The 70,055-nt window shown below is 29.6% G+C and overlaps 9 protein-coding genes and 1 pseudogene across 14 annotated transcripts; 3 read left to right on the top strand and 7 right to left on the bottom strand.

Annotated features, from left to right (window-relative positions):
* Positions 1-1,325: 1,325 nt before the first annotated feature.
* Positions 1,326-14,923, top strand: LOC145186996 (uncharacterized). 3 transcript variants are annotated; one of them, XM_090094834.1, is made up of 7 exons: positions 1,326-1,779; positions 5,750-5,864; positions 7,005-7,142; positions 12,672-12,926; positions 13,325-13,603; positions 14,140-14,412; positions 14,661-14,923. In XM_090094834.1, the coding sequence occupies exons 1-7, from the start codon at positions 1,456-1,458 to the stop codon at positions 14,840-14,842; spliced, it is 1,566 nt and encodes a 521-aa protein (XP_089950960.1). In that variant the 5' UTR covers positions 1,326-1,455; the 3' UTR covers positions 14,843-14,923. The 3 variants fall into 3 exon arrangements, with proteins under 3 accessions (XP_089950960.1, XP_089950962.1, XP_089950961.1); XM_090094836.1 differs by lacking the exon at positions 1,326-1,779 and adding an exon at positions 4,706-5,022; XM_090094835.1 differs by lacking the exon at positions 1,326-1,779 and adding an exon at positions 5,267-5,427.
* Positions 14,924-19,739: 4,816 nt separating this feature from the next.
* Positions 19,740-21,859, top strand: LOC145186719 (uncharacterized). The gene is made up of 4 exons (XM_090094840.1): positions 19,740-19,911; positions 20,836-20,955; positions 21,143-21,210; positions 21,357-21,859. Exons 1-4 carry the CDS (start codon positions 19,830-19,832, stop codon positions 21,558-21,560), a joined length of 474 nt encoding a protein of 157 aa, XP_089950966.1. The 5' UTR covers positions 19,740-19,829; the 3' UTR covers positions 21,561-21,859.
* On the bottom strand, positions 21,269-30,106 carry LOC145186718 (uncharacterized). 2 transcript variants are annotated; one of them, XM_090094837.1, is made up of 12 exons: positions 29,884-30,106; positions 27,025-27,105; positions 25,137-25,396; positions 24,926-25,042; positions 24,058-24,584; positions 23,855-23,947; positions 23,587-23,739; positions 23,203-23,397; positions 22,700-22,818; positions 22,389-22,528; positions 22,102-22,295; positions 21,269-21,785 (listed from the first exon to the last, which is right to left on the bottom strand). In XM_090094837.1, the coding sequence occupies exons 1-12, from the start codon at positions 30,036-30,038 to the stop codon at positions 21,702-21,704; spliced, it is 2,118 nt and encodes a 705-aa protein (XP_089950963.1). In that variant the 5' UTR covers positions 30,039-30,106; the 3' UTR covers positions 21,269-21,701. The 2 variants fall into 2 exon arrangements, with proteins under 2 accessions (XP_089950963.1, XP_079919067.2); XM_080062941.2 differs by lacking the exon at positions 29,884-30,106 and adding an exon at positions 27,192-27,465.
* Positions 30,107-30,810: 704 nt separating this feature from the next.
* On the bottom strand, positions 30,811-31,398 carry LOC149884434 (vitamin K epoxide reductase complex subunit 1-like protein 1). The gene has a single exon (XM_090094839.1). It carries the CDS (start codon positions 31,396-31,398, stop codon positions 30,910-30,912), a length of 489 nt encoding a protein of 162 aa, XP_089950965.1. The 3' UTR covers positions 30,811-30,909.
* On the bottom strand, positions 30,811-32,621 carry LOC145186698 (mitochondrial transcription rescue factor 1-like). The gene is made up of 3 exons (XM_090094841.1): positions 32,422-32,621; positions 32,205-32,277; positions 30,811-31,594 (listed from the first exon to the last, which is right to left on the bottom strand). The coding sequence occupies exons 1-3, from the start codon at positions 32,583-32,585 to the stop codon at positions 31,391-31,393; spliced, it is 441 nt and encodes a 146-aa protein (XP_089950967.1). The 5' UTR covers positions 32,586-32,621; the 3' UTR covers positions 30,811-31,390.
* Positions 32,622-32,849: 228 nt separating this feature from the next.
* On the bottom strand, positions 32,850-34,374 carry LOC149884435 (uncharacterized). 2 transcript variants are annotated; one of them, XM_090094842.1, is made up of 5 exons: positions 34,121-34,374; positions 33,852-33,914; positions 33,448-33,491; positions 33,275-33,290; positions 32,850-33,051 (listed from the first exon to the last, which is right to left on the bottom strand). In XM_090094842.1, the coding sequence occupies exons 1-5, from the start codon at positions 34,238-34,240 to the stop codon at positions 32,962-32,964; spliced, it is 333 nt and encodes a 110-aa protein (XP_089950968.1). In that variant the 5' UTR covers positions 34,241-34,374; the 3' UTR covers positions 32,850-32,961. The 2 variants fall into 2 exon arrangements, with proteins under 2 accessions (XP_089950968.1, XP_089950969.1); XM_090094843.1 differs by having other exon boundaries at positions 33,275-33,295; positions 34,121-34,325.
* A 549-nt stretch (positions 34,375-34,923) lies between these two features.
* On the bottom strand, positions 34,924-44,900 carry LOC145186867 (G protein-coupled receptor 157-like). Its single transcript, XM_090094838.1, has 4 exons — positions 44,208-44,900; positions 43,966-44,081; positions 39,087-39,302; positions 34,924-35,814 (listed from the first exon to the last, which is right to left on the bottom strand). Exons 1-4 carry the CDS (start codon positions 44,692-44,694, stop codon positions 35,644-35,646), a joined length of 990 nt encoding a protein of 329 aa, XP_089950964.1. The 5' UTR covers positions 44,695-44,900; the 3' UTR covers positions 34,924-35,643.
* Positions 40,270-43,137, bottom strand: LOC149884436 (uncharacterized; annotated as a pseudogene).
* A 496-nt stretch (positions 44,901-45,396) lies between the features above and the next one.
* Positions 45,397-46,072, bottom strand: LOC145186868 (autophagy protein 12-like). The gene has a single exon (XM_080063159.2). It carries the CDS (start codon positions 46,070-46,072, stop codon positions 45,665-45,667), a length of 408 nt encoding a protein of 135 aa, XP_079919285.2. The 3' UTR covers positions 45,397-45,664.
* A 6,888-nt stretch (positions 46,073-52,960) lies between these two features.
* On the top strand, positions 52,961-58,644 carry LOC145197707 (uncharacterized). 2 transcript variants are annotated; one of them, XM_090094874.1, is made up of 8 exons: positions 52,961-53,069; positions 53,315-53,473; positions 53,673-54,002; positions 54,082-55,182; positions 55,340-55,555; positions 57,533-57,748; positions 57,873-57,990; positions 58,084-58,644. In XM_090094874.1, exons 2-8 carry the CDS (start codon positions 53,336-53,338, stop codon positions 58,266-58,268), a joined length of 2,304 nt encoding a protein of 767 aa, XP_089951000.1. In that variant the 5' UTR covers positions 52,961-53,069; positions 53,315-53,335; the 3' UTR covers positions 58,269-58,644. The 2 variants fall into 2 exon arrangements, with proteins under 2 accessions (XP_089951000.1, XP_089951001.1); XM_090094875.1 differs by having other exon boundaries at positions 53,036-53,102.
* Positions 58,645-70,055: the final 11,411 nt, after the last annotated feature.

Genomic DNA, 70,055 nt, shown 5'->3' on the forward strand with positions numbered 1-70,055 from the left:
TAAAAATTTATCAATTTACAAAAAAAACCTAGTGATCAACTAAAGCCAATAAAAATAGATAAACCAAAATTTTAAGTTTGTGACAAAGTAAGAATAAGCGAGAAAGGATCAATCTTTGAATAGTGCTAAACAATTAGACGGACTGAAGAAGTATTCGCAGTATCTGCAGTGCAAAATACAACTCCAGTTACACCATGCAAGATTAAAAATTATAATGGTGAAGAGATAAATGGAACGTTTTACGAAGAAGAAGTGTAAAAAACAGAACAAGATATTTATAGGATAGAAAATGTCTTGAAGAAAACTAAAACAAAATTTCTAGTAAAATGAGATGGGTACCGAGATTATTTTAGCTTAAAGCACTCAACAAATAGTTTTTTATTCCTTTGTATAACTCGCGATAACATGCACTGACTTTATTTAATCTTATCAGGCTGACGAGAAGACAAATGAAGTCCAAAAATGTTTGCAAAAGATTTCTTTCCTATTTTAAAAAAGTTAATTAATTTTTTGATAAAAATTTATTAATTTACAAAAAATTACAGATAACAACAAGTGTTAAATAAAGTCTGAAATAAACCCCATTTTTTATCACTCAAATTAGTGGGGCCTCATCCAGCGTAAGGCCCATGATACTATCTCCCAAACCCCCCCTCTCTCTCTCTCTCTCTCTGGATGAGCCTGAATATTATTCTTCGATGTAATACTTTTATATAATATTTAAATTTAAAATTTTTTTTCCAAAACATTTCATAATACCTTAGGACATTTTACTCTCAGTTTTTCATATTTCAAAACATTTGAAAATTTATAAAATTATTAAAATTTACACCAAAAATACATTTTAAAAAAATTACACATTCTTATCTAAAAACCTTTGTTTTGTAAATTGTTTAATTGTATTATTACGCCATAATAAAACTTTTCATTTTGAGTATAACTTCGGTGCTCGTCTGTTTTGCATAGTTTCCTTAAAAGAATACTTGATCCAAAAAAATTTTATTAATAGGCTTCTAACGATTTATGTTATTATATATTACCGCGGTAACAAGCACAAACAACAGAAATATCCATTTTAATATTCATATTTTCTACCATGATTTTATTAAATCCTGCATTAATTTAATCCTGTACTATTTTTGTTTTAAGCCACATTAAAGATAAAAACTAATTAAATTTTTAAAAGCTTTTGCCAAAATGGAAAACTTCTAGTCATAAAGTGATACAAAAAACAACTTCTAAAATAGATTTCAAACATGAAGCCAATTTTGATACGCTATGCAAAACCATATAAGATAACAGCGTGATCGCATAAAATATATATTCTGTGTTTAACACAACTTAACATCTGTTAACATAAAGATGGAAATAAGGCTGATTTAGCATTTGCGCTACCATAAAGATTATAATTACAAGGCTGACAAAAATATCCTGGTGTTTAACATTTTGCGAGTAATGTTGAATTTCGGTGTTTTTTTTGAAGTATGCGTAATAATAACAAGTATTGCAGCGGATTACAAATATCCCATGAGAAAAACTCTTTCAAATTACACATTTACAATTTATAATAACTCTAAAGTTAGTACTAGCGACTTCATAGCGGTAAGAACGTTGAGCAGCTATCACCATTGTGTAGACGCTTGTATATCGACAATTTCTGGCTGTCAATCAATAAGCCTAGAGAATAGCGAAAATAATACTGTTATTTGCAAGTTTTACAGATCAGACTCTCCATCCACAGTCAAATCTGCTGAACGTCTTTTCATAACAAAAAAACAGGTTTTTCTTTTTATCTTGATTATGTGAATATCAATGTGGTCTGAATAGCAGGAAAAACTTAATTTGCAATTGTTGTACTATATATATATATATATATATATATATATATATATATATATATATATATATATATATATATATATATATATATATATATACCCTTAAAAATGATTAAGGTATTCAAGTGCATAGGACTTGGAAATACTGAATGCTTTGACACCTCCACTCTCAACTTACATCATCTTACATCTCATTTTACTTCAAAATATAAAAACATGAAACCATAAAGTAAAAAAACTAAAATATTCTTATAAATAATATTTTTTTTGGCTGTTTTGTAAATAAATTCGCATTCAGTACATTTGTAAAATTGTTAAGAGTATATATGTAAAATGAGTTGAAGCCAGTGTTAACATTTCGTCAGGTTAGGAATATTTTGTTCTATTTTACATTTTAAACGTTGGGAGAAAATGAGTTATTATTTTTAGTAAGCAACCCAGCAGGCAAAGAGATATTTAAAATGCATTTTATATACATTTGAAAACTGGTCTATAAGACCTCTGAATTCACGTCATCAATGAACGCTAACTTATAAACGTCTTTTAGATACATTTTATTTGATAAAAAAATAAATAAAAGAGATGTATATTGTACATCTTTTATACATCTAAAATGATGCACCTTTTTTAGATTTTAAATATCTTTTTGTCAACTGAGTTAAGTTTAAAAAGTCTTTAAAAAATTGCACAAGCAAAGAAAAAATTAGGTTCAAATTGTTGAAATTTATTCAGCAAGATTAAAAAACGATAAAAGTTTACAATAAAAAACTAAAGTTCTATGTTAAGTCCGCCAGCTTGCTGTTTCACGTCATCGATATTTAAAATATAATATAATGTGTTTGCATATAAATAAATGCACTTAAGCTTTAAATGACGTGTAGAATTATTAAAAAATCTGTTTACATGAAATATATATAAATTTTCACTAGGCTAATTGCTACATTTCATAAAAACATCAAAGATACGATATTTGACAAGTTTTTCTTATACAAAGTAACCTCTGTTTTTCCTATTTATTAACCTATTCATCTTCAATTATCTGAAGATAATAATAATAATAATAATAATAATAATAATAATAATAATAATAATAATAATAATAATAATAATAATAATAATAATAATAATAATAATAATAATAATAATAATAATAATAATAATAATAATAATAATAATAATAATAATAATAATAATAATAATAATAATAATAATAATAATAATAATAATAATAATAATAATATTGATAATAATAATAATAATAATAATAATAATAATAATAATAATAATAATAATAATAATAATAATAATAATAATAATAATAATAATAATAATAATAATAATAATAATAATAATAATAATAATAATAATAATAATAATAATAATAATAATAATAATAACAATAATAACAATAATAATAATGATGACGATGATGATGATAATAGTAATTGTTAACTTAAAAATATGATTTAATTGATTTTGATAAATGTGACTTAACAACAATGTATCATCAATTTATCTGTATTTAGCTTCCCTCTCACTGTCCTCTTTATTACTTTTCTCAATGGAAACGTCATGTGCACAGCCAACCACTAAAGCAGTTTCTGACGTTATTAAAAAACACCATATATTATTATAAAACAAGCTTAACAATAACGTTTTTATCTTTAAGATCATGAAGTGATTTTAGTAAAATGTTATGCACTGAAACCATGAAAATATTTCGTCGTTATAATGGCATGCAATTTATAATGGCATACAACTTTATTACTTATAGCTCATTAAAAATTATTATCATTATGACTTATGTCGTTCATATATTAGTATAAATTTAGCTACGAATAAACTTTTATTCCTTTCAAGAAACGAGTTTTCCCCATTCTTGATACACGTTTCTTTAATGGCGATTATGTAATAATGATCGCGGTAATAGTCGCTCGGTAAAATCGATTTTATCGTGAGTTAAATTTTTTTTCTTTCAGTTGTAACTGATCTGTAAAAGATATCTTAATTGCATCCATATTTAACCGAAATAAAGATATCTATGTATTAATCTAGTTTATACATCTAATATGCGTCTACAATTGGAAATAAATAGGATCTCTATAATTAGACGGTTTTTGATGTCTAATACACGTCTAAAATATACGCATCTATGATAGATACAAATTAGAGTTTTCGAAGATGGTCTAAAAGACGCCTTTTCCCCTGCTGGGAATGATTATTTTTAAAATACACTTAATTTTTGAAATTTTTTGTCTAAATATTTTGTTTAGAAGTTATCATTTCTTTAAAAAATGATGCTAAACTTTTATGTAGTTTTTACTTTCAGAAAAAAATGTCTTTCAACGTTTAAAATGAGAGATAGAAACAAAGTAATTATAACCAGGGGCGATTTTACGGGGGTGTGTGGGGGGGGGGTGTTACACCCCCCCTAGCAATTGTAAAATCAAACTTAAAGTCGGTATTTTTTTGAAAAAAAGTTATAGTCGGTAAATTTCATGGATTATTTTTCAACATGACTTTTATAGAATTTAAAAACAACAAGTTTTTTGAGTATTTTTAAAATCTGCTTATATACGATAGTCGCGATATAATTACCTTTTACAGTGGCGATATCTATTTTTAGGATAGGATTTTTGAGTCGGTATTTTTAACATATTTCACCCCCCCCCCCTCGTATTTTTCCTAGAATCGCCCCTGATTATAACGTGACGATTTCTTAATGTGCATTACTATTGCTATAACATTTTTTTCGAAGCTGTTAGTTCTATAGCCATTCCAATCTAATGACTGAATAATATTGAAAGTGGATATGATTTAATCGTTGAATTTTTAACCTTTCCATTTATGATTTTATCTAATATTTTATTAAAAAGAAACCATAAACTGATTGAACAACTGGTTTCCATTTTACACATAAATAACTGGTTTCTATTTTACCAAACGATTCTTGTGTCGGATAACTTTCCAAAAAGAAACTGAATGAAAGGAGCTGAATCCTTGGACTGAATCTATCAGTCTTGTCTCGACCGTTATTAACATCCGGTTATTTGTTAATATGTTACTTGAGGTTGTTTTTGAATAGTACTTCGTTTGAATTTTCCGTTTAGTTTTGACTTGGCTATGGTCACGTAACTTGACAAGTTTTATTATAGTCAAGTATATACTCATGTATTAACCGCAGGTAAAAATTAATATTTTAATATATTTTAAAAAAATGTTTTATAAAAATTGTAAAATATTTTCATGGTAAAATTAATATTGTTTAAGCATTTTAATTTTCTGGCTCGTGCATAACCGCAACCATAACTTTTACCACATCTTTTGGATAAAAAAGTGCGGTTTATACATGAGTATATGCTAGAGTTTCTGTTGACCTCCTTTTTTAGCGCCGAGCTGTAAGTTCATATTATCGCGAGCTATACAAAGGAATAAAAAACTATTTGTTAAGTGCCAGTTGCTAATAAACTTGTCATGAATAATGAGTGCTGAACAAAGATGACCAAGTTGGTAATGAATAGACCTCTATAATACTAAATGGATCGGTCCGTTCATTATTGGTTAGCTTTACATGTTGCATTTCTTGATGGTATCACATGTTTTATATTCTTAATTTTTAAAACTGGAGAATTTGGTAATTATAAACTTGCAAGGTAAACTTAACAATGAGAAGAATTTCTTATGAAGAGATAGAAAAATGCTCGAGGGGTAAAATCCAGGGATTTGGTAGTGGAGTCAACAAAAAATCGTTTCTTAAATTTTATTAAATTGACAGGGTTATGCTCAATATGCAGTTTTGGTTTTGACTATAACATTTAAATATAAAAACAAGCAGGTTTGTTTACAAGCCTGCTTCCATGTATGTTATGCATACACAAGCAGTACAAGCAGTATTTTTTTTTATTATGCAGTTATACTGTTCACAGAGTTGTGAAATTCAAAATAAAAATCCATGTGGAAACTGTAAGTGCCATCCATCTTGTAACAGTAGAAATGCAAGACAGTATCTTTGTAACTGCACTCAAGGTTAGAATTTTTTTATGTATGTAATGTATGTAATGTAATGTGTATAATGTATGTAATGTATGTAATGTGTGTAATGCATGTAATGTATGTAATGTATGTTATGTAATGTATGTATGTATATATGTATATATGTATGTATGTATGTATGTATGTATGTATGTATGTATGTATGTATGTATGTATGTATGTATGGATGGATGGATGGATGGATGGATGGATGGATGGATGTATGTATGGATATATGTATGTATATATGCATGCATGTATGTATGTATGTATGTATGTATGTATGTATGTATGTATGTATGTATGTATGTATGTATGTATGTATGTATGTATGTATGTATGTATGTGAAGTGTTAAAAAAAAGGGTATTCAACTATCATTTCATATGGTGCACCATGCTTGATATTACTATTAAAATAAAGGGGAGAAGTTTTTTTTTTACAAAATTTTAAATAAGAGTTGATTCTTTTATAAACACATTTTTCCTTTTTGTTTGGTTTCTGTTTTAACTCAAGTATGCAAGAATTCCAAGTAAAATGCTTTCACTGTCATAGCAGCAATATCTGAAACTATCTGGATATTCTGCATTTGTTTTCTTTGATGTTTTTAAGATGCTTTCCAACTAAGTAGTTGCTCAATCTTTCTGCTGCTTTCTATAACATTTTTCTATTATTGAAATATATTACATATTACAAAAGATGCATTGTAAATAGTTCATTTGTACAAAACACTAGACAATAGTGAAAGCAGAAAATTTTCTAAAAGATTATATTTCTTTTTTTTTTTGCTAAAATATTTATATTTTTGTTACAGTCTGGTTTAATTAAAAATTAAATACTGATTATTGTTGAAAAAAGCAACAAAACAAAGATTACACTTAAACATTAAAAAATAACTTTACAGATTTTTTAATAAGAGCTAAGGTCACTAAATCAAATTAATAGGCTGAAAATCTAAAATGAGACTCTTTTTTTAACACCTGTGTTTGTTTAATAACTCTTTTCATAACTAAAGTATTCCAGTTGTGATGGCTTAACACTATTTTTATAACTTATAATCCATTTTGTAAGTTTAAAATAGGCATTGTTAGTTTAAAATAGACTTTTATACTCATGTTGATATTTATCAATTCAGCAACAAAAGCAAGGAGAAGCTGCCAGGAGCATTACAATGCTGGGTTCACAAAAACTGCAGTATTCCTTATAAATCCTGATAATGAGACATCATTTAAAGTGTTATGTGAGATGGAAAAATTAGACAAAAGAAATCCAGGTAAGTAGTAGTAAGCTAAGCTTGATTATCTTAAACTTTGTTACTTCTTACTAATAATGAAGCAAACAATTGAAACCTATATTTCATTAATTTAGACAATTGTAGTAGAGAAACCTAGTGCAAAATAGGGTACTGGGACAAAATGGTTTTTTGAAAATAAACCTTGTTATAAACATGGAAACAATGAAATACAAGTTTTGAATAATCATGTTACAAGATGCCACCATCAGCTGCATTAGTTTAAAATTAAGCCATGTTTATCTTAACTAAGTAAACATGGCTTAAAATGAAATTTGATGTAATTATACAGTGTCATATTATATGATCCAGTAATTTCATGTGACATGTTGAAGCTTGTATTGACTGTACCTAATATAGAACAGGCTATTATTAAAATGTTTGAATTTTGAAATGTGTGAACTTTTCCTAGATGAGGAACTATTTTTAGCAACATGCCATCAATGGGGTATAATTGGGTAGAAAATTTAGGTATAATGGGGTATTCCCCATTTTACTCTAAATGTTTTAGCCTTTGTTAAAGAATTAGACTAATTTTATATGAAATTTTTATGAAAATGATATCATTCCAAACATATCTTTGTAAACCTAATGCTACATCAGCCGTTCATACCATGGGCTTTAAGTGGCTGTTGATTTTTTTTTCTTTACTGGAAGAAATTATGGATACAAACCAGCTACATGTTGAAAACATCTGGGATTGTGACAAACAGGTATTTTTTTAGTTTCAAAGTGTTTCTCTAATTTTGTTTTAACCAAAGGGAAGAGGCAAGTTAGTTTTCTCACTTCAGTTGATAGGGGTCAGCTTGTCACAGCAGTTATTTGCTCTTTAGAAAGTGGAAGGTACATGCTGCCCATAATGATCTCTCTCATAAATAAATAAAGCCAGAGTTAATGGACAGAGCACCACCAGGTACCTGGGCTAAATATGACTTAAGCGAATGGATACAAAAAGAACTGTTTATTGTTTGTTTAAAAAATTTATTCAATATTCCAGTACCAAATAAAGCTCTCCAGTTCTACTTGTTTTAGATTGACATAAATCTCATACTTAAAGTATTGAATTGCTTAACATTGTTAGAGAGTTGTGTAATTCTTCTGTGTTTGCCTCCTCATTGTACAGATTGAATACAGCACTTGGACTTTGTTTTTATGAAGCTTCTTAGCACTTACTGTATTTATGGTATCAGAAAAGGGTGGAGAACTAATCCTGGGTGTGTGGTAATTTCAAATAACTGCACTCTTTAGATTACAAATGCTGTAAATGGTTTTTAAAAGGCATATGGCTACTTAATAGAAATGTTTTTTCCAAAGCAGACTTTCTGGCAGCAGAAACTACTGATATTAATTTCAGTGAAACAACCTCTGTTGTTTATGCTTGTGGCATGACTATTACCAGCCACCTCTATGGGCCAATCACCTAATTTTACCAGCACAATATTCACTTCCTCCGGCCTTTTTACTGCTTCTACTAGTAATCCTAATATCATGCCATTTTAAAAAAGGTTTATTAGTACCCAGTACTTAATCTCCAAGGTTTACTAATCCAGTACCAAAGCAGAGGAAAAACTGGAATCCTGAACTTCTCTCCATATAAAATATTGCTGTTAGACACCCTGAGTAAAAATGTGCCAACTGCATAAAAAAAAAAAAAAATGGAAAAGGCTCAAAATGACAAACAAAAATGGTATTTATATAATGGTATTTAAAAAAAAAATTCTGAAGCAGATGGATAAAATGCTTCTGCGTTTAAAAAGAGGAAAATGGTGAAAAAGTCAGAGGAAGATACTCCCTGTATATACTGTAAAGAAAAAAACTCAACTGAAAGTTGGGTTTCTTGTAGCGATTGCCATAGGTGGGCACCTTACTTGTGTGCTATTTTAGAAGAAAAAGATAAAAACCGTGTTTTCCTTAAACACCCCATAGGCCCCAGTTTCCCCTACAATCAATAAAAAACATTAAAGATTTTAAAATTGTGTGGGTTAAAATATATTTTAACTATTTTAAATTTTATTGAGCTAAGTGATTTTTTAACAAATTGTTTTGATATCAAATAAGAAATGAATTCATTATCTGAAATCTGGAATACTTTCTGGAACTATGAAAATGCAAAAAACTGTAAGTTTTGCTAACACATGATTCAAAAGCCACTTTAATATCAATATCTCCAAGTAAAATTTGATATTACTCTTAAAATAAATTATCACAGAAAAAACATTGATTTTCTAATTATTATTATCTCATATATATTTTTTTTTTTTAGTTCTGTAAATAAAAAAGCATTAAATAGATGCGATGTGAGAAAAAAATATATAGTTGTATCTAAGCCACAAAGTTATATTACAACATTATTTTTTCTTATGAACAACAAAAAGTTATTTTGTAATGATTCTACTGTTGATTTTATATGATTTTGTTAAATTTTGGTTTTAGCTTATCACATTAATCTTCAAATAAAGTTAAGATCATCAAAGTGTTAGAGATTTCTTATGACAAAATCAAGTTTATTGAAGATAGATCCACAAGTGTTTTTGTAATAACAGATTTTGATTTAATAAAAAAAACAAAAACATTTAAACATATAAGGATCTTGTTTTTTACCCAAAATAATCTTGATTAAGGATGTTTTTTAAAAATTATTAAGAAAGATAAATTAACTATAAAATCTTTCAAAATTTATGCAAAATTTTCCAATACTCTGTTGTTAAGTTCTTCATGATTTAGATCAGGGATGGCCAAAATGTGGCTCGCGAGCCGCATGCGGCTCTTGGAATGTCAATGCGGCTCTTGGAATTTCATTTCGACTCTTTTTGTATTAACTTTACTTAATCGCAAAACTTATTTTTTTGAAATGGACAAAGTAAGTACTAACAATAATCCACTTTGCTACAACAGTAAGAAAAGAAAAATTGATGACGAGAAAAGAATATTTAATGAAGATTGGACAGAAAAATTTGCATTTATTGAAAAAGAAAATAAACTGATATGTTTAATTTGTAATAAAGAACTTGCTCACAACAAGTCAGGGAATATTAAACGCCACTATGAAACTAAACATATAAATTTTTCCAAGGAATATCCATTAAATTCAGATTACAGGAAAAATAAAATTGAATTACTCAAAACAATAATTAACAATCAAATGAATGCTTCATCTTTCAGTAAAGAATCAACTATTTCTAAAGAAGCAAGTTTTGTTATAGCATGGAACATTGCAAGAGTAAAATATTCTTACTCTGATGGAGAATTTGTAAAGCAAAGTATTTCAGATGTCCTCTTAGTTTTAGATCCTAAAAATAGCAAAATCCAAAGGTTAATTTCACAGATTCCTATTTCTCGACATTCAATTGAAAGAAGAATATCTGAGATAAGTGCTGATATTGAGCAGCAATTGTTGAATGACTTAAAAAACTGTGAAGCATTTAGTTTAGCTCTGGATGAATCAACAGATGTTCAAGATAAATCTCAAATGGCAGTATTTGTTAGGTATGTAACATCAGATGTAATTGTGAAAGAAGAATTACTAGATTTAGTTGAGCTAAAAGATACAACTTGTGGAGTTGATGTAAAGGAAGCTCATGAAACAGTCCTACTTAAAGCCAATGCACCTATCAACAAACGTGTTAGTGTTGCTACAGATGGTGCACCAGCAATGGTTGGCAAACATGTTGGACTTATTGGTTTATTAAAAAGTGATCCTAAGTATCCAGAGTTCATTCCAGTTCATTGTTTGATTCATCAAGAACATTTAGTAGCAAAACATTTTAATTTTTCAATCGTTCTAAAATCAGTGACAGAAATTGTAAATTACATTCGATCAAATGCTAAAAATCACAGACAGTTTAAAAACTTTATTGATGAATTGGATCTCATGACAAACCAAATGACCTATCATTTTACTGTGCTGTACGGTGGCTTTCAAGTAGTGATGCTTTATATAAGTTCGTAGAATTATTAGAACCAATTAAATCTTTTTTGATTGAAAAGAAAAAGACTTTTGAAATTCTTGATGATATGAACTTTTTGCAAGATCTTTTGTTTTTGACTGATATAATGCAACATTTACAAAGTCTGAATTTATCTCTTCAGGGAAAAGAAAAAATTATATCTGATCTTGCTCAGACTATTTTTAGTTTTCAAAAAAAAATTACCCTTTTTCAGAGAGATCTTACTTTAAAAACCTTTAACCATTTTCCTCGAAGAAGATGACTATTTCTAATCCTTCAATTCAGTATGATGACCATAAGATTGAATCATACAGGGAAAAATTACAGAATTTACTAGAAAACTTTCAAAGAATGTTTATAGATTTGCATGCACTTAAATCATCTTTAGGATTTGTAATAAATCCTTTTTTAATTGATATTATTAGTAATGGTTGTCCTATTCCATCAAACATAGTTGAAGAAGTATCTCAATTTGAAACAACTATTAGATCTCCAAGAAGATCAAAATCTTCTGATGCTGCATAAAACACTAACTTTATTAAAATTTTGGAAGATAGTGCCTGAGGTTAAGTATCCCCTACTGAAAAAGATTAGCATAAAATTTATTTCAATTTTTGCTTCAACATACACATGTGAATCTTTATTTTCCATTATGAAATTTGTCAAATCAAAGTATCGTGCAAATCTAACCACTGAGCATTTGTCAGAATTACTTAGAACAGCAACTACAAGCTTGAAGCCAGATTTTAAGAGACTTACCAGTAAACATCAGAATCTTAATGCCTGATTGGAAAATTCATAACTTTGTAATTTTGTTACTTTTTTAAAAACTTATGACGTGAATATGCTTCTTAAAACAATTCTATAACTAGTTTTTCTTGTGTGAGAGTAAAAGGGAATCAGATTTTTATTTAACTTGATTGAAACGAGTTTTTTGAAACACTCAAGATAATTTGAAATTCTAAACAAGCTTACATTTAAAGTAAAGTTTTTGGCTTTGAAAATTTTTTTTTTTAATTTAGACATAAAAACTAGTAGTAAACATGAAATTTGTACACAAAAAGTTTTTTAGAAAAAGTTCTTTAGAAAGATTTATTTCTTTTCATAAAAATTTAAGTTTAACTTTATGGAGTATTTTACAGCACTTTCTTGCCACCAGTTTCTAATTTTTTTGTAAGGCAAAATATCTTTAAAAAAAGAATGCAGAAAAATTTTCTTAACGAATTATTTAATGCGGCTCTTCGGTTCACGTAAGTATTTGAATGCGGCTCTCATGCCAAAAAGTTTGGCCATCCCTGATTTAGATCATTGACTTCTCCAGTCCAGTTTTAAAACATTTTCTAAACATCTCTTATATTTGGATGTGCCGAGAATGTAACTCATCCAAATATCATATTCAACTTCAATTTTTTTTTTTTCAAATTTGTAAACACGTCTAAAATAAATATTTCACAGTTCATCAAATAAAAGGATTAAAAAAATTTTATTTATTTACCTTTAAAAGTTTTTCACTAGATAATAATTTTTTAGTTTAGTTTTGTTCTAAAAATGTTTTATTTTTCAGTCATACAGTATGATGTGTGCACCTTTAAATCAAATCAAGAACCTATAGGATATTCTTATCAAAGTTATTATGTAATGTCATATGATATGTGTGTTGAAAAGTGTAAAGAACAAAATATCCTCTATCCCAATCGATATCCATATGCAATGAATATGATTACATTTGATTGGAGCAATTGTCAATGTGTTTATGGTGGAGGTTATTCGTGGGATAATTTATATGGATATTATTTAACCTTTTGCCTCTTTGAAAATAGTAAGCAATTTTAAATATGAGACATTAAGTTGTTTATTTTTTCGTCAAATGTTGCTTTGCAATTTATTTCATTTTATTAGCTACATAAGTATCTCTAAATCTAAAGTGTTAAAAAATGTTGTTGGTTAATTCATCACTGGCTTCATTAAAGCTTCTTTTAAACTAAAATAGAGGAAACAAAGCAAAAAAAAATTTTCTCAATGTTTTTTTCTCTTTCTACATCAAACAGCAACTTCATTGGCTTAAAGTTTTTTGTTTTTTTTTCTATAAAAAAACATTTTTTTACTCTTGATGGTGTAAATTTGAAGTGTAAACATTTGTGAATATAAATATTTTGTCTTGATCGTTGATTATAATATAAATATATTAAGACAATGATTATTATTTTATATTTTCAGCCAATTACTGCACTTATCATAATGGCTACGGGCATTATAGTTACACTTATGCATATAGAATTAAGTCCAATGATTTATGTTTAAAATATTGTCAAGATTATATAGCTCAGCAAGGAAGTATAGAATCAGGCGGATATTTGTTACGGGGGGTGAGTAGCACCAATTATGGCTACAATTGCCAATGCATATTTGGCAAAAACACCTTTTATGCGACTAGTAGTTACGATGGTTGTTATTTTGAATTCCAAATGCCTACACTCAGTTTAACAAACAGACAAGGTAAAGTTCTTTTAAAAATTCAAAAAACCGTTCTGGTATATTACAATATAAAAGTAAACTTTTGTTATGTTTTTGTAAAAATAATCAGGAAAATTCAAGTTTTTCCTATGAATCACAAAGATTTCAACAGTGAAATCTTCATGATTCATAGGAAAAACTTGAATTTTCACAAATCACAAAGATTTCTACAGTGAAAGATTTTGTTAAAAAAAGTTTTAGCTGTGTCTCTTTTTATGAGTAAACAAATTTTGGAAAAAGGAATTCAAACAGAAACACACCCCAAGTTTCTGTATTTTTTAACAATTTTTTTTTTTTAAAAAAATTACTTATCTCCTGGTTTTTACAAATTCATCCACAGAATTTAAAAAAAAAAAAAAAAAAAAAAAAAGAAAATTTAATTCATTGGAGTATTTGAATTAAAACTGTAATTGATTTTTGTATATCTTTGTAAAAACAATGATCTCTTTGAAAATTTAAAAAAATTAGTAAACTTTAACGTATGGTTATTGTTTATGTTGTGAACATCTTTTGCATAGTCTGGATACCAATGATGACCCGATTTGCCAGTTGGGAAGGAAACTTTTGGGACAAAACTTATGAAGAGTATGAAGATGGGTTTGGAGTAGCAAATCAACAATGGCTTGGGTTAAAGAATATTCAAAGAATTACAAACGTATTTAAAACTGACATGCGAGTTGACTACACTTTTCAAGAAGACTTCACCTTCAGTACTCTCTACTCTAACATGAGAGTTGACACAAAAGAAAAAGGTTACATGCTTACCTATGAGAGATACGAATCAAATGGCTGTGAGTCTTTTAAATTGTCAAATAATCAAACCACTGATATCACATAAATGTTTAATTTTAATGTTTAATGTCAGTATAATCTGTTAGTAATGCTTAAAATATCGTTGATAAGCAATCTTGGATTTAAAAAATTGTTGTGGGCGCTAAAAATTTCAAGTAAAAGAAGTATTTCAAGTAATTTATAGTGCGCGCCGTTTCTTTAATTATTAACAGTTAGTTATTATTAAGAATAATCTTTGATGTTTTAGCAAATGAACCTGATCGGTTTCTTCAGGGAGGAAGTCCAACGTTTCAAGCATGTAAGAAATGGTGGGCTACATGCGACAATAATAAATATGCTCCAACGTCTCCATATAAAATACAATTTGGATTAGCGAGAGATCTTGTACGCATTCAGTTTTTACTTCGCACTAAGGAAGATGCTCAATAGAATTGAAGTTTTCATTTTGAGAAATTTTGGAAGATGTTTAAAGTTTTATTGTTTGACGAGTTAATAATAAATTTTTTAAAATTTAGTTATAAATTTTTTAAAAATTTATTAATTATAAATTACTGAACAAAAAATGTATTGAAAGTCAGTTTTCTATTCCGAGAAACAAAAACTTTGTAACCGCAAATACCCTCCCGCATTAAACTACTGTCATGTGGCCATAAGCACGTAACCAGACAGCTCGTGACCTTTATTTTGTTGGGTGTTCCTTTTATATAAGAAAATAATTCGATGGTTTTTTATCTATCTTGAGAAACGAAGAAAAAAGGCAATTTCCATAAGTGGTAATACGCATAGTTTACCCAACTCCTTTCCGATTCGAACGGAAATTTTAGTCACAACAAATTTTTAAAGTGTTAGAGTCAGAAATAGCAATTTCAAACTTGAGAATGTAGCGGAAAACAGCCCGGGAGTGAAAGGGTTAAGACGAATTAACATCGAATGGTAAGAAAAAATATCAACATTTTTTTATTTTTGCAAAAGTTGTCAACCAGAGCTGCAAGGTCAAATTAGAACTTTTTTTGCATTACATTTTTGTTAAACAATGTTAAACCAAAATAGTTTAATTTTCTTTTCACAAAACAAATTCACAACATGCAATTTTCTTTCCACAAAACAAATTCCCAGCATGCAATTTTCTTTCCACAAAACAAATTCCCAGCATGCAATTGACTTTTTATAGAAAAAAATTAAACAATTACAATGGTTTAATTTGTTTTGTACAGGGTGCGCGCGTTATTTAACAATCAAGCTCACACGCATATTGCTTGCGACCTGCGTGACAAAATTCGTTTTTTTTTGGTGGTAGTTTTAAACTTTTGTTCGTGAAATAATTTTTTAAAAAGGCTTCAAAAAATGTATTTTCATGACGACAATTGTGCAAATTGATCCCAGACTCCCAATTCCAGAATTGCAAAGTTCTTAAAAGTGGATCTTAGTTCCTATGGACTTTTTTGTGTGTGGGGTACAATTGAAAGACAAGTAACACGTCCCCATGCAATACTAAGGATGAGTTGGTCACCAGGATCAAGAAAGAATGAAAGCCTTGCTAATGAAAACAATCATTAATAGCTGCACCAGGTTCCGTGGCCGAGTCAAAGCAGCCATTGCACAGTGGGCCAGAATGCAGTTTTACTGGACAAAATTCGAAACTAATTTAATATTAGAGCTATATTCACTAAAATTAGTATGAGTACAAATATGATGTCTGCGCTTTTTATGAAGGTAATATTTTTTTATTTTGTTGCTATGGATACCTTTATTTTGCTTAACAACAACCTACTTTTGTTATCTGCAGATATTTTATAAGTGCTATATTCACTAAATTTGGCATGAATACCAATATGAGATCACACTTCTTACAAAAGTGATAATTTTTAAATTTAGTTGTTATGGATACTTATATTGCTTAGTTACCGGATACTTTCCTTAGTTACAAAGTGGTATATTGATATTTGAATATTTTATCGGATTTTTGACCCACCTATATTGAATAACAATTGAGTATTTAGGTAAATAATGTTTTAGGAATAATAAAAGCAAAAAATAGTGCAAGAAAACATCAATTTTAAATTACATCAAAAAATTATAAAACAATAATATCGTTTGAAGATTGTTTAAGTAATTGTAAAACATCTGAAGGAAATGCTTTATGATTTTTTTGGTGTGATGTTGATTTAAGCAGTGAGGAAATAACGGGATCACTGGAAGCTAGGAGTCTATTGATAAGATCAGTATTTGTTGCTTTTCTGGATGTTTTTCGGCTGAAATTTTCGCGATAAGGTTTGAAGTCTTTATTTCTAGCCTCTTGAGCTTCCTCTGATATAAGTCCGATGGGTAATGTAAGGCTTTTAAATATGTCATGTCCATGTACCAATACTTTGTGAACTGATTGAGCCATGTAATACCATGGATGAAGGGGACACATAAAGTCTAAAAGTGTCAAAACAATAATCCTTGAACTTTAAGCAGTCTATTTCATATCCTGAAGAGAGCGTTACCAAGATAATGTAAAATCTGAATATAAGGTTTTGATCAATACCCAGAATTTCAGCTGTTTGTTCATATGCTGCAAAAGCACGCCTTGAGGTATTGCCATCATCGCTTGTTCCAGAACCACCACTTTTAGGGAAATCAACAACAAGTCCCATTTTGTTCATAAAATCAGTCTGAATCTTTCGTTTAGCTACAGATGCCTTTTCTTTGTGTTCTTTAGATCTTGCTTGCCACTTTCTTGTTTCTTTTTTATATGCAATGTGCAATACCATCTCAAAAAATCGAATCCATGCACGAAGACTGGAAAGACCATATTTGAACTCTCTGTTAAATTAACCTCTTAAGAGGTTAATTTAATCTCTGTTAAATTAACCTCATAAGAATCATGAATCTCATTTTAATACATACTCCCAATATTGTGTACTTAGCGCAATTAAAATACTGTTAAAACAACGTTAATGCAAAAGTGAGTTGTTGCTATGCAAAATTTAGTACCATAGCAACCAAGTTAAAACGTACATAAAATCTGAACGGGGATTTAAGGGGACGAGGAATCAATTAAAACTCGATTGAAGCATCATATAGCTCAAATAAATATTAGACAACACATGGGAAATTGTGGTAATTATTAGTTATTGTGCGGCAAAAAATAAGTTTCTTAAAAAATTTTTTTTTTTAATCTGTGATTTTCAAAGTATAACTGAGATAACATGCTATGACAAATTTATTTCACACATTTGGTTTTTTCTTATCTCTAAATACTCTAGAATAACATGTACTAGTTTTTTGTTACGAAAACGTAGATGTAATTGAAATATAACACAACGTTCATGTCACCGTTAATTACTGATTTATAATTTTTTTTTTTTTTTTTTATCTCAATATTCTAATTCTTAGAGTCCTGGTAACTAAGGGATTTAATATAAATAAATTATCAATAAATTTCTCCTAATATATGTAGATACTAAGATTAAATAAGTTTTCAAGATTAGACAACTAAAATTTTTCCCATTTTGTCCACCTACTGGCCCACTGTGCATTGTTGTGCAGGTTGATTGAGTAAAAGGAATGAAAGTTAATCCACTATTAAAATGCAATTGGTTTTATTCAAATCCAATCAGCGTTTTCTGAGAAAATTGCATTTTTTTTATAAAAATCATGATTTGATTGTTATATACCGCGCGCACCCGAGAGACAATTATTCCAATTTTTTAAAATTGTCTTTCTACAGAGCAAATAATAGTATTTGTTGAACGAATACCATTTACCATTTCAATATTTATTAATCAATCAAAAAAACCTCATTTTTCCATTACACGCAGGCTTGGACTGGGCCGCCGGGATACCGGGAGATTCCCGGTGGACCGGTTGGCATAAAAAATTATATTATATTTTTAGTTAGGCTACCTTTTATTTTCCAAATAAAATGTAAATTAAAATTTAACTAAAAATTTAATAACTTTCTTTCTGGCCTCTAATTACATCTAATTAAAGGCCATCTGCCCGCTAGTTATATAAATTTTGGCGGCCATCTTGAGCTTATTGAAAATAGTATTATATTAATAGTGAATTTAAGCATGCGCGCTTTATCTTTAGGCGGTGTTAGTACAAGCGTTAGCAAGTGTGCTACCACTGCAAGTTTAAAAAACGTTAAGCACGTAAAAACTTTGTCAGCATTACAGCATCTGAGTGGGTTGCTCAGAAAGTTTGATGCTAGTGTAACAAAAGATCAGCTTCAAACGGAATTATCGGACTTTGCAAGGAAAATGGGAAAGTTTCGAAATAACTCTTGAAGATGAATGTAGTTTGATATTTGACACGGAAGTATCTGACTCTGTCTCGGACAACATGCAACAATATTAATCCGAAGAACCTGAAACTGTCTTTACAATCCCAGAAGTGGAAAACAGTGACAGCCACAGAAATAAATGCAAATCTTGCAAAAAATGTATTGTTTGTTGTTACTTTGTCATTTGAAGTTTAACTTGTATAGTCTTGCGTATTCAAATTTGTTTCTGGCTTACAAATTTGTGCTGACATTATCCTCATCACAAGTTGTTTGTGAAAGGTCATTTTTGAAATTGAAATATATTTTGAACAGATTAAGAAATTTGATGAGCCTGTCAAGTTTACAGTCTTCATGCTGATATCTTGTGAAAAAGACCTTCTTTCGAGAATTAGTAACGATGCAATAATTGATGTCTTGGCATCGACTAGTCAAACGATGAAAAAGTTGCTATACTAGTCAATATTGAATAGCGATTATGTCTACTATTTCTAGACTCCAACTTACAGCAGTGTTTTATATAATATAAAATAGGTAAATTTAGAAAAATAAGGACGTTAATCATAGTCGCTGTCATGGGCGGCGTGAAGGCTCTCAGCGCCCCTATATATATATATATATATATATATATATATATATATATATATATATATATATATATATATTAAATATATGCAACATACAATGAAGTGGGCCGCCATGACCAAATTTCCCGGGCCGTTTTTTCAAGCCAGTCCGACCCTGATTACACGCATTTCAAAAGATGAGTTTAAAGTATAGCTACTACATCCCAAACCCTTGGACATAACCCTCATAGGTTACGTAAATTTCATTTTTTTTTTTTTTTATCCAATTCAAAACTTATTTTAAAAAAATCACGGATTATCTTTGGCACACTATGTAAAAAAATGTAACTAATGAAAGTTCTAGAGAGTTGAAGCACTGGTATTAAAAATGTATAAAACACTGCCAGTGTAAGTTAGGGGAAAATATTTCATTTATAAAACCTTCCCCTTAAAAATAGGTAAAATTTGTTGAGGAAACGTCTTCCGGACCATTTGAAATCCTTTTTTTATTTTGAGTGTTTTTCGCACGTACTTTCGTCCACTGACCAAATGCCATCGGGCTTCTTTAAAAATCTCAGAGATGCACTTTATGTTGAAACAATTTTCTTCTATTTTTCATAAAAATATCTCTGGGTTTTTCACTGCATTAGTTCCACCGATAAGTATGTCAGTTTTCTGTGACTACCTATGCTTTATTTTATAACTACCACATGGTGTCCACAGTCCTAGAATATCCTGGGATGTCCTGGATTTTTATAAGTGTTCCTAAATGTTCTTGAATGCCCTTGTAAAAAAATTTTTGTAAAAAAAATTTTTGAAATGTCCTGGAATTATTTTTTTTCTAAATCAAATTAAAAAAGTTATTAAAAGATAAAAAGTATTAAAATTTCATAGAGTATCCATTTAATAATTTCAGATGTGACACACGCACATACGTGAAAACATACATACAGTTTTTTATTTTAAATATTATAAAGCAAAAAAAAACTTTTTAGTCTTGAAAATGTCATAAAAAAATAGGAAATGTCCTGGAAATTTATTTCTAAAACTCTGTGGACACCATGTACAAAAAACAGTTACCAAAAGCATCAGGTCGAATTTCCAATTCATTTATCTTGTTTGGTCTTTCATCTAAATAATGTTTTTATTATACTATACTTTGATTAGATAAATTTCATTTCCTTTCAAATAAACTTAAATGTCATTTCTTAGAATTCTTAGTATTCTTAATTTGAGTGATTAAAGACCCCAGGTATGTTACTGGTGCTTTATTTACTTTATACGACTTACCAGAAAAATTTTCTTACATTATTGACCAAATAAAAAAGGAGTGTGTGACCATCACAGTTTCTATTTTGTTTTAAGCTAATAACTCCAATTAATGATTTAGAAAAAACTTAAAAATTTGAAAAACTATTTTCTTCTAGTTCAATTTTGTATAATATGTTTGACCTAAATATTAATGTTTTAACTAAATATTTCAAATTACGTTTGGTTTAAGACATATTTTACTGATACAATACTGCATGTATTTAAAACCAATAAAAAAAAAGGTTTCACCCTAAATTTATAGTTTTTTTTTGTAGATATCAGCCCATGCATACTCCAAGTGCGAGGAGCAACTAAAAAAGTTGCAGGTTCTTGTCGCCAGCAGCATCATAATAAAAGACGTAAAGGCAAACGATATGGTCCAAAGTTTCTTTTTGGTATTTCTCTATTAACTATTTTTCTATACTTTGGAATTTATTTAAAAATATTTTATTAAATGTAATATTACTTAAAGTTTCTTTTTTTTTTAGGGTACAAGTTAATTTTATAACTTTAGAGCACTTTGAATTTAAAATTTTAATGAAATTTTTTTATTATAATATAAAGATCTTGTCATCTCTTTAGATCAGTTAGTGCAACCAGGTCAAATATTATTTCGTCAAAAAGGTTTTCGAATGCACCCTGGAAGAAATGTATGTTTTCATTTGTATAAGTATTTATGTGAGATATTATCTAAAGCAAGGTATAATATTTAGATTGCTATAGAAAATTATAAAATTGGCTACAAAGTTTCTTTCAAATATAAAAGTTAATTAGTAATAAAAGATTTGACTTGTAGGTTCATTTTGGCAAAGATCATACGCTATATGCTTTACGTGAAGGTCATGTCAAAGTTACAAAAGAACTTGTCCCTAGACCGGCATGGTGCTCTCATGGGGAAGGACCGTATTTTGAAAGAGTTTTTGTTCATGTTGCAGAGCGTCCTAAGATACGAAAGCTTGTTTGTCAAAATCCAGAAAGCTTAAAACATTTACTTGCTTGATTTCTAATATCAGTTTTTTTTCTATTGTCATTTTTTTGATAAGAAACTTGTTAAGAACCTTTCTTTTCTAAAATTTTTTTTGCTGATGAAAATCAAAGCGCTACGTTTGATTGAGTTCTTTGAGTACGTATGTCTGTGAATTCAAAGCACTATGTTTGATTGAGTTCTTTGAGTACGTATGTCTGTGAATTCGTTGGCTTGTTTGAAGCGGTGGCGTTTGCCGACCTAAAAATGAAATGTGTGTGTATTTGCATTGAATGTTGGATTGTTTATGTTTAAAAAAAGATGTTCAACCTAAATTTTGTTCTTTCTTAAAAAAATTTTTTTTTTAAAAAAAAATCAAAGGAGTTTTGTTGCTTATTTTTTAGTTAAGAAAAAAACCTTTTAAACTTCTCATTTAACTTTCTTTTTTTTTTTTATTTATAAATATAATTTTTAGTCACGTGCAACAGCGGATTTTTATTTTGTTTTTTCAGTTCATCGAAGAGGTGTCAAACGCTGAAATATTCCGTTGCAGTCTTACAGAAACTTTTTGCTTTACCTTCGTGTAAGCTTCCTTGTAAATTTTAACAACGTTGCACGCATCAGAGCAGATTAGCTTTGATCCTGAATGGTCAAATTTTGTGGTGAACACGCAGATGGGGATTTCTTGTGACTCGTAGACCTTGGTGCGATTAATCTTTTGAAACATATGACCAGACTTAAAATCCCAGATATTAATAACACCATTTGAGCCTAAAAGATTTTTTTAAAAAAGTTAGCAAAAAAAAAAAATATAACGAAATTCAACAGGAAAACGTAAGTTTGCATTGTGCAAATTGTACTTACCCCCTGCAACAGTCACGCCTAGATGATTGATAGTTACAGAATTAATCGCTATATCTTCGGCTAAAATTTCTTGAAAGCAATCGCCTAATGGCAATTTCCAAGCAAGAATACGTTCAGTTGATGCAGACAAAATTTTATCTCTACAACAAATTAGTAGAATAAGAAAGTTAAAATATTTTTTATAGATTAATTAAAAAAATTAATAACTCATAAAGACTCATAAAAAGATAAATAACTAATTGACAAAAGGAATTCTTACTGCGGGAAGATTTGCTTCTAAAATATGAATACACAACAAAATACAAACTCACCCGTCTGGATGGGCGGTAAGCCCTCTTACACTCTTTGAATGACCTTGAAGTAATCCAGTGCATTTTCCTTCACCAATATCCCACAACCTCAACGTACCATCATGGCTTCCACTGATAATCTATAATAGATTATAGATTCATTGTTAAAAAATAAGTAGTGTCAAAAACCTAACCAGAGATTTTTTTTAACATCTCAACATGCGCATTTATTTACTTGTATTTTTTCATGAACAACGAACTAGATTTAACAAAAACACTGCTAAATACAAATAAAAATAAAAATACAAATAGCTCTTGATCAAGATCCTTCTCAAGCTCTTTATAAGACTGTAAAACGCTTGGTTTTAAAATTCATAAATTAAAATTTATTGCTTAAAGTATGTTTTAAATTTTTTTAATATTGGTTTGAAATTTTTTGTTTCATTTTAATAAGTTTGCAAAAAAAATTCTTCAGCTAAGTAAAAGTTAAAAAAGCCCCCCCAAAAAACCGTCCACCTTCTCACCTGTTTTGTTTGCTCATTCGCTATTACGCAGGATACTGTGTTTTGGTGCCCTCGTAAAGTTTTAATGCACTTTGTGGTTCGTGTATCATAAACTTTCAGCACTTTATCGCGCGCAGCAGTTACTAATAAATGAGATGGCTGGTACGTACACATTCCGTAAATGACAGCCGATTGTCCTTTATATTGAGATACAATCTAAAACATGTTAATAAAATTTCGAAGATTTTTATTGAAGTTTAAAAGCAAAAAAGATAAATTAAAACACAGCATATAGATGTGCAATATAGTAAAACAATATAATACATAAACCCTTAACATTGACTATCATGCGATCTTACGTGCGATCTACACGCGATCTCACTTAAAAGATAAATATTGTTTTACCCTGTTAACTTCAATGTCGTGACACAACAGCTGGCGATCATCAGCTGTTGTAAAAAGTTGCCGATGACCCGATAAACCAAACGTCATTGCTCGGATACTTTGTTTGTGAGCATTTATTACAAGCTTTTGTCCACCGTCGTTGATGTCCCAAATCTAAAATTAATGTTCAAACAAATGCAAACATCACAATACGTGATTATAAATGTGATTACACAATACGTTTAATTATATATGTGATTACATAAGATAATGTTAATATTTGCTATACCCTAACAGTTTTGTCGGACGAACCTGTCGCAAACCATCTATTTGAAGGATCTATTTGTAAAACTGGAATGGCATCAGTATGTGCTATTATTTCCTACATCAAAAATGAATTAAGGAAATAAAAAAAATGGTTTTAAAAACCTTAAAATTTTAGCCATAAATCATTTTTAAAATGTTAGTAAACTAAGTTTTAGGTTTTTAAACCTGCTTCAATTGCCACGGAGGATGCCATTTAGGTTTAGGTGCAGGCTCCATTATATCTGGGGGAATCTTCTCATCTTCTGTTAAACTAACATTATCGGAAAGTTCTAACTCTAGTTCTTTTTTATCATCATTCATACTTTTATAAAACTCTTCGCTTCTTTCTGTTCTCATTGCTTCGCTTTCTTCAATAATGGACCGCGTTTCGAAAATTTCAGTAACAGGTCTACTTTCGGCTTCCAAGGAAGCAACTGTACTGTAACTTGGAGAATTAGGTTGAATTTCAACGTCACGAACTTGGGTCTCGTGAGTGTCTTCTGATACTTCGTTTTTCTCAACACCGTTTAGTTTTAATGTTATTGGGGTGTTCATATCAAAAAAACGCATATAGTCACTTCTATCGACCACACTTATTCTCCTTTTTGAAGCAGTGTTATCAGGAGACTTTTTTAGAGTTGATGGTGGCTTTGGTTGAACTAAATTACTCATGGCGCGTTTTATTTCCTCATCACTTTCATCATTGGAATCTCCTTTTAATCGTTTTTTTTAAAAATTAGAAAATATATTTTTAGATTACGAAGATAATAAGAGAATAAACAGCTTGAGCGTAAATATAATAACAAAAAAAAAAAAAACAAAAAACAAATCGAGTGTAACGATGTAAAATAAATACAGTGAAACCAAAAATGAACTTATATTTCATGAAAGAGTAGTTTTGAAACATTGTTCTAAAAAAAGTGAAAATGACCCCCTGCATGACACGCATAGGTTATTATTAAACAAAGAATCGTAAAATTTAATGAAGCGAAATTCGATGGAAGGTTGTATTTCATGAAGCTGCAATAACTATACGTAATGAATTTAAACTTACCTGTATTTGTAATTTTGAACTTTGAGTTTAAATAAAAATCCAGTTCCTCATAATTACTGTTCTTTGCTTGTTCTTCACCGTTTAGCGATTCGTTCGACGGTCTTTTAGAAAATGAGCCTTTAAAAAATAGGATTTTAGTTGAGTAGAAAATTCAATAAAAGTCCCCAAAAACCTTTGATCTTATAAAAAGATTTTATAAAAATGATCTTGCCTTCTTTTGATGATGGAGACCTGCTTTTACTATACAGAGTGGGAGATTTTAGGTGTAAATTATTGTTCAAATAAAGGCTGGAATCGCTGCTTGCTTTACCAAATGAAGGCCGCCTGTTTCTTGAGGTTGAATTTCGCCTAACTCCAATCCTAGAATCAACCTTAGGAAGGGTTTCTGCTTGATTGTTCTCTGTGCTACTTGAACTTAACTTTCTAGAAATTTTTAATTCATTAACGGCATTCTCGTCCAATTTACTAGATCTAATCAAATAAAAAAAATACGAGCTAATGTACAACGTGTGCGTGCGGGCTTATAAGATTTTGCCTTTTTGTAAATAAATGAGCTATATTATAAATAAATTTTTTTTCAATCTTTCAATATAAAAATAAAAAATACTTTAAAATAAAAAATTGAAAAATTGCAATGACAAAAAAAAAATGCAGAGAAGAAAAAAAGAAGTCTGTATAGTCTTTTCTCTGAAGTAGTTAGATAAAATAGCTTAATCGTTGCTAAAACACTTTTGCACTTCTTTCATTAGGCGAGCACTAACAGCCAAAGTATAGAAGATATGACAGCAAAATCAGTTCCGAAATCATAAAGAATAAACCTTTATACTTATAAATAAGTTGACTACCCTGCGGGGGGCGACTACTTCTTTTTTTCACCAGATGAGAAAAAGAGTCTTAAACAAAGTTATATAGTTACAGAGATTATTGATGCATGAGGGATATCTGGAGTAACAACTTCTCATATATATTTGCATACTATCGAAATAGGTTAAAAAATTAAAGCGAAAAACTGAAATACATACTAAAAAAGAAAAACTTTGAAAAAAGATTGCAAGAATTTTTTGAAGACCTACTGTTCCATAATAGTCAGAGAGTTGTCTAATGGATTCCATGGAAAAGTAAAGAATAGGTAAAGCTTTAAAAACAAAACATAAAAAAACACGATTAATGTAAGCTCTGATGAAAGTGACGTGGAGATTGGTCATACATCTGTAAAAAAAAAAAAAAAAAGAAAATCAAACGGAAAACAATTTTGAAGCTCCTTTTGCTGTCACAGTTCAAGAAAACAACTCACAATATGATTTTCAGCTTTTTTTGTATGACAATAAGACAGAAAAAATTGGTTGTATTTGATGGTAAATTGTCATTAAGTTCACGTGATTAAAAATACCAAGGAATTTTTCAAGATTCTTGGCTTAACTGATGTGACCTAGTCAGCCAGTGGAAACGTGAAATGAGTGTAAAGATTTGATAGCCACCAAAACAATTATAAAGGAATTTTCAGTGTTAAATCTTACAGCTCTAAGAGAAGTTAAATGATTTCAAGATGTCATTTTAACCAATGGTAAAGAGCAAAATCAGTTCTTATTTCGTGCAGTCAAAAAACATCGAACATTCTTTTTAGATGCCATGAAATGAACAATTGTTTTCGTCTTAGTAATAATTTAAATAAAAAATTTACAATTGTTGCAAGAGTAACAAATTAATTGGCGCAATATTGGTGCAATTTAGTTTACAATATTGCTCCATTATTCTAAACGAAATCACGCAAATAATATTTGCTACTCGGGTTATAGTAGCCGAATAGACTCTAGCTAAATACCAATTAATTTGTCCAAAGTATTTATTTGTGAAGTGGGTTACATTCAGTATATTCAGAGAAATTTAAAAAATATATTTTTCGGACCACCCTAGTATATAGATATAAAGTATAAAGTGTATATATATATATATATATATATATAGAAACATTAGTTAAAAATAAAAAGCATGGCTTGTTTCCCAATGTAAATTATCATATAAATTATATATATAATAATTTCTTTCCAAAAAAAAATAAAAAGAACCGTTTTGTGTTCGATGATGTTATTAATGATTACCTTTCTTTTTTCTTCGCGTTTTTTTTCTCTTTTGATTTTTCAGTTTCTTGCTGTTTGGTTCCATCGGTCGGGGTTTTATTTCTAAAGGTAAATAAAACTTTGATAAATATTTTTGTGAGAAAAATTATTACGTATCTTACTAACTTTTTTAATCAAATTTCTGAAACCTTTTTTGTGTGAAATTTTCTGAATTATTTTCCATGTCGGAATGCCAGAGAGCAGCCGTAATGTTTTTATATATTTTTTGTCCTACTTCACTGGCTTCACTCTCCTCAATACTTAAAGTTGGTTTAACGTTGTCAAATACTTTTTTATCGTAAACTTTTCGTTTTTTCGAAAGTTTTTTTCTCCCTATTTCTCTTTTCATGGTTTTAGATCTGTTAAATGTTTCATATTGATAACCTGATATGAGAAGTATTCAATTCAATTTGCCATGGAAACCGATTGCGATTTTAATTTTCTTTGCATGCGATGAGATTAATTTGTTTCTAAGTGCATTATATATTCATTTTTGTATACATATATATTAGGGGGTATAACCAAAAAAAATTTTTTGTTGATTTTTTGTTTTTTATGCCACCATGAGAGCAAAAATAACATTTTTAAACGAAAAATACCATTCGAAAGTGTTGTAATCATCAAATAAAATCACCCCACCTCACCCCCTCTCCCTCGGATGAAAGCTGTTTTCTCGTATCTTTTTCTATTGGTAAAGCTTCAGTTGATTGCTAATATCACTTTGCTATTGGATGCCTTGTTACATATTCTTTTATATTATGTTATAAATTTGTTATTATTACCGGCCTTTTAACAGGTTATAAACTTCTTTTAGAAGCGTAACTCATAAAGTTTGTTTATTTATAATTAATTAAACTATCATATATACTATATTTTACTGAGATTAAGTCAAGATGCCAAAAAATAGTCATCCTTTAGAGTTCAATAGGAAACTATCGGAATCAAATTTGGTAAATTAAATGAATGCAAGAAAGTATTCAAATGAACAAAACGCCTAGAGAACAGATTATCCAGGATAGATCTAAGTGCAAATGTGATCTAAGTGCTCGACTGCAAATGTGAGAAGCAGACAGTGGCTAAATTGGTTGAAAATGTAAAAAGCAGACAGGATAAAGTTTTGGTTAACAAGTGATGATTTTTAAGGGTTGACACTTGCAGTTCTTCTCGAAAAATAGCGAGGGGACAGGATCTTAAACTTGTCATACCCTTTATATATATATATATATATATATATATATATATATATATATATATATATATATATATATATATATATATATATATATATATATATATATATATATATATATAGATCCACTCTCTTCCTCTTAAACAAGGATAAGGTCCTTAATACTAAAAGTAAAAGGCTTGAGGGGGGGGGGGGGGTACTGAAAGAAAGAAATATTAAACCAATGTTCTTTCCTGTGTACCTGAGCAGTCAAGTACTCAAACAGCCTTTGCTGCGCAATTAGCTGCACAGCTGCACAGCTAAGCGCAGAACCATTAATTAAGAGTACAAATATGAGTATTCATTTTTTTTTTCGTTTTTTTTCTATCACCGATTAGGGTTACAGTTTTATGACGTTGCTCCTTAAAGATTTCTTCCATTTTATATGTATCAAAGTTTGATATAAAGATATATATATATATATATATATATATATATATATATATATATATATATATATATATATATATATATATATATATATATATATATCTTTATATCAAACTTTATATATATTGTGTTATATATTGTGTTATATATATATATATATATATGTTATATATTGTGTTGAATACAATCAAAGCTGTATATCAAGGTATCATCTGTACTATATCATAACAAACATCTGTATCACATCATATCGCAATATCAAACAGTCGAAACTTTTTTGGCATGATTTTTACTAAATATACTACCAACACACCACTAGAAAGTTTATGTAAGTATACTGCTGTACTGTACTTTGTTAAGTTTATGTAACTATGGTACTGTACTTTATCAAGTTCAAAATAAAGTAGTTTATATGACGCAGTATTTCATCTTTATAATTATAAGAAGGATATTAGTATAAAACGATAGACAAAAGTATAGAAGGATAGTAGAATTCTACCTATAAATATAAGAACGATAGATCAATAAACTGGCTAGTTTAAGTTGTAAGACGGGCTTTGATGGCTCTACTGGACAAAGTAGATACAAACAGAGAATGTCTAGCTTGTCTCCTTTCAGATCACATGTTGAAAATGTTAAGATTACATGTTTAAAATACCAAAACAAGATCTTAATTCATGACTTTGTCAAATGTTTTCCAAGCGAAGAAGCTCAAGAAGTTTGAAAGAAGAATTTTAAATGTCGTCGCGCGAGCATCATTCAACGTAACGCTTTAAAAAATGAAAAAAAAATGTTTTAGAGAGAAACTATTGATACACATCTCATTCTACTGTTTCATCTTTAAAAAAAAAAAAAAAAAAAAAAAAAAAGTTGAAAAAAAAAAAAAGAAAAATCTCTAGATGAATTTGAGCTTTTTATGAAGTCGATGATAAAAAAAGAAATTTGTAATTTTTTAAATGTAAAATAATTCTATATTTTGCATGTGTTTTAAGATTTTGACAATAGATCTATTATGTAAAAATAAAAAAAAAGTGGATAAGCTTTATCTAGCTTGGTCAAACTCCAAATGTAGCAGTTCTGATAATAAAACAAATAAAATATTAGCACAAAATACACGGTTTTAACTATGCAGCGGTTTTAATGCAAGTGTTTATTGTATGTAAATGCCCACATTGCAGTTTTAACATATTTACTATATTTGCTTGACTATTAAAAATGCTTACTCAGGAGTGTTAACTTCGCTTACTTCGTTTATATTTTCCTTAACGTTGTCAAAAAAACCAATTCCGTCAAAATAACCGATCCCCGGAAAACTGATTTCACCACTACTATCCCTTCTCTTTCGTCTTTCTTCCTCTTTTGGAAGAAGCAAATACATTTTAAAAAAATTTCTCAAGTGTTAATTTCTCTTGTAAGAAACGTCAAAACATGAAAATATTCAGTGCGTGAAACTCTATACACGACATTAATTTTTAAAACACATTTTGTAATTTTACAATTCAGAAAAAAGTTGCAAAGTAAGCTTTTAAAGTTCTTTTGAAGAATTTTTTTAGGTGCCCGAATAAACAATAACGGAAATTTGTTTTAATTAGGTAATACAGAAATCATATCCAGGAAAAAAGCCTACAGTAATGCATTTTATTTTGATTAAAATGAGCAGTGAGCAAACGAAAAAACTTTGTTTATTTTTTCACTAACTTCAAATGTTCTAACGCTTGTTGAAAGGGATTTCCATTTTTCCAATTTCCATTTTTCATCTTCTTTTAAACTGAGCACCGCAAATTGAAATTCTACAGGAAAAACTCAATGTTTTCAGATCCAGCACCAGTAAGACATTTTTAAAAGAGAAAATTCAATATCTTATTAATCCATTTTTAATAGATTTTTTGATTACACATCAATTTTTACGTCTGGACGGTGAATATTTTTACGTCTGGACGATGGACACATTTTTCACCATGCTTTAGTTTTCTTAATCTGTCAATCTTTTTTTTTTTTTTTTCCAAATGAAAAACTGTTAAACTAAGAAAAGTTTACTTTTTAGAGGCCTGGTAACCAGATTTCTGTGTTAACAAAAAACCTAAAACAAAAAAAATAAAATTTTTCATTTCAGACTTTTAAATTGTTGCTTTGAAAATGATTCGTGCAAATCGATATATAGATTTTTATTGTAATCTTTTAAAAGTTAACAAGCTATATTTTCCCATAAAAATTAAAAAACTTCTTTGTATTGCAAAGGCAAGTACAAGTTACTCTTCTTTCAGCTTTTCTGTTTTTACGATTTCATTGTACCTCTTAAAGCACAAATAAAATAAGGCGAAACTGACGGCATACGTAGAAAAACACACTAAGCACACGTGACTCATGGCGTATAATACTGACGCTAGATAAACACACATGACGCAACTAATGAAGCTTGTTAAAGTCAAGAAGGTCATCACCTTCCTACCGGATGAAACAAGTGACAAAAAGAAAACGAAGCCATAAAAAGCTATACCATATACTGGATTAGGTAAATTCAATGGGGAGTTTTCACCGAATATCGGTCCTATAAGACCAAATCCTTTTCCATGCTTTGACAAGAACACCTTCGTACAACTTACTTTTTCATTTATGTCACACATGGCTTTATAATTTTTGTCAGCAAGCGCGTGGACCTCAACATAAAGTGTGTACACCGAAATAACAATCCCAACGAAGGAAACAGTAACGCGAAGAATCTTGTTGACATCAACCATGACTATCGATTTCTTTTATGGAACTTTGATAATTTAACTTCTCTATTACCAGATATTTGGCTCTTAATAAACGAACTCTCAAATTGCCTTTACTTGTCTTTTCACCGACTTCTTGCAGCTGAACTCGACCCAGAACGTAGTTCGTTTCAGTACTACTCTCAGGGGAAATGCGATCAATTATATCTCCTATCTTTACCTAGAACCAAGAGAAAAAAAATTAATATTTAAACTAAAAATATTCATTAAAATCAACATTTAAATAAAAAGAAGGTAGATTATATCTGTATAATAATTCTTATACGACATAAAAATAATAATAGAGAAAACAAGAAAATACAGAAAGTTCGTTTAAGCAAATAAAGTTTTAAAAACCGTGGTGATCGTTGATCTTTATGTATTAACATTATTAAAGATAGTCACGTGAGGTACGTCTCTAAGACCGTCGTCTAAGAGAGTTCAAATATTAAAAATTGTTAGTGAACACACAAAAAAAAAGAATCTCTTTCTAAGGTACGTTGAATATAAAACGTAGAAATAAATTAACCGAGACCGAATTGTTTTACAGACACATTTCAATATTTATAGCCTGAAAATTATTACTAGCCTGGTTCAAATTTATTAATAGGTTTGTGGTCACACGTGATTATTACAATCATTTCAAACAAACGGAAAGTATTTAACGCTACTTAACGTTATTTCTCAAAAACTCAGAAAAAAAAAAAAAAAAAATCAAAATTTTAACACTTTTAGTATTAAAATTAATTTCTAAAAAAAAGCATCGCAGTCTTTAAAAAGGTTTATCTCACCTCGATGCTTTTATCTGTAACTGTTTTTCCGTTAAGTTTAACGCATCCACTTAACAAGCTATACTCTATTTTACTAAAAAGATCAAAGAGAAAAAAAGAGTTGAACTTTGCTGCAAATTTACCGAGTAGAATTTCTCCATATTTTACGTTAAAAATTTTTGAAACGCCTTTGCAACAAAAAAAGAAAAAAAAAAAAAAAATGTTTTTAAAAGCTAACTTTCTTCCAGTTGCAAGACCTGTAGCCAATATGCGATCGATACGTAAAGACGATACAACGACATCGATCACTTTTCCAGAAATCAATCGTATTTGCTGAATTGATGACACAGCTGGTTTGCACAATTCAAAAGCTAATCTTGTCGAATGAAAGTTTATTATCATTACTGTTATGAAACGCAAAAAATATTTGTTTATAAGTATAATACAGAGTTGCAAAAAAAAAAAAAAAAAAAAAAAAAAAAAAAATCAAACAAATCGTCTAAAAATTTATTTATTTTTTTGTTTTTTGTTGAAACAACAAAAGAAATCCATAAAAATCTGTCAAAAAGACGCAAAAAGAAAATGAAGTAAATTGAATTCAAAATATTAATCATGAACAGAAATAAAATCCAAATAAAGTTTATCCTAAAAAAAACGGCTAGAAAGTATGAAAACTAAATATTTTACACAACTCAAAAACACATAGCTGCAATTTAGTTCAAATTTTATTTGAGAAGCTGAAAAACAGTGAACTGCACTTTTGAAAAAGTGATGAATGTTAGTCAAGAATTACTATGGTAACACAGAAAATATTCAAATCTTTAGTATGCTGTTTAACTTGGTTTGAATGGATCTGATGTTTTGTAACCTAAATTAAATAAGAGTGAGGGTAAAACATAACTTTAAATACAAAACATTATCACATTAATTATAAACTTGTAAAACATTACCACATTAATTATAAACTTGTAAAACATTATAAAATAAATTATAAACTTAAAAAACATCATTTAACTTAGAAAACTGTTAAACAGTACAATTTAAATTATAAATTCATAAAACATAATAACATAAATTGAGAAAGATCTTACCCAACTTCCATTGCAACTGCTCTAAATACAAATATGCAATAGTAAAAAAAAAATTACTTATAATATTTAAAGATTATTTATAATTACAAAATAAATGTATTACAAATTATTTTCAATAGTTTAAGGATAAACAAAAAAAAAAAAACAAAAAAAAAAAAAACAAAAAAACAAACTGGTCAGATAATCTTTCTGTTGTTTTTTGTAGAAGATGAAGATTCTATAAACAAAAATAATCTGAAATATCAAGTTACGAGTGCAGCAACTATTTAAAAAATGTTAATAAGTAATACTGTTATACTGAATATATAAAAATAATGTGCATATATAATAACAACAATTTCATTATTGATGATGATGATGATGATGATGATGATGATGATGATGATGATGATGATGATGATGATGATGATGATAAAAATAATAATAATAGTAATAATAATAATAATAATAATAGTAATAATAATAATAATAATAATAATAATAATAATAATAATAATAATAATAATAATAATAATAATAATAATAATAATAATAATAAAAATAATAGTAATAATAACAATGATAATAATAACAATACCTGACATGTGTTAGATATATTATTATCTAACAGTGCAAACTGTTTTGTGGTTTGTTGTAGAACCTTCAAACAAAAGAACTCTATTACTAAAATTATATGATTGGGAATATAAAATCCTCAACCTTCTTTCTCTATATTTTTTTAACAATAACAGACTTATAAACAGAATTTTTACAAATAAATTACACACAACAGGTAAATAAGTAATAATTACTAAAATAAAATGTTAATTACTAAAATACTACAATAAAAATGAAAGAAAAAAAAACCTCTTTTGTTTTTGAACTTTTTGTAATTGCTTGAGAAAGTTTTCCAGAATCAATCAATGCTGCGGTTAATCTTTCAGTAATCCTTACTTTTACTTCCACATTCTGGTATTCAGAACTCATTGAACTGTTCGTTGGTAAACTTGAGAAACTTTCTATTTAGTAATTTTTTCTTAAAGAGAATTTCTTTTCATGATATTGGTAACATGATATTGCTAACATGTTTTCATCTTAATAGCATAATAGTCACAAATGATGGTCAAAAAATCATAAAAAATACTTTACTTACAAAAAAAACAACAAAAAGTTAAGCATAGGGTGATCAATCTTAAAAGTAAAATATTTAAACTTAAATATTTAAGTTTTTAAAGATATTCAAAAGTTTAAAATGATTTCTTGTTTAATGTAAGTTGTTCCTTAAAGTTACAATGGCCTGTTGTTCCTTAAAGTTACTGTTGTTCTGTTGTATATTGGTCTATTTTTAACTCCTTACTTATAAAAAAACTCAACTAATCAAATTTAAAACACTTAAATAGGATTTCTGTTGGGTAAAATTTTTGCAAAATTTTTGCAAAAATTTTACAACCAATATAATTGTAAACCCACTATTATTTTTTGTATATTGGAATTGTTTCAAAAACTAAACCCATAAAAATCTGTGAGAAAAATCCAATGAGAAAGTAAAGTAATTAAATCCTTTGGCCTCACAATTTCCAGGATTCAGCTGCAGGCACAGTAGGGATAGCCTGCACCCTTTCCTCTATGCTCCAGCTTGGTTATAATTGAGTCCCAAAAACTATCAAAAATACAATATTTAAATACTTAGTAAGCTATTATTACAACAAAATCTGAATATCTTAATAACGATAATATATTATCAATATTAAAATATATCTTCAAAAAAATGTTCAACTTAAACACTACTATATGTTAATGAGAGGGTTTTAACATGTATCTTTTTGCCTCACTGACCTGTAATCTAATTTATTGGTAGTGAAAAAAAGCCACAAAAGTCAATTGGCTTGATTAGTGTGCATAATTTGAAACTGGTCAACTACTAATTCATAATCAATTACTAACTTTTATTTATAAAAACTAGAAAAAACTTTTTGAAATAAAAAAAATTCTTTGTATTGATATAAAATATTGTACATACATACATACATACATACATACATACATACATACATACATACATACATACATACATACATACATACATACATACATACGTTACATCCCAAACTTTAGGGTTCTACAAAATTACAAAAGAAAAAAAAACTTATAATACAAAGTTAAAAAAGAATTTTTTACCTTTAAAAATAAATTTATGACATAATTTAATGTGTTTGCTTTTTATATAAAAATAATTTTTTTATTCACACATTTTATAACAATAATCTATTAAAATATTATTAACATGTTTTAATGATAACACGATCATAAAAATTTAAATGTCATAGAATTCAAGAAACTTATACAACATAAGATGTTAGAAAATTAAGTCTGAAAACTTATCAAGATTGCTATGTAAGAAAATTTTGGTTAACCATCATGGAACCTTGATTAACAACTTCACTAGCAGGTGTGCGTTTACAGCAACTGTAGAACCAACTCTTAATAAGGTTTTTCACTTTAGGTGTTAGAAAACAAAACAAAAAACCATTTACAGCACCTTGCAGATTGTCACCCATACCCTAAAGATAAATAAAAGTTCAATGTATAATTAATATCAATTTAGTGTGGTCAGGATTTCATCAATATACAAGGCCTAACACAGCACAAAATATATTGTGAAAAAAGACAAGGTCTAAGCACAGCAGGTGTCGTACATATATCAATCTACTTTTTCTCAAGTAAGTTTAGTTTATACAAGCAGCTGGTGAAGTCTTTGTAGTTTGTTCAAAATACTTACAAAACTAAAATCTTTAAAATCAAGTAAAGATTTAAAGTTATCAACAAAATAATTTGACTTAAGTTTAAGTTAAAATCTTTAAACTTCATTTTTTAAAATTAAAAAATCATTTAAAATTCAAACCAAAATTTCAAATTCAAAAGCAAAAAGAAAAATTTTTAGTTTTTAACAAAAAGTTTCAGTTTTTTGTTTGGTTTTGTTTGATTTTTTTGGCAGCTCATTTTTAAATTAATTTTGATTTCAACTAAACATCTCATAACTAAATAATGAAATTAAATTCCATAAATAATGAAAATAAGAATTTTAATGGTTCATAAAAGTTATGTTCACACTTTTTTGCAGGCATTTTATGTTGCAAAGCTAATTTTTGAGATTTTTTTAAGTAACATTTTTGATTTTTTTAAAAAATCACTTCTGCATTTTTGCTAATACAGAATGAGAAAACTTGCAAAAACAAATCACAACGTCTTAGACTTAGTTGGCAGGAACATCAAGAAAAAAAAGTTTATAAAAATACGTAAAGCAACAATTTTTTTTAATATGTTTTTGCTGGATATTTCATTTTTTTAATGTTTTTTTTTTATGTTTTAGGAAAACACTACAAGAACTTTAAGTATAACAATCCAGTATTCACATAATATTTGTTCTAATGCTTTTAAAATTCCAAATAATTTTCCAACTCTATCCCAAAACAACACGCTTAAAAAATTAAAGCTGCCCTATAAATAATAGTTTTATGAAGTATGAGTTGTAAAATGTAATATTGAATATTTTGTAAAAAAAACTTTAAGGGCTAAAAAATAAAATGTTTTTGTAAAAGAAATTTTAAGGATTTTTTCCTTCTGTTTAAAAAAAAATATCAACAAATTATTTTCTCATTCCATTTTTTTCATACATATAAATTCAAAAACAAAATTAAAAAAAAAAATCCTGATCTCTCTGCCCATTTAAGTATGACACTTATAATTTTCCCACAACTTTGGACTAAAATGACTTTTTAAAATGACTAGGTGATAGAAGGGTAAGATTCCAAAACTCCCTAACTGAATCTTGATGCTCTTTCTTTCCCTGAACTCATAGACTAGATTACTGAACTGGTTTAGGAGCTAAATTTCACATACAACATAACTAATTAGAAGTTAAAGAAAGTTGAAAATGCTTTGGTCAGTTTTTTTACAATCTTGTGAAAGAATTGTAAAAAAACTGAGCAAAGCAGTAGCAGTTTGTGAATATAAGAGACAAGATGGCTTTATCAGTAAAAGATTACAGCACAGATATACTATTCCCACCTTGAATTCCAATTTTTCCAAAAACTATTTTTTTAACATAGCAAGTATAGGTTTTTTAAAATTAAATTCCTTGGATATTTATTTTAGCAATATGTTTTAAAATATTTAAATTTAAATGCTTTGACTTCTGTTTGCATTTTGCATTATTTATTTAAACCGATTCAATATTTTGGTTCGTTATTTATTGGAAAAAATTATTTTGAAAAAAGTGTATAAAAAAAAATGTTGCTTAAAAATACCCACCCCATGATAAACATATTTTAATTATATACTTTTTTAAACTACAAAATTATCAAGAGAATGGCCTGTGTGGTTGGCGCTGTTGTTCATTTTAAGTATAAGAAACCCAAACAAAATATGTGTAAGCATACATGTATATAACATGTATAAATATCTGTAAGCATACATGCTTTGTGTTAACACATCTATCCCATGAGTTAAGACATATATACCATGAGTTAACACACCTGCAGAATTTGTATTTTATATCTTAGAATTGTTATATATTTACAATTAAAAAATGAAAAAACACGTATCTAGTTATCACATAAAAGAAAAAAGAAATTGTAATCTTTTATTAGGGGGCAATCAGGAAATTAACTCTGCTAAGAAAGTCTTAAACCTCAAATTATATCCTCAAAAAAGTTAAGAATCAAGAGCTCTTTTTACAGATAATAAATCATTTTAAACTATTGAAACTAGAGCTTATTGTGTGCTGCACTGACATTGAAAGACTTACTGAAGAGCTTTGGCTGAAAGAAATCAGGTGAATATGCTATCAAAATTGGGATTGATAGAGGTCTTAAAAGCGAATATCTTTCTTGTTTTAAAAAATGAGTGAATTTTGTTATAATATGCATCAAAAGATCTGGATAATAAAGCACAAATATTTGTTAAAATATCCAGTTTCAATCCAACACCAATGGAAGATTCAGTGGTGATTATGCTATCAAGATTGGGATTGATGGAGGAATCTCTCAAAGTTTTAAAAAAAAGAGCACAACTTCAAAGAGAAAAGAAGGTTCAGACCAGAAAAGAAAAAAAAATTTATGATTCCTTTGCAAAGAAGTTTAAGATGAAGGAGTAAAAAAGCTTTTCACAAACTTTTTTTTTTTTTTTTTTAATGCTAATCCAGACATAAGATATATATGAAATAAACAAGGAAGAACTACCCATTGATTCCAATATGCATTACTATCCTGTTGTTGATAATGGAAAGCAACTTTGTAATGAGAACATTACAATGTTGGGTATGAACTCCACACACTGATATCACCAACTAATGTCAAATGTTTTTCAGTTAAAGTGGGATAATTCATTACTGTAAAAATTTATTGGATATATGAATGTTTTCAGTACTAATGAATCAACTTTATATTATATTAAATGGAAGAAAGTGTTTGCCTCTAACAGTAACTATTGGGTATTGTCAAAGCAATCACTGTTAGTAGCAACTACTATCTTCCATTTAAAATAACAAATATATATAAAATATTTGGATGACACCTGCTTGCAGATAATAAATTCAATATTAATGAACCCATGCATAGGCTAAGTTAAGCCTGGTTACTTCTTCAGTAACAACTTTTCAGTCAATGAATTGATATTTAATATAAAAAAGATTATATTTAGGATATGATAATTATATTTAGGATATGATAATTATGTTTAGGATATGATAGTTGTACACATAGCAAAGGCTTTTAAAAATTCAATGATTCAGTTTTTATTTTGACATCAGCATTAAAAAGCTCTTTTTACTTACTTGCATTACTAAGAGGAACTTTTCAAAATCTGAAATTGATGCAGATTCTGTTTTGTTGTGGTGGACATTGTATACAAAAATGAAAAATCTTAATGTTCCCCAGATGCGCATTAAAATAAACAATAGAGGGATTATCATCAGTTTCCTGTCTAATGATCGAGCTGCAATCACTGTTTGTGGTCTCAAGAAAGGTGTTGATTCCTCATTTTGGTTTACCTAAAATTATAATAAAATAAAAAATAATGCTAAAATATAAAATCAGCCTCCTGAACTTCAATGATCAAGGCCAATAAAAAAAACAAAAAACAAATAACCTAATGTGAAAACTCCTTTCTAATTGAAAACTTAATTTTAAAATTTCAAATGTCACAAACAAGTTTTCAGGGAAGTCAAATTAAATACCACGTCTTTATTCTTCTTATAACACTGTATTTTTACCAATGAATTTTAAGGAATACAACTGTTTAAGATATATTTGGACAAATCAGCTGCATGGAACCATAGACATAGAATAATAAAATTAAATAAGGGTCAGATCATTATATTTCAACGCTTGGCCTATGGGGCACCATCTCTGATTTTCCTGATTTTTACATATCATTATCTACATTACTTAAATAGGTTAAAGTTGCAATTTCAGAGTTGCAAGTGCAGCAGTTTAAAAATTACAGCCTTATTAACACTCTTTGGTGACCTCCCTCAGTTTCTCAATTGGCAAAAATAGACAACTTTAAAGTCTTATAACTTTTTTCTAACTTTCAACAAGTGACTCATTTTTTCTAGAACTATTTTCTGGATATTTCTGTCTTAAAAGCAGTGATTTTTATTAACTTGTATCATAGAAAAAAACTATAACCTCAAATTTGTAAAGATTTTGAAAAATGCTAAAAAAATGGCAAAATGAAGTTAACTGTAGCCTTTTTCTATTCATCAACAAGTTCATACATGCTAGTTTTCTGATTAGCTACTTTTGTTTGGAACAAATGAGCCAAATATAAAGAGCTCATTACATTTTAGAAATCAAATATATCCAAAATACATAATCCACTCAACTAAAATGTCCCATTTTCAGTCATTTGGGGATAACTTGTGATTTTTCTAACACTTTGTATTGATCTAGTATTAACAGCAAGTAAGACCATTAGGCCTAACTGTGTAAAAATGTACACACTATAAACTCGTCATGTTTACATCAAAAATGGCAGCATTTTCAATAATTAGGGTTAAATAGCATTATTGGAAGCTAGTGCCCCTCCAACCAGCCTCCTGGCCTATGTAAGGGATGCAACCTACTATTATTTGTAGTTTGTTTTACAAAATTTTATATAATTGCTATGAAACTATTTCTAGTGCAGCATTGTTATTTATGTCAAAAACAAAATTATCCTTTTTTCAGAATTCTTGTATATTCCCTTAATAATGATAATACATAATAATGTAGTAGATAATTGAAAACAAATACATATGATAATTCTTTTCATCTTTACTTTAACAGGATAGGAGTAAAAAGCTCTAGTGTTTTTGAGCTCAGGCTCATGTAATGTGGCAATAATGTCACTAACTGGATGGCAATGCATATCTGTTGTTATTAGATACTTGGAATAATTGCCAGCTTTTTACAAACAGCTAACACAAACCATTTTACCTTTAAGATCAGCTATCTTTCCAGGGACAAATTCACCAAAATAATTCTCTAATACCCAATCATTAATATTGATATCAGTATTCATTGGTTTTTGTGTATTAACGCAAGTATCTTCCAGCATGTGAGAAATGTCACATGCAGTGCTCATTGATGTTACATAAACTTTTAAACAGCATGATTAAGGTGAGAAATAACTATATGAGCAAGTTCCTTTTGTAGCAGGAACATTTTCAAATCATTTAGCAAGTACTTCATGTGTAATAGCAGCTGTTTTGGTTTCAGAAATGTAGAGAAGTCTGAAAAAAATTTATCATAAATCATAACTCTTTTTCAAAAAACCTATTTAGTAAGCTCCAGTTTTAACAAATCCTTTTCTATACAATTTTCTTTAAAAAACTTTTTAATAGCAAAACTCTTTTCACTGTACCACCTATTTCATCACATGCCTTTTTTCAATGTGCAGTCCCAAAAAAAATGCCAATCTGCTTTTGGTTCATTTCAAGGGCTGAAAACAGTTTGGCTAGAATAGGTAATTGTTAATCATAATTTTTTGAAAATATTATGATATAAAATTTAACTTACCTAAAATTTTCAGCAAAATCCATTTTCATAATACATTCCTTTGGCTTCATGTTTTCTTTTATCTACTTTAAAAAGCATATCAGAGCTTTTAACTATTGTTTCTTAGGAGCACTTATCAGTCTTCAATGATTGCTTATAAGTTATTTCATTTGCTGAATCCCATACCAATTCATTTAATTTTTTTCAATTCTCTCTTTTCTATGACGCTTCTCACACTCATGAAGCATACATGGTTTATTTTCTATTGAACATATAGCTAAGGCCATCAAATCTTTCAAACTTAATTCATTTAATGCTTTTACCATAAAATTTTGATTTTGATGGTTGATACAAACACATGTGCATGCCAGATTTTCCAGCAACAATACAATATTATGGCCTTAACAGAGTAAATGATGTTAGTTCCACCTTAACTATACTATTGCATTTTGATTCTTTTAACCATTTCTGGTAAAGTTCTGAAAGATTACATAATTTGAGTTGCTTCTGAATGTGTTGTCTACCACCAACTATCTTATAATAATATAATCCTTTGCTCTTGGCAATAACCAGCTGCTACTATCATCCTCATAAAAGTTGACAATTTGATTTAAAACTTCAGTAGCCTATTTTTTAGGATTTCTTATGTCTGTTGATCTCTCACCAAGGATTCCTTTAACATCCCACAAAGCTCTAGCTTGCTTCACCATATATTGAGTTGTTTTAAATTCATTTATTGTTTCCTGAGTAGTTCAGTGGACTGGAACTTAAGTGAGCAATTTTTGTGTGTGTGAAATATTGATCTCATGATGAAAGTTTTGTTTAAGCTGTGCAATAAAATTTAAAGAGAATCTATTGAATGTACTAATTTGTGGCTCCTCTTGTTCAGATGCATTCAACGATTCATTTAGTAATTTCACTTTCTTTTTTATTTTATTGTCTATTTTTAGCATACTTATGCTGGATGATCTTTTAATTAGAGACATACCAAATTAAATAAAACAAGAATTTATAGTATCAACTTGTATAACAGAGTATTCAGGTGATATGTAATCTAGGTTGTCTCTCATCAACTTCTTCTCTTGATTTTTCTTACACAACCAAAACATACGTTTTCCCCAGGAACTAAATTAGAGTTCATTTGATTGATGCTCTAGACAGTCATCAGGTTTCCTTTAACAATCTTACAAAATTTATTTGAACAAAACATCAAAACAATTTTATAATGACTTGATTAATCTTGTTCTAATTCATTTTGCCAGTAATGCATCAATCGACTGTCCTACTTTTGCCTGAATTATTAGCAGTTCAATCAAATATTAAAAAAAAAAATTTAATAAATAATTAAATTACAACTTTAAGATTAACTAAAATTAATTTCGAGTATCACATTTGAACAATAATGCAGGATTCTACATAGTTACTACTCCTTTAATTGTGCCCCTATCCAGTATAAAGACCAGATCAGGGAGGAAGCAACTGACCATATCTTTTTTTTTTTAAGAAATGACTTACATCCTTCACATGGGCCAGGAGGCTGGTTAGAGGGGGGCACTGATTTCCAATAACGCTATTCAACCCTAATTATTGAAAAATAGGGTTATTAAAAACTGCTGCCATTTTTGATGTAAACATGACAAGTTTATAGTGTGTACATTTTTATACAGTTAGGCCTAATGGTCTTACGTGCTGTTAATATTAGATCATTACAAAGAGAAAAAACTTTTTTAAAGAAAATTATATAGAAAAGGATTTGTTAAAACTGGAGCTTACTTGCTTTTAATATTAGATCAATACAAAGTGTTAGAAAAATCACAAGTTATCCCCAAATGACTGAAAATGGGACATTTTAGTTGAGTGGATTATGTATTTTGGATATATTTGATTTCTAAAATGTAATGAGCTGTTTACATTTTGCTCATTTGTTCCAAACAAAAGTAGCTAATCAGAAAACTAACATGTATGAACTTGTTGATGAATAGAAAAAGGCTACAGTTAACTTCATTTTGCCATTTTTTTAGCATTTTTCAAAATCTTTACAAATTTGAGGTTATAGTTTTTTTCTATGATACAAGTAATTAAAAAAAACTGCTTTTAAGACAGAAATATCCAGAAAATAGTTCTAGAAAAAATGAGTCACTTGTTGAAAGTTAGAAAAAAGTTATGACTTTAAAGTTGTCTATTTTTACCAATCGAGAAACTGAGGGGGGCCACCCAAGAGTGTTTATAAGGCTGTAATTTCTAAACTGCTGCACTTGCAACTCTGAAATTGCAACTTTAACCTATTTAAGTAATGTAGATTATGATATGTAAAAATCAGGAAAATCAGAGATGGTGCCCCATAGGCCAATTGTTGAAATATAATGATCTGATCCATAACACAATATGAAAGAGTTTGAAAGTTAGATGAATTTATAACAAGGCCTTCAATTGTTTCTGGAAAGACACTGAATTTGTCTTTGTATTACTCAGCAAAAACAAAAAATTCTTTTTTTAAAGCTTACAGTGAACTGTTTGTGTTGATGAATTCTCTAAAACTGTATCTTATTGAAATTGTTTCATGACACATTTCTAATAAAATTAATTCATGAAACGGAGGCATTTCTATTACAACATGCCAAAAAAAATTAATGATTTTTTTTTAACTCCCTATATTGAGGTTTAAATGCATACCGTTTTTTCTAGATGTACTTTAATCCAAATATAGATAACAGAAAGCAATACATAAGAAAAGATTTCGATTCCTTTTGCATCCAAAACCATCCACAAAATTCTATCAGGCATTTTGTCTATTTTTTTTTTAAAGTAAAAGATAAAAAAAAAAGATAAAACTGAAAACCAAAAATATTTTTTGCTTTAAAAACAAACAAACAAAAAAAAGAAATATGATTAAAAAAACAACTCATGCAATTCACCTGATGCATCAATCCAACACCAGCCAGATGAAACTGCATCACCACTGTTTCCCAATTTATTTAATTTAAGTGCAATAATATTGAGTATGACAGGAACACCCCAGCAAATAGTATGGAACAATGGAAAAAGTTTCATTGCGAGTGCATGATTTTCTTGAACAAAAATTATAAACAGAAATACAGCTAAAGCAATAGTCCACAACAAAGAAGACATAAGAGACGTTGTGCTAATAAAACTTTGTGTAAGGCAGAAATAATCAGTTTCTTTTGGTTCAAAAAATAACCCAATAAAATTTGGAACTGCAGTGAGAAAGTCTGCAATACTTATGAAAACAATAATTCTTCTAATAGCAGTGCGAATGTCTTTGCAGAAAATATATGTTAAAATAATGAGCAAGGACCCAACAGCTGATAATGTTGTTGCTAGACCAACAAAAACCTTGTTTATGTTTCCCATTGCAAACTTTTGAGCAGGATTTAATACCATTTTTGCTAAAACTTAAAAGAATATTCAAGTACTAGGATTAATGCTAATATATTATCTTAATTTTTTTAAAAATAAACTTCAGTAAAGATATCCCAATACGAATTTACATTTAAATATTTACTTAGAGAGTCAAGGAAATATTTATTACACTAAAAACTAAAAATGTTTTAATAATAATAAAACAAAGTAAAAAACAACATTTTTTTTTTATGACGTTATTTTTTTTAACTGAAAATCAATCACCAACTGTTAACTTAAAATATTTTCACATTTATAAATTTTATGTAACAATGATTGATATGTTAACAAGCTAACTATTCATGTTCCCTTCATTAAAAACTTCTGAAAACTTCTTGCCCATTTAAATCTATTTTTCAACAAATTATCTAAATAGGAAAAAAACATAAATGGAAAGATCTGTCAAGGATAACTACATGCTCTAAATTTGAAAATTAACTTTATTGCTAAATTGGTTAACAATTTTCCCAACACATTTTAGCTATTAAAATAGTTATAAATTTTCTTGTTAATTTGCTGAGAAAAGCAATTAGTTGAGATGACACTACCAAAGGTACTGTTCCAAAAAGGTTTAAAAATTTCTTTTTATTCATAATAGATGATTATGCATGATGGCTTGAACTGAATTATACTTCATCTGAAAACATTTTTTTAAATTCACTTTGTAGGTAATGGTTATTTTCCTTTTCTTTTCTTATTCTAAAAATGATGTTCATGGAACTAAAAATTAAAAAATTCTTTATTTGTAAACAAAACAAATTTCTTCATTTGTAAAATGTAATGATGAAACGTGAATTTCAAAAACAAAGTTTTTATGAATTTACACCTACTGTTTAAAACTAAATAACTCAATTATTTTAAAGGTATTTATTATTTACAAAGAAATTTTTACAAAACCCTAAATTGATAATCAAAAAAATCCAAAGAAAAACTACTTAGAGGAGGTTACTTGTTAACCCCAAGCCTGTGATTTGCAATAGTGTAAAATAAGTTTACCATCTGTACCAAAGCATTCATATAGATTATTTAAAGTTTGATCAGGAGAGGGTACAAATGTCTGATTGACATACACAAATAAAGATTCAGATGGTTCACATTTAATGTACTTTTTGATAAAATCAATAATATAACTTATTGGTTTAGTTCCATCAACATTCCATCTTTTTTTTTTCATTATGGGTGCATCTCCAGCTGCTTTTAACAAACAATCAACTTTTTTGTCCTTCACATCCAAATGAGACTTAGTTTCTGATTTAGTTTCTGACTTAGTTTCTGTTTGCTGATCTGCATTGTTAATAACAGGTAAATTAGCTGTGGAGGAGACTGCTCCAGTTTCATCGCCTGATTCCAAATCTTCCATATAGTATAGATCTTTTATCTAGCTTGTATATGCATTAAAAACAACTATAGTTATAAAAATTTTTAACATTTTACAATTGTAAAAAGATAGAGATAAAAAAAAAAAAAAAAGAAAAGACGTAATAATTTTTAAAAAGGTAAAAATAATATTATCTTAAAAACAATTTATTTGTTTTTATTTTTGTTGTTGAAAAATGATATAGATTTGAAATACTTCTTTAATAATTTCATTAAAACATTAAATTACCTCACCAATTTAAAACATGTAAATCATACAGAAATATCCTATTTTGGCATCAGAAGGGCCAACTTGGCCATATGGCACAAGCCCCCACTAGAAAAAGGGTTCTAAGGCTTCAAAATATTATATACATAAATTTAACTTTTTACTATCATAAATTACAAGATGTAATTTTCGGTTCTGTTGTAATATTAAATTAGTAAGAGATGTAATATTGAAAATAATGGCTTATTGTTCATTTTCATTTCCTAACTTTACTAATTTGTATCTTAATGAAAACTAAAAAATTATAAACACATCTTACAATATTAAAAAAAAAAAAAACATCCAAAAAATATACTGACCAGTCATGAATATTATATATATATATATATATATATATATATATATATATATATATATATATATATATATATATATATATATATATATATATATATATATATATATATATAACCCAATACAGCAGGGTATGAAGAAAAAAGTTTGTTAATTGCTAAAAAAACTTTTAACCAAATTATCTCACAAAATAATTATTCCTCCCTGACCAGGTCGATCTCATACGCTAAATTCGTTAAATTGCTGACCAATTTATTTTCTTTACTAAGTAAAGAGCAATAAAATCACTGCTATTAAATGAGAAAATAACAAATTGAATCACACTGTGAAATGTCTATCTGTTTCTAGTTTTTTTTATAATTTCTTATTACTTTCACGTGACATCGCGTCCAATTTAGGTTATATTTTCACACATCCCCCTCCTCAATTATAAAAGGGTTGATTTCAAAACAGTCTGAAGAAAGCGCGGACAAATAACCGTTCCGGTCTTGACGTTACGGAATATTTTTAAGTTGTTTTGATTTTAAGCATGATTTAAAGTCATTATGGAGGACAACCAAACTAAACGGGTATACCCGTTTAGTTTGGTTGTCCTCCATAACAATATATTGTTATAAACAATTTAATATTGAAATTGTAATTAATAAATTATCAAGAGTTAATAAGGGAGTTTTTGTCTTATTTCTTTATTTGTTTTTAGTCAAATTTAATGAAAAAAGAAAAAAAAACTGAGGATAAAGCATTGGGAAAATATTCAGGGTTAATCTTAATAAATCAAAATAATCTTAATTCTAAAACTATGGAATAAATTAGACTTTTATATATAATTATATATGATTTATATTTATATAAATTAAAATTTTAACAATTCTCAAACCAAAAGTTAAAAATGGGAAACTTCAATTTCATGGCGTAATCATCTTTTTGGCATTTCAATGAAAATTTATTATAAGTAATGAAGTTGTCAGTTTTTGATCAAAATTTGAAACTTTGAGCAACTCGCTCATCCAACTAAAAATTTCGTTTTCAACCATAACATAAAATTTTCATTTTATATATCAAATATTTTAAAAAATTCTTGAAAAATGCAATATCCTTTAACATTCTTTCAAAATTTAAATCATGTTAATATACACAAAGTTATATGGTTATAAATCGTATAAATTTGTTAAATATGATTTTAACAAATTTATACGATTTTCATAATTTTGCGGCTCTCAACACCGTTTTAACTAAATATTAACGACTTTTAAAGGTTTTCAAAGTTGATTAAAAATTAAAGTTACAACTTTTTTCGGCTTTCATAATCGTTTATCTTTTTTTCGAAGTTTAACGGATTACAACATCGTTTAATTCGAGAAACGTCACCGAACTGACGACTTTCAAAGTTAAACGAAAAATATACGAATTTGAAAACCGAAACTCGATTTTTTTATCTCTAGTTTATAGAGCATTTTTGTCGTTCGAAGTTAGTACTTGTTAAGGTTCGAGTGATAATTACGAAAAACCAAAACATATTTAAAGATTTTCTTTGGAAAATCTTAAAAGATGTTTTGGCTATCAATTAACTGAAAAATGCTAGATTTTTTTTGTTTAAAAGTGTTTTAAAAAATCAAATATTAAAAGTAACATATCCAGTTCGAAGAGCTTCAAATAGTTGATTGTCAATGTTTTATGATGTCAAAGCTGAATCTTTCATTTCAGGGGATGAAGAGATAAGTTGCAGCTTTGAACTTTTTAAAAGATACTCCGGATTTAATTCTTCATAATGATTAAAGGAAGAGGATTAGATTTTTATTGTACTGATGATTGAGAATTTCAAGTTTGTTAGAGCGTTAACAAACTGTAAAGTTAGACTGAAATACACTCAAAGTGTATTCCAGTTTGAGATTTATAGTCTAGTATAAGAAGCTGTTTTATTCGACAATAAATAAAAAAAAGATTGCAATTTTCTTTCTCAGTAAAAATGCTCTAGATGAACGAAACCGAAAGGTCCCATATTCTAGCCTCATTAGCCTAGCGCACTTTGCCTGCCAACGCACAGTGGAGTATTTATACGAAAAAGTTGATTAAAAGTCAATTTTCAAAATTTTTTCAAAATCTGTTTTTATTGGTGCATTGTTAAAGCTTAATAAAGGTTACGTCCCTAAATGGTCATTTCGGTTACCCATCTCCCTCCCACCTTATTGGGGCAGCTTTAAAAATCGAGTAATTGTGGTTCAATTGTTTTTCAACATTCCTGTTGACGAGCATTATTACAAATGGTTTTTTGAGTTTGTGGTTAGTGACAAATTTTAAAAACCATAATGGATATTGAAAAAGAAGGTAAGCTCAATTTTTTGGTATATTTATTTTCTCTATTTTATAAGCTACTGTCACATTTCTCATCAATTATATTTGATGTAAAAAATTTAACGTTTTTTTTATATACACGATATTAAAAAGTGTTTTTGAATATCAATTAAGCCTTATTAAGCTACGAGATTGTGCTTCACGTAAACCTTAGATATTCTATTTACCATTTTAAAAAAAAAAAGTTGCGCATATACGCGCCCTAAGATTTTTTAAGATTTAATTTTTTTAGTCAATAAGGCAAATACAGTTTTTTTGTGATTAAAACTTTTATTTAATTTAATTCATATTTTTATTGTAGAATCTCAAGCTATCACAATAAAGATGACTAGACAATCACTTTATGAAGTCTTGGAGCAAAGTTCCGAGGAAAAATTGGCGACAAATTCGTGTTTTTATTAGAACACCTTAAAAACATAACTAAATGCCCTGCAAATGAAGAAAGTGCACTAAAAACCATTTTGTCACCTTTTAAGTTCCAATTTTAACAAAAATGGGAAAACGCTAGCCGTATAAGAGAGCGTTTTTTAAAAAATAACAAACAATGGCTCAATACTACCATAGCTCTACCAACTTGGACGGTAGCAAAACCCGGCCGACCGTCAAAAGAATTTTGTGAATCGAGTTTACCAACGAGAAGGCGAAAAACAAGGGTTTTAAGGGAACATATACCTTCTGAGCAGTTAATGTATGCTGCTCAAATGAGTCAGGTGCTGCAGGGAACAGTGACGCGTCTAACGTTATAAAGGAAATTTTATTTACACCAACAAAAGCCAAACAATATAGAAAAAGTGACACATCTACTGAAGATATCATTAAAAAGCACACACCATCAGATGCGTTGTCAATTTTTGTGGAAGCTGATATGACTAAAAAACAATATGAAATTATTCATGCAGCCAGCAAGAATATCTATCCATATTATTCACTTATAAAAAAAGTCAAAGAGGAATGTTATCCACCAGAAGAATCGATAACAGTTACAGAAACTTGTTCAGAAATTAAATTACAAGATCTTCTGGATCACACGTCTAGGCGATTATGTTGTTATATGAATGAAATTATTGAAACTTTAAATGAAAAAGAAAGAAATAATTTAGAATTGATTTTGAAATGGGGTTGTGATGGCTCGTAACAATAAACGTTTAAACAAAAATTTCAAAACAGCGATGATAGCGACGCTAACATATTTTAAAGTTCTTTTATTGGTAATAAAATATTGGTAACCAAAAGAAAGTGCTTTGGCAAAACCCAGCACCATCATCTACAAGGTATTGCCGACCAATAAGAATCCGTTTTATTCGGGAGAGCAAAGGCGTAACAAATGATGAAATCAAATACATAGAGAACCAAATAAAAGGCTTGAGAAAAAGTGAAATAATAAACGCTTTTGGTGGTAATTTGCAAATAAAGCATGTATTTCTTTTTGCTATGATTGATGGAAAAGTTTGCAATGCTGCTACAAATACGACATCAACAATGAGATGCTATATATGTGGGAAAACGTCAAAAGATTTTAATGACTTGAATAAAAAAACGACAGAAAGCCGTGAAACACTGAAATTTGGGATATCAATACTGCACGCAAGAATCAGATTTTTTGAATCCTTGCTGCATATGTCTTATAAAATACCAATAAAAAAATGGCAAGCAAGAACAGAAGAAGATAAAAAAATAGTAGCGGAAACAAAACAAAAAGTTCAAAATGCCTTTAAAGATGAATTAGGGCTGTTGGTTGATATTCCTAAGGCTGGATTTGGGAACAGTAATGATGGGAATACATCAAGAAGATTTTTCGCCGATCCCTTAACCGCTTCCCGCATCACAGGGGTTGATATAACTCTTATAGAAAAATGTAATGTCATTTTGGAAACAATTTCGAGTGGGCATCAAATTAATGTAAAAAAATTTGAAAATTTTGCAAATGAGACAGCTAAACTTTATGTTGATTTATATGCATGGCACCCAATGACGCCGACTATGCATAAAGTTTTAAGAGATGGCACCACAATAATTGAACAGGCTATACTGCCTATTGGCCAGCTATCAGAAGAAGCAGCCGAAGCCAGAAACAAACATTTCTATCTTTATCGACAGAATTATGCGAGGAAGTCTTCGCGAGAAAACTGTAATAGAGACATTTTAAACAGACTTCTGCTAACTTCGGATCCTTTGCTAAGCAGTATGAGAAAAAGGCCCCAGACAAAAAGAAAACCGTTCTCCAGTGAGACAATAGGACTCTTGATGCCGGAAACATTAGAAGACTCACAAGCGATGACGATTGACGACATATCAGATATTGATTCGACATATCAGATATTGATTCTGATTGAAAATGATTGCATTGACAAGTACAAAAATATTTTATTTTATTTTGGATTAAATATAGGGCTATAATAATAAATTTAGATTGTTAATTTCAAACTGTTTGGTTGTCAAATCATTTGCCCCTTGTTGCGGATTAACCATAGGATTTAATCCTTTAACGAAAAATAATTCATAACAACAGGTATAACCTAAGGATTAAGTTCAGTAATTAAGAAACCCAGTATAGGTTTAGATGCATCTTTCAAGTGTGATTATCCTTTTTAGTAATATAAATTTAGTTATTTGTCATTATGTTAAATAGTTGTAAAGTTGTAGATATTTGTAAAGTATGTAAGATGTATAAAAATATGTATTTTTTGTTTTAATATATAAATTTTTTACATTTCATGTGTGACCAATCGTTTTTAATACAATGTAATGACCCTAAACTTCTTTTTACTACATATCACATCGATAATAATCATAAAATAATTTTGTTCAACTTTTCAAGTGAAATACTCCACTGTGCAACGTTGGAAATGGTAATATTGTTTCATGACCGAAATTGAGGAAAAGATATCTAAAAGGTAAAAAATTTGATTACAGTTTGGATTTCTTCTTGGTTTTTGAAAAGCTCTTGTACAATAAGACGCTTAAACAGATATTTTAGTTGAAAGTACAAACCGCCCTTTTTAGTACCTTAATCGGCAGCATATTCTATTGAAAAGCATAAACGCTTAATTGGAAATTGGAAATTTCAGCCTCTGCAGAATTTCTCAAAGAAAATCTGTTTGATAAATATAATATATTTATCAAATTTCTGAATAAACATATTATGTTCATTCAGAAAAAATTCTTTTCTTTACAGTTTAAAATGTGTTTTTTTCTTGAAAATTTGTTTACTGCTAATGACTGTACTGAACCGAACATCAAACCTATATAAAAGTTTTTTCGAAGTATCTTAAAAGGAAACGACACCTAAGAATCAACTAAAACATGCTTGTACTCTAGTAGCTTAACTTGTATTCAGGGAAGTAGCAAGGTGCAAGCGGAGCAAATTTTACCTTTAAAAAATATTGCTGGTTTTTTTTTAAACCAAAAGCTTTTGAAAAATCTCTTTCTGACACTACATAAGGAAAGCCTTCGTACCATTGTTGTCAATAAAATTTAAGTTTTCTGAAGTCTTTTTGATATTTTTTTAAATGTCTTTTTGATGCCTTATTGATGATTACGATGATGTTTTATACATCATCATATACATTATATGATAAAACTTATGGGAGGTGAGGGGGAGGACGCCTGGGTTAGGTTTGCTTTACAGTACTTCAAATAGTGCTGGCATTCTTACATGGACATGATATGTACATGGTATGGACATAGCTGTTCAAAATCTCGACTGGTTCTATTAACATTTATATTTTATATCAATACCGATTTTTATTAATATGTTAGCACATAGACTGTCTTTCGTAGTGTTAGGGAGTAAATACTAAACATATTTATTTTACAAAGTCATTGCCGCTTAAAAATCCTGTTTCAATTCAAAATTACAAAGTAAATATGAAGTATTAGTATGTAGGTATCGAGGTAATGTCACGGAATGTGTTTATAATCTTAATAAACGATAATTTTATCTTATTTTACTGATCAATTTTATTTCAGGTCAATTTTTTGATTTTAATAATAATCGAGACAAAATTTATTAATAAACAATCTTTTAGACACCGCGAAACGCCTCTTTAAAGCTCTAAATTAAATGGTAAAGTCGATAATAAATAATTTATACATTAAAGTAATTTTAATATTTATTTTAAAATTAAAACTGAATACAATTATAATATGAATATTTTAAACGGAGGAAATTAGTATCCTCTTATTTTCAAATGTGCATTTAAAATCACCAAAATCCTAAATCCTTGACTAAAATCATTGTTACGCCATTACGGTCATAATATTAAAAACTATAACCAGCTAGCCATACAATTCTTTTATCTTTTATTTTAGTTGCTATGATGCAGTTTCAAAATGAATCCAACGCTGCTTAGTTTGACGAAAGGGGACAAGTTAAAAGGAAGCACAACAGATAATTCGTCTACATTAAGTAAAAAATCGGAATCACAAAATCTTTCAGAAAGTAAAATAAAGGAGGGTTCATTCAAACAAGTAAATAATTTGTTATATACTGTCTGTTGTACTAACATTTAGTATGTATTATTAATATCTGAATGCATTTTACAAACATGTCAATTTTTCATGTGTGCATATGATATATAACAGGCTATTAAATGTAAATATGTAATATAATGGAAAGAGAAAAAATATTTTAATTTTTTCTAAAAGATCTAAACATTTGCATGTTTAGTCTGTTATACCTGACGTAAAAGATCTCGAAAAAATGATTCGTGGTAAGGTCAAAGTTAAAGTCTTAAATGGCAGAGAACTTCAGAATAAAGAAACATTTCAAACAAGTGATCCCTATTGTATGGTTGAGTTATCTGGTAAGCAGCAAAAAACCAAACACATTAGTAGCAGTCTGAATCCAGATTGGAACGAAGAGTTTACTTTTGATGTCTCAGGTGAAGATACTCTCGCTTTGTCCGTGTGGGATAAAAATACTCTCAAGAAAGATGTATTTATGGGATATGCATTTGTTTCAATTGATGATTGCAAACAGAACCAAAGTACACCAAAGGTTTGTTTTAAAAAGTTAATCCCATTTTGTTCTTTTATAGTTGTATGCTTTGCAAGTAATTATTCATGCAACTTTTTAGAGTGCAAGCATGCTTGGTGGATGCAGTGGTACAATTAATTTAATCATTACGCCAGATTTTGAAACAAGAGCATCTAAAATTGATAGAATGGGAAAAGAGATACAAAAAGCTTCTGTTGATTCAAACAACAATAAAGATGAGATCAGTCGGTTAAATGATGAAATTGGACGAATGGGATCAGAAAATGATAGATTTTCTGCAAATAATCAGAAATTGGAAGAAGAAAACAAAAAATTTGAAGAGAACAATAAAAGGTTAGAGGCATCGGTTAATAAGTTGGAAGGTGAAAATAAAAAATTTGAAGAGAACAATAAAAGGCTGGAAGCATCAGTAAGTAAACTAGAGGATGAAAACAAGAAATTTGAAGAGAACAATAAGAGGTTGGAGGAATCAGTAAACAAGTTGGAAGGTGAAAACAAAAAGTTTGAAGAAAACAATAAGAGGCTGGAGGCATCAGTCAACAAGCTGGAAGATGAAAATAAGAAATTTGAAGAGAACAATAAAAGGTTGGAGGAATCAGTAAATAAGTTAGAAGGAGAAAATAAAAAGTTTGAAGAAAATAATAAGAAATTGGAAGAATCAGTAAACAAGTTAGAAGGTGAAAACAAAAAATTTGAAGAAAATAATAACAGGTTGCAAGAATCTGTCAATAAACTTGAAGAGAACAATTGCAGATTGGAAGCTTCTGTAAGCCAACTTGAAGAAAACAACAAACGGTTAGAGGCCTCAGTTGACAAGCTCGAAGGGGAAAATAAAAAGTTTGAAGAAAACAATAAAAAACTTGAGGAAGAAAATAACCGCTTCCAAGAAAACAATGCTAAGTTAGAAGCTGAAGTTAACAGACTTGGTGGTGAAATCAATCGTATGGAAGGAGAAAACAACAAGTTTGCAGAGAATAACAAAAATCTTCACAACAATGTTTTAAAATTAGAGGGTGAGGTTTCCAAAATGTCTGAGTTAAATAAAGAGTATGAAGTCAACAACAAAAAACTTGAAGAAAATGTTAATAAATTAGAAGGAGAACTAAATAAAATGGGTGAAGAAAACAAAAAGTTTGAAGCAAATAACAAAAAACTTGAGGAACAAGTTGATCAATTGACTGTAAGTCTTTAAGTTTTATTTTCTTAAGATATTATTTTTTGAATGAACAAACTTAAAAGATATATATATATATATATATATATATATATATATATATATATATATATATATATATATATATATATATATATATATATATATATATTGATTATCTTAGGGTGAGGTGGCAAAGATGTCAGAGGAAAATAATAAATTTGCTGAAAATAATGAAAAGTTATCACAGGAAGTATCAAAAATGTCAGAAGAAAATAACAAGATGGCTGAAAACAACAAAAATTTAGCAGATGAAATTGCTAGACTGAAAGCTGAAATTGATAGAATGGCTGAGGAGAACAGAAAATTTGCAGAGAACAATGCAAATCTTAAGAAGGAGGTGAGTATTCCTTGTAGGAAAATGTTTTAAAATCTTTCTTAAAATCAAAGATTATTTTGAAAATTGTTTTACTAATGATCAAGTTTAAACATAAATATCAAAAGTAATTGGGAGCATTAAAATGAACACATACAAACAAAGTTTCTAAAGTATTTAAAGTGTTGAGTCGTGGTCAACATAATGCTGAAAAAACATTTTTTCACATTCATTAGCTCTTTCTTTAATTGTTTTATTAAAAATTTTAAAAGGACATTTAACTTCCAAACACACCCTTCTATGGCATTTGCATACTATAATTCCGTCTGGGGAACAAGCGATATAAGGTCTTTCATAAAAGATAAAGAAACAACTTTTTTCAATTTTCAAATTAATGTTTTGAAACATGGTTTGTATAAAATATTTTTATAGTATTTTGCTCATTATCAATTCCCCATTTGGTAGAAGCAGTAGTAAGTTTTTCTTTGTTTGGGTATAAAATATTAGCAACAAGAGGATTTGTTTTAGGCTTCTTAGAACTGGTATTTTTAGAAAGGGTGTTTGGTATATACATTGTGATGTTTGGATGCTTTTATCCTCCCCTTTCTCATTTGAAATCAGGTGTTGCTTTTGGCTTGATCTCTTGTATTATATTTTATATTTTTAATTGTTTCCTAGGGCAAAACCATTTTTTCTAAAAATATTTTGCTCAAAGTTGTTTCATCAGTGTTATGATGGTCAGAAAGTTGTTTCATCAGTGTTATGATGATCAGAAAGTTTTTTCATCAGTGTTGTGATAGTCAGAAAGTATTTTAAAAGATAACTCCTCAAGATCAGGATTGATGATGGATTGAAGATCAGGATTACTTTCAACATTTTCATCAGATTTTTTAATTTTTGATTTAAATATTACAGCAGAAGGTTCAGATATGAATATTGTTTAAAAAAAAGTTTCAAATGAATGTTTATTAAAATCATGATTTCAATTCTAGGATCAAGTTCTTGCAATCCTTTCATTCGTGTGTTCTCCTTCTTATTATCATCTATTACATTATTTACTATTCTAACAACCATATCAGTTATTAAACACAGATTGGTATCTTTTTGAGAAGATTTATTCCAGACACATGCTTGTTCAGTGCATGTTGGATTACTCTAGCCTTTGTTATAAGCATATTCCATTTTATAAAGGGTGGCAATGACATGATTACAAACTTCAAAAGCTCCAGCCATACACAAACACCAAGCAGAAATTATGTTGTTATTAATCAAGACAATCCAAAGTTTTCTTATTTCATTAATCTTTTGCAAACCACACACTTCGGAATATGCAAATAAAACATCTTTTTTAAACCTGAAGTGCATTATAGGGCCTACAAAACCACTATTAAAAAATGAATATGCTTTTTGGTCTTTGTAGTTGCCAATATATTCCGAATCAAAGTATTTTTTTTAAGGATGTACAAAAAAATATTTCTCATTGTAATACAAGGCCATTCAGCTATTATGTCTTTTCTGTTTACCATAGAAACAGAGTTTGGGTTAATTAGATCTAAAGCTTTTAGTTTTTCCGCATACGATCGCTTAAGGTTTTTCTCCTGTTCTCCTGCTGTTTCTATGACTTCTATATTTAATTCCACTTCAGTAAATGCTCTTGCAACAAGCTTGATTTTATGCTCAGTTGTACTTAGCCCATGAACAGTTAAAAAGCTGTTTGACAGATAATTTCAAAAAATCTTTGTAATTCTTAAGTGGCATGTTAAAAACTACTTTCAATGATGTATTTCCAAATATACTATTTCATTTGAAACAAATAATAAAAAATAAGTTTAGCATTCTCTTTAATTAGTTTACAATTTTGCCCTCACGACAAAAACATTGCACCACATGATTAATAATTGCCGCTTAATTTTGAAAAGGTCTATTATTGTAATAATATTTATTTAGGTAACTTGGTGTTAAGGTATAATGCTAATATCATGTTGTAATTGTAATATTAAGGTGGAGAAAATAACAGCAGAAAATGAGAAATTTTCAGAAAATAACAAAGCGCTCGAAGAGCAGAACAATATCTTCCAAGAGAATAACAAAGAGCTAACATCTACTGTAAGTGATCTTAAGGAGCAAGTCAACAAGTTTAAAGACATCTATCAAAGATTGCTTTTGGAAAATGAAAAGTTGGCAAAAATTAGAGATGGCCTGCAAGAGCAGCTGTCTGTAAGCCAATATTTTTTTCTTTCTTTTTTTTTTTTTTTTTTTGTAAATTAAAAATGAATTTGTCATTAATTTAAAAAGAAAAATTATCTCTGCAGATTTTTAAAAACTCTTTTTGTTTTTTCAGGGATTCCAAAAACTTCAAGAAATGATATTTTCTCAGTTGAATGAGAAAATGAAAGCGATGGATAGATCTTTACTTGAAAAGATTGCTGTTGACATTGAAATGTTGGATGGTGACCAAGGTAGATAAAAAAATTGACATTGATTTGTAAAATGAGTTTACTTTTAAGAGTAATACTTTTTTCTATCTATTCTTTGTTTTCTTTGTTTTATAGGTTTGTCTAGAGAAGAGTTTGATCGTTTTATGAAGCGTGTTCCTACCCATTTAAAGCAAAAGTTCCAGAAAATTGCAAATGATTTCAGTCAGTTTGATCAAAACAAAGATAATGTCATTGATTCGGATGAATTTGGAGCCATGCTTGATCAAGTCATGGAAAGTGAAGGAATGCAGAAACATTAAAACATGGGCTCAAAGTGGAACTGAAACTTTTTTTATAAAACTTCCAGTTTTTTGGTTAAAGAAAATTTACAATAGAATATTTTTATAAATATATGTATAGGAGTAATTCTCTTAGTGTTAGGTTTTTGATAGGTAAAATTTTTTAAAGATGTTTTTGATGTAATTTTGATTTTCCTCTGCATCACAATTCTGCTTCAATAATTACTTTGTTTATAACTGCTTTTTCAAATTTTGTTGTTATTAATTTTTATAATGGTGCTTTATCTGGAGTTTTATATTTTTCTTTACATTCCTTTATTTATGATTTATTATATTTTTGTAAGGTTTCTAATTGATCAATAATTTGTAAAGAAAAAAATTAGTTGAATTTATAAAACAACTCATTATTTTTTGATGTTTAAACTTTTTTAAGTTTCATTAGATGGAACTAGTTAGTGAAAAGTCAAAATATGTATTTTCGACTTAGTATTTAGTGTTTCCGCATGATTCTTTCCGAAAAAAATGGTTTCTTTCTGCATATTTTAAATACTTGCAAATAACTTTTTAGCATCATCGTCGCTTTTTAACTTTTTAGCATCATCGTCGCAATAAACTTTCAGTGTTATTGAACCGCTTTTATATATAAGTATGTTGCAGTCCCTGTATTTAGTAATTAGTGTATCCGCGTGATTTGCAATTAAAACTTTATTTTGCCTAACTCCTACCTCTCAACACTTTTTCAGCATTTTAAGGAACTGTTGCTTTTCATATAAGCACCTAGCAATCCAGCAGATAGTTTTAAATATTTCCGCTAGCCGACCTCTGTAGAGATATATTCGAATGTAATTTACATATTCAAATATGTATTCCGCGTCCTCAAACTGCTGTTTCTCAAATAAGCACCTTGCAATCTTTGCAATCAATCCTTTGCACTTCAATCTTGCACCTGCGCAATGTTTAATATGTTCACATGATTCCCTCCTAAAACTTCTATTCGTATCTTTCATACATCATTAAATACATTTTTGGCCTTTTCGAATTGCTGGTTTTTACATAAGCTCACCGCAATCCATCATCTAATTTTTAGTCTGCATCATTTTTTCCTAAAGTTGCTCTTTGCTTATACTCTTCATCTCTTAAGAATTTTTCAGTCTCATTGTATTCTTGTTCTTCATATAAGTATCTAACAACCCAGATTTTAGTATTAAGCGTATCTGCATGTTTATGTCCTAAAACATCCTTTTGTATAGTTTCTAAATCTCTGAACAGATTTTCAACGTCATGGTGCTGTTTCAGTACATAGAAGCATTTTGCAATCCAGAATTTTGTGTTTAGAATGTTCAAATGATTATTTCGAAAAACGTTTTCGTACGTCGTTTCCACATTTCTGAATGACTCACAAGCTTCAGAAAAATGTCGTTTTTCAAGGAAGCGCATGGCGATGAAAAAAAGTAGTATTTAGAGAATCCGCATGTTCCTTTCCTATAACGTCTTTTTGCCTCACTTCTACTAAAAACTTGTTGGAACAAAAATTAATCATTGAGAATTATCGGCAGATTTGCGTCTTTGTATCTTTTGGATGCAGTGAAAAACACAGTTTTTAATTTCTTACCCCTATCATAGATTTTATGTATATTTTGTAAATGAAAAAAATTGATCAATAACTAATAGTATTTCCGTGGAATGTGCGAGGTATTTGTAGTGAAAACGTTTGGTCATAAAAGTTTTTCATCGTTAAAAATATTAATATATTGATGATTATTTTTTTTTTGTTTATTCGTTACAAATCGATTAATCAAATCAAATTCTTTTAAAGCCAAATATTTTTTTTAAGAGCGATTACATTTCACACCTAAACATGAATTTAACTTCATTTGTATTCAAAACTTTGTACATTCTCCATTTATGATCCGAATCGCGTTTTCTCGAGCTAAATTTAACACAAGTACTGCTGTAAGCATTTTGCATGCATCCCGTCAATAACGATGCTTCGAATTGACGAATTGAAGTTCTTAACAAGTTTTTTCTCAAAAAATGAGCTTTGCCGTTTTCAGTACAACAACACTGTTGCCGGTTTGAATGGAGAAATGCTGAAGTTGGTGAACGGAATAGTTGCCTTGCTTATTTTTATCGCTAACTCGATGTTATCATATGGAATTTACAAATCGAAAGGAAGAAATAAATACTCGAGAAACGAAAAGTTGGTATTACTATTATCGTTCATCGATTTCATAGTTGCAATAATACATACTCCACTCGAAATAATTTTATTTGTATATCTGAACGAGATTGGATGCATAACAATCTCCATTATTGCATTTTGGATTGCATTTCCCTTAATGTTTTCGGGCTCAATAATGGTGTTGATTTCGATCGAACGTTTTATTGTTGTATTCAATGACAAAAAGTGTTGCGGTGTTCGTTTCAATGGGGTTTACTTAATACCGATCATTATTTTTCACTTTCTTGTTTCTATTGGATTAGGAGTGTGTTATGCGCTTTTGCATTATTTTTCCCCTGAAAGCTATTTTACTTATCCCATCTTCTACTATTGTACGGCAACGTATATGATTACTAATCTGATATTTGGATTGCTTATAAATTTGCTATTGTTAGCAAGGACTTCAAAAAGATTAAAAAAATGTCTGTCCCCAGTACCCAAACATTTTAAGACAAGAGAGCAATCATAGAGTAACTGTATTGAGTGGTCTAAAAACATAACAAAGCATTTTTATATATATTGTATGTATGTATGCATGTATGTATGTATGTATGTATGTATGTATGTATGTATGTATGTATGTATGTATGTATGTATGTATGTATGTATGTATGTATGTATGTATGTATGTATGTATGTATGTATGTATGTATGTATGTATGTATGTATGTATGTATGTATGTATGTATGTATGTATGTATGTATGTATGTATGTATGTATGTATGTATGTATGTATGTATGTATGTATGTATGTATGTATGTATGTATGTATGTATGTATGTATGTATGTATGTATGTATGTATGTATGTATGTATGTATGTATGTATGTATGTATGTATGTATGTATGTATGTATGTATGTATGTATGTATGTATGTATGTATGTATGTATGTATGTATGTATGTATGTATGTATGTATGTATGTATGTATGTATGTATGTATGTATGTATGTATGTATGTATGTATGTATGTATGTATGTATGTATGTATGTATGTATGTATGTATGTATGCATGCATGTATGTATGTATGTATGTATGCAAACTTTAAATACCAAAATAAGTTTTCAGCGTCATCAAACTGTTGTTTCTCAAATAAGCAATGCATCCACATGATTTAATGCATCCAGATGATACTTTCCTAAAACATCTTTTCACTCCTTTTCTACATCTTTAAAAAACTTTTCAGCATTATCGAACTTCTGTTCTTTGTATAAGCATAATGCAATCAAGTACTTAGTATTTAGTGTACCCGCATATCTTCTTTCAAAAATTGCACTTCGCTTAAGTTCTACATGTCTAAACAACTTTTGAGCGTAATTGAACTGCTGCTTTTCATATAAGCATCTTGCAATCCAATACTCAGTATTCAGGGTTTCTGCATGTTCCAACCCTGAAACCTCATTTCATTTAGTTGCTGCATTTCTAAATTATTTTTCAGCATTCTCTTAAAGAGCCACATTGAAATCCAGAAAAAAATATTTAGAGCAAACTCTTTTCTTTCTCTTTAAACCCAAGAAATCTTGATTTCTGAATAACGCACAAGCTTAAGCAAACTTTTGTTTTTCAAATAAGCACATGGTAATCGAAAAGTAGTATTAAAAAAATCCGTATGTTCCTCTCTTAAAACTTCTTTTTGCCTCAGTTCTACGTCTCTAAATTATCTTTCAGCTTTATCGAACTGCTTTACTTTAATAAGCACATGGCAATCCTATATTTAGTAATTAGTGTATCAGCGTGATACCCTAAAAGTTTATTTTGCAATACTCTAACCTCTCTCAATATTTTTTTCAGCCATATCGAACATATTTTTTTATATAAGCAGCTTGCAACGCAGTTTTTTGCATTGAGTTGTATCTGGGTTATTCTCTCCAGAAGTCTCTATTCGGATTCTTTCTTTAACTTTATTAGTTTTTCAGCTCAATTGAACTGCTTCTTTTCAAACAAGCACATTGCAATCCAGTGGCTATAATTTATTTTATCCGCATGTTTCTTTCCTAAATCATATTTCCGTTTACTTTCTACATCTCTAAATACATTCTCAGCTATATCGAACTGTTTCTTTTCATATAAGCACATGGCAATCCAGAAAGTAGCATTTATAGTATCCTTATGCTACCCACCTAGAACTTCCAAATATTTCTTTTTGCTAATTTTCTACATCTCTAAACAGGTTTTCAGCGTTATCAAACTGTTATTTTTCATACAAGCACCTTGCGTCCTATATTGTGTATTTAGTGTATCCACGTGTTTTTCTCCTAAAACTTTTCTTTGCTTATTTCCTACTTCTCTGAACAGTTTTTCAGCTTTATCAAACACTTGTTTTTCAAATAAGCACCTTGCAATCCAGTATTTAGCATATATAGGGAAAAGGCGGTTCTGGCGCATGAGCACAAAATGCATGAATAACGCATCAATTTTTTTAATGAAAGTAGTGTCTAAAATGCATATTTTGTTGTGTTTGAAGGTGATTTTGATGAATTTTCAGTTTTAAAAAGCCTTTTAAAAGTGAGCTTTAATGTTGTTATAAAGTTGTTATCTTGTAGTGACCGATGGCAAGTGTGTGAATTCCGTCATCTAAGATAATTCTTTTGTCGTCGTTAGCGCTGAGTGCGACCTTGTTGATTTCTTCGGTGTAGACAACGTGATGACGTGATCGGAAAACGTTCAAGGTTGCAAGCTTTTCTTCCTTATTTATTAGGCAATCATAGTAGTCTTGGTGAGTAATCTTATTTTTGACCACGTTCTTTTTGACTCCTTTGCATTTTTTGTGTTCTTCTTTTTCTTCAGGGATGTAGTAGGAGTAGAGCTTGGGTCGAAGCCCAACAAATTGCGTGATTTGTTTACCACCGGTCTCATCTTTAAACATGCCAACAACCTTTTTATTTTCACCTACTTTGAAGCCAACGTTTTGAATGGCAGGATGGTCTTTAGGAAATTCGCTCGTGTCAAATTTTTCAAGCACATCATCGGCAATGTCTTCATAGAAATCAGGAGTTTCAATTTCATAAATGAGCGAGTCAGTGTCGGTCATGAGTAATTTTGCGCGATCACCGTATTTAGGTTTCATGTAGTCATAGTGGTGTTCAAACATGAGAGTCTTGCTCAGGTAGAGGATGCTCATTCCCAAGTAAACAGGTTTATCGTAAGTGACTTATGTTTTCTTCATGTGAATGGCAGTGAGGTTTTCATCAAAAATGGTGCATCGACTAAACCTTTCCTTTTTGGATAGTTTCAAGACTTATTTTCTTGTGGTAACCAGTTTAATATCGACATGTTTTAGAATGTTTTCCATGGTTTTACCAAAGACGGAGTTGTTCATGAGTTTGAAAAAATCCTTCTCAAATTCGTTTTTAGCTCTTGTTCTTTTATCGGTGTTGCCATCAATGTATTTTTTCATAAAAGGCTCTTCTTCAAAGGTGATACCACGATGAATTTTGGTGATGACAAGTCCAAGTCGTTCATAGAGTTTTAGGTTTTCATGATGAACGACATATTTTTCTTTGTTGTTTAAATTTGGAACGAGCTTGTTGACTTTTCCAATGGTTAATCTTTCAGGAGCCAAAGGGTAGTCATTGTGTAAATCGTGAAGCTCTTCAGGATAGCTCAAATTAACTTCGAGAAAGCAAGGCATCGATTTCCAATTGTTGAGTTCTTCATCAGTCATCCATCTGAACTTTCTAACGGGAAGAGCTTTGCTCATAGCCCATCCATAAAGATTGTTGGCGTCTAAGTACTGAATAAATGTGGATGGTTTTGAAGGATCATATTTGTCCATGTATTTGTTGTTGGCATTTCCAAGTCGATTCGAGATCATGCATATTCCACCGCGTATTCCTCTTTGGATCATGTGGAGCATATCGATATCGGTGATCAAGTCCAGCTCAATTTTAGTTTCTTTTAGCATAGCGTCCCAAGCCAAACCAGGAGAGGTGTAATACCAAAGAGGGTCGAGGCTGTAATATTCCATGCAAGTGTCTCTAAAATTTTCAAAGACATCGCCAAGATTAAGAACGTCGGACTTGTTGTACAGCTCGTGGTAATCTTTAAAGGTTTCGCATCCAAATACTTTCCAAACGTTTTGCGCATGCGTATAGTCTTCATCGCTGATGTGTTTATCGTTTAGTCTAGAATAAAAGGCTTCTTTGGGTGGCAATTGCGTTTCGGAAAACTTTTCAATCGAGTCCACCCATTCGTAAGGGTAAACGCCTTTTCTTAGCAGCAAATTTCTTTGTTCTCCGCTGTAGAATGAATTGAGATGTTTGCACATGATGTCTCCTTTTTTAAATCTTCTATGAGCGCAATCTTTGCAATTGGCTTTGCACTTGCATTTTTTACCTTTCTTATCAAGACAGTCCTTTTTGCATGTCTTAGGGTCTAATTTAGAGCACTCCTCACACAAATCTTTAACAAGGTTGTCAGTTAAATCTTCTAAAGGGCTTTGCATGAACCTGCAGCTGTCAATGAACCTCAAATCTCTATACACTTTTGTTGGCTTTCCTTTCTTATTAATCGAATCTTTTACTTTGATGCTTTTCGAGAAGCTAATGTACTTTTCTTCGCTGTTGGGTATGCAAGTTAGCTTTGCCTTTTTTCCACCTAATTTCTTGATGAATAAATGGCTGTCGTAGCCAGTCAAGTTATGAAAGGCAACGGGTATGAATTTTGGAATTTGATAATCCAAGTTGCATTTTTTATGAGCAGCACCACGGTATTTTCCAGTCAAATGACAGTGATCCCACACTTTATCACCGTTAAGATCCTTTTTGCAAATGTGACATTCAGTTGCATCTTCAAACTTCTTTTCATCCTCATCAGTCCCAGGTTTCTTTTTTTCCCATTGTTCTTTCCGTGATTCGATGTCGTCATAAATTTTTAAAAAGTCATCTTCAATCATAGTAACAAACTTTTCACCTACGTCATCGTCTTCGCTTTCTGCTGTGTACTTGGCAAGTTTACTTTTAAAGCCATCAGGTCCTACGATGTAATAGTAGAACGAGCTTGGAACATGCTTTTGATATTTTTTGGTGTATGACTGTTTTGAGTCAGGGGTGCGAGTGTTGATGGGCTTGATAAAACTTTCAAAGTCGGCATAGATACAGTACGGAACTCTCATGGTGTTGTTGTAGTTTTTAAACTCAAGGGTTGACCCTTCTTTTGGAAGATCGATTCTCATTGGAGCGTTATCGTAGCAGTATTTTCGATGGATTTGAAGCTTTTCTTCAAGGTCGTAACCATGCATTCAATTTCTGCAAAAATATCTTTTATGTTGATGTTTTGATGCTGAAGAACGAGCAAACCGACTGAAATCGTTAATGAGGAAGTAATGGCTGTTTTTTTCGTTTGAGATAAGAAGCAAATCAATATTATGCTTTCGATCATGAAATTTCGATATTTGCAAAGGTTGCGGTTTATTCTTTTCATACTCAAAGACGTTCACGCTAATGTCAGTATTATTTTTCTCAAACTTTTCAACATCAGTCGCCTTTAGAGGAAATTCCATTCCTTCCCAATGAAGCTCTTTCGATTGTTTAATCAACTCATTATCAATTCTTTCGTTGTCTCTATTTTTCATGTTAAGAGCTCTGGTGACACACCACTTGAAACATTCATTGTCGTTGTTTTCCATGTTGATGATGGCTTTTTTGTTTTTCAACTTGAGAGGCAGCTCCATGTAAGAAGATCCATTAAAAGGCTCATAATCAGTAAAGCTAATGTCCATTCTTAAAATCTTAGACAAGACGCAATTGGATCCCATCTTATTGTAATTGGCACTGCTTTCCAAGATTTTTTCTTCCATTTCAGTCATGAGCGCTCTCACATCTGTACCCTTGAGTAATCTTTCCATGAAGGATGAAAAGTTTGCCGGCTGAGTAGTCTCTTCGCCTGTTAAGATGCTTACACGAGTCATTTCACAGACAAGAGTCATTCTCACCTTTGTGTTGATTTCTCCTTGCATGGTCTGAATAACAGACTCCCTTACCAAGTTTAAGAAAGAAACAATATCTTGTTGCCGAGAATACGGCTCGTAAGAAAATACTCTGGTTGAACGCTCTGCTGAATGCTTGGACATATTAAACTTTATGGTGTAAGGAGCACCTGTAGACACTGAAGCAGGAACCGGACTTGTAGACACTGAAGCTGGAACCGGAGCAGCAAATGCAACATCTTTGAACGACTTGATCGTTTTTTCCACTCCGCTTTTTACGCTGCTTACTGCATTTTTCACCGTGGTTGGAACGTATGAACCAATAATATTATTTACTTGGTTAAAACCATTGGAGACGGCTGCTGTCAATCTTGAAAACCAACCAGGTCTAGGAGCAGGAACCGGTCTAGGTGTAATGACGTTTGTTGAATCAACAACAGGTGTGTCAAGGATGGACGTCACTCGATTTTGCAAATGAGCCGGTTTAGGAGCAATAGTCGGTTTCTGCACAACAGGTCTCGGTGGAATTATTGTCGGCTTTGGAGCAACAGGAGGCTTTTGACGACTTGGAGCAATCGCAGGACGCGGAGCAGGCAAAGGTCTTGCCTCAGTCGTGCGTCTACGTGAACCACTTCCAATGATGGTAATATTTAAAGCTGCAATGAGATCAGCCTTTCTCATTCTTGAGACACCTTTGATATCATCACGACCTTTAGCCATCTCTCTTAATTCTTTTACAGTTATTTTATTTCGATCTTTTCGATCATTAACAGACTTTTGACCAATGACAGGTTTTGTTGTTCTTATTGCTTCAACGAGCTGTTCCCCTGTCATTTTGGTATAGCCTTTGAGGTGCCTTTCTTTAGCATCTCTTCGTAATGATGCCATTGAGACTTGATTTATCTTCCATTTTTATTAATGGAAGAAAAAAATTTTCGGTGTTTTTATCTTTTGCGATAAATTTTTCTGAAGATTGGCGGCTCATTTTATTTCCGCCGTTACTTTCCTTAAGTCAATTCAATTTTTTTAAAAATCTCGGCAAACTGTCAGCATATTTTAATTCTCGCGTGAAGAATTAAAAATCTTATGATGGTAACTATTAGTCCCTCAAATTCTGTTGATCATATTTCCATTCTTCAAAACCAGAATCAAAATCAACCAAAAGAATATTTCCATCTTTATCAAAGCCGAGTGTGTAAGAAGCACCATATTCATCAATCACATCATAATGGTCAACAAACACATATCGATTTCCAAGAACATCAATGAGATAACCTGATTCATCAATACTAAGCATCTTTTTTAATGCCGCGATTTTTTTTAAAGCAAGTTCAATTTTCAATTCTTTAAAAAGAATCAAAAAAGGATCTCAAAAAGGGTGATTTTAAGGTCTTAGTTCATCCATTTCGAATAATAAAATGGTGAGGTCGATTTGATTTTTCATCTCTTTTAGAGAGTCATAGTCTTCCATCAGCAATTCCTCTTCACCAAAGAGTTGGATCATTCGGTAATGTTCTCCATCAAGGGCACTTGTGATTTTCCACGAATCTAAAAAGCAATTCGATTTTTCATATGTAATGGACCCCATGCATCATTTTTTTTATAGAGACGTCGTGCTTCACCAGTCTTGTTCATTCTAACAAGTTCAATTTTTTTTTGCACAATCGAAACAACAATATCAAAAGAACCATTATCTTCACAGTGATCTTTAATCTTCGTTTTAAGATCTGAATCAAATTCTCTAATCCTCTTTTGGATTTTTTGAACTACAGGATCTGGAGAAAGTATTGACTCGTTGTCGAGAGCGACTAAAATATCATCCTTGCTCGTTCTACCCAAGTCAAACTCTTTTTCTTCAACAAATTTGCTTTGATTATTTCCCATTTTGTTTAAATGTGCTGTTAATGATTTCACTCGAATTCAATTTTTTTTTTCAGCAAATGGGCAATATTCATATTTTTGGATCATCGTGTCCATTTTCAGTTTTGCCGACATTTTCTTCATGTTCATTATCATCAAATGAAAAGTCATTTTCAACTCTTTTTTGAAGAATTGAAAAAATCAACGAGGGTAAAGAATTTCAAACTTGATTCCATTTTCAACCTTTCCATTTCGATTAGCAAAATATTCACATTTATGTCCAGTTCCTTTCACTGCCTTGTAAATAGACTTGTATTCAGTCACCTCACCTGTTTCAACGTTGGTCAATCTCACAGTGATTGGATTTTTTCTTGCTGAACGAAGCCATTCCCATTTTTGAATACCAACTGGTCTGCACTCTTTCACACTTTCCAAAAGATCATCTTTACTAATCAAGTTATTTTCAATCGCAAGCATCAACAGACCTAATAATTTGTTTGAGGTTTTGGTGACTCCGTTTTCCCTAAGCAAATTTTTCAAATACGACGTTGTATATCTCATTTTATTTACGGAAGAAAAAAAATTTTTTAGATCATTTCATGATCTTTCTGAAGGGTGTAAATATTCAAACTTGATTCCATTTTCAACCTTTCCATCTCGAAGCTTAAAATATCTCCATCCATGACCAGTTTCTTTCTCCGCTTTGTACATAGACTTGTACTCAGTCACCTCACCTGTTTCAACGTTGGTCAATCTCACAGTGATTTTCTTAACAGGATCAGCAATCTTCTTTTCTTTAGGTTCATGTATTCTTGGTCGACGTGTTCTCTTTTCTGTGGCTCTCTCCAAAAGATCATCTTTACTAATCAAGTTATTTTCAATCGCAAGCATGAACAACGTTGGCATATTTTTAGCTGTTTTAGTAACACCGTTTTCATTCAGTAAATTTTTCAAAAACTTTTTTGTGTAATACATTTTATTTCCGCCGTTACTTTCCTTAAGTCAATTCAATTTTTTAGATCATTTGGATCACTGGAAATTCTTCGAATTTTTAACACGGTAAAAGTTAAAAAATCATTTCCATGGATCTTGCTCAATAAACAGCAGTCATGTGAGTTCCATTTGAAACAAAATTAAGCATTTTATCAGAAATCACCACTGCAAAGATAACGGTATTTGCAACAGTTGAAGTTCGCAATTTAAGGTTGATCACCAATTCAGCTGTTTCTGAAGCCACTCTTTCTTTTTGCTTGCTGATATCAACAAAGAACAAGGGATACAATTTTAAATAATGAAACAAGGTCAACCCAGATTGACAAACAAGTTCGTTTGTGCCGTAATATTTTTCATCAAAAGAAAACGTATCTGCATAAGCCATGGTCACTTTCTTTTCTCCAAAATTCAAGTCGTAATTATAATTTGGATACTTTATTCCATTGACGGTCACGTAAAAATTGCTAATATCGCAATGGTCAAATAGTGACGGATTAACAGTTTGACTGGATGGTCTGTTCGTCTGAAATCCAAACAAAACAAACATCGGAACGCTTTTGTCGGTGATTCTTCCAAGCGACCAGGTAAATTCTGTTTGACCAGCAGGAATAAGCTGTCTTTCACATTTGTTTGATTTATAAGCTACTTCGATAGGTATCTTTTGAGCTATTAAACTCATGAATTCAGCATTTTTAGAAACACTCAATTCAACGCGTGGCATATAAAGACTGAATTTTTTAAGATCGATCATTCCTATACTAGCGCTTTCCGCTCTGTAAATCGCATCATCACATTCTTTCTTTG

This window comes from Hydra viridissima, unplaced genomic scaffold (assembly GCF_058129835.1).
Source record: "Hydra viridissima isolate aposymbiotic clone 2 unplaced genomic scaffold, HvirCarnegie_v1 scaffold_8, whole genome shotgun sequence".
In the NCBI taxonomy this organism is placed as follows: domain Eukaryota; kingdom Metazoa; phylum Cnidaria; class Hydrozoa; order Anthoathecata; family Hydridae; genus Hydra; species Hydra viridissima.

What these genes read in the sequence shown, in the direction of transcription:
- LOC149884434 (XM_090094839.1), bottom strand. Translation starts at nt 31,398, where the DNA reads ATGGTTGATGTCAACAAGATTCTTCGCGTTACTGTTTCCTTCGTTGGG.
- LOC145197707 (XM_090094874.1), top strand. Translation starts at nt 53,336, where the DNA reads ATGAATCCAACGCTGCTTAGTTTGACGAAAGGGGACAAGTTAAAAGGA. An exon ending in AGAACCAAAGTACACCAAAG is followed by an intron (nt 54,003 to 54,081) that starts GTTTGTTTTAAA and finishes GCAACTTTTTAG; the next exon opens with AGTGCAAGCATGCTTGGTGG. An exon ending in AACAAGTTGATCAATTGACT is followed by an intron (nt 55,183 to 55,339) that starts GTAAGTCTTTAA and finishes TGATTATCTTAG; the next exon opens with GGTGAGGTGGCAAAGATGTC.
- LOC145186868 (XM_080063159.2), bottom strand. Translation starts at nt 46,072, where the DNA reads ATGGAAGATTTGGAATCAGGCGATGAAACTGGAGCAGTCTCCTCCACA.
- LOC149884435 (XM_090094842.1), bottom strand. Translation starts at nt 34,240, where the DNA reads ATGAGTTCTGAATACCAGAATGTGGAAGTAAAAGTAAGGATTACTGAA. An exon ending in AAAGTTCAAAAACAAAAGAG is followed by an intron (nt 33,915 to 34,120) that starts GTTTTTTTTTCT and finishes TTTTGTTTGAAG; the next exon opens with GTTCTACAACAAACCACAAA. An exon ending in ATATATCTAACACATGTCAG is followed by an intron (nt 33,492 to 33,851) that starts GTATTGTTATTA and finishes TTTTGTTTATAG; the next exon opens with AATCTTCATCTTCTACAAAA.
- LOC145186867 (XM_090094838.1), bottom strand. Translation starts at nt 44,694, where the DNA reads ATGGTATTAAATCCTGCTCAAAAGTTTGCAATGGGAAACATAAACAAG. An exon ending in GTGTTGGATTGATGCATCAG is followed by an intron (nt 44,082 to 44,207) that starts GTGAATTGCATG and finishes AAAAAAAAATAG; the next exon opens with ACAAAATGCCTGATAGAATT. An exon ending in AAGTACATCTAGAAAAAACG is followed by an intron (nt 39,303 to 43,965) that starts GTATGCATTTAA and finishes TTATAATTTTAG; the next exon opens with GTAAACCAAAATGAGGAATC.
- LOC145186996 (XM_090094834.1), top strand. Translation starts at nt 1,456, where the DNA reads ATGTTGAATTTCGGTGTTTTTTTTGAAGTATGCGTAATAATAACAAGT. An exon ending in TCTTTGTAACTGCACTCAAG is followed by an intron (nt 5,865 to 7,004) that starts GTTAGAATTTTT and finishes TTATCAATTCAG; the next exon opens with CAACAAAAGCAAGGAGAAGC. An exon ending in CAGTTTAACAAACAGACAAG is followed by an intron (nt 13,604 to 14,139) that starts GTAAAGTTCTTT and finishes TCTTTTGCATAG; the next exon opens with TCTGGATACCAATGATGACC.
- LOC145186718 (XM_080062941.2), bottom strand. Translation starts at nt 27,391, where the DNA reads ATGAAAAGAGAAATAGGGAGAAAAAAACTTTCGAAAAAACGAAAAGTT. An exon ending in GTTCAAAATTACAAATACAG is followed by an intron (nt 24,585 to 24,925) that starts GTAAGTTTAAAT and finishes AACGATTAAAAG; the next exon opens with GAGATTCCAATGATGAAAGT. An exon ending in CGTCCGACAAAACTGTTAGG is followed by an intron (nt 23,740 to 23,854) that starts GTATAGCAAATA and finishes CATTAATTTTAG; the next exon opens with ATTTGGGACATCAACGACGG.
- LOC145186698 (XM_090094841.1), bottom strand. Translation starts at nt 32,585, where the DNA reads ATGATAATAAACTTTCATTCGACAAGATTAGCTTTTGAATTGTGCAAA. An exon ending in GGTCTTGCAACTGGAAGAAA is followed by an intron (nt 32,278 to 32,421) that starts GTTAGCTTTTAA and finishes TGATCTTTTTAG; the next exon opens with TAAAATAGAGTATAGCTTGT. An exon ending in TTACAGATAAAAGCATCGAG is followed by an intron (nt 31,595 to 32,204) that starts GTGAGATAAACC and finishes TCTTGGTTCTAG; the next exon opens with GTAAAGATAGGAGATATAAT.
- LOC145186719 (XM_090094840.1), top strand. Translation starts at nt 19,830, where the DNA reads ATGCACTTTATGTTGAAACAATTTTCTTCTATTTTTCATAAAAATATC. An exon ending in TGGTCCAAAGTTTCTTTTTG is followed by an intron (nt 20,956 to 21,142) that starts GTATTTCTCTAT and finishes TCATCTCTTTAG; the next exon opens with ATCAGTTAGTGCAACCAGGT. An exon ending in GAATGCACCCTGGAAGAAAT is followed by an intron (nt 21,211 to 21,356) that starts GTATGTTTTCAT and finishes TTTGACTTGTAG; the next exon opens with GTTCATTTTGGCAAAGATCA.